The following is a 72,089-nucleotide window of genomic DNA, read 5'->3' as shown; positions in this document are numbered from 1 at the left end:
GGGGACGCTCAGGTTTACACTTCCACCAGAGACAAGTAGGGTGAATTGCCTTGCCCAAGGACACATCGTCATTTTGCACAGCCGGGAATCAATCTGGCAACCTTCAGATTACTAGTCCGATTCCCTAACCGCTCAGCCATTTGACTCCTCCCTTCTTCTGTGTCCGAGTATCATGCCGAGGGACTTCACTCCACATATTTATTTCCTGTAATCACCCAGCTGCTTTTCCTGTCAGCCTGCAGTTCCTCTGGTCACAGTGGGAGGACCTGCGGTCCTGTTCAGTCAGGGCTAACCCTAACCCAATTGTCATGACGGCCAATGGACGTGCACAAATGTCCCAACGCCAAAATGTCCTCAAATACCCTGCTGGAAAAACTGGGATCCTGATGGACTGTAGAGAGAGACTGGTTAGACTGGAGCGGATAGACTGGTTAGACTAGTCTGGATAGACTGGTTAGACTGGACCCAGAGAGCACAGCACAACCCAGAGAACACAGCACACCCCAGAGAACACAGCACAACCCAGAGAACACAGCACACCTCAGAGAGCACAGCACACCCCAGAGAACATAGCACACCTCAGAGAGCATAGCACACCCCAGAGAACACCAGAACACAGCACACCTCAGAGAACACAGCACACCTCAGAGAGCATAGCACACCCCAGAGAACACCAGAACACAGCACACCTCAGAGAACACCAGAACACAGCACACCCCAGAGAACACAGCACACCCCAGAGAACACCAGAACACAGCACACCTCAGAGAACACAGCACACCTCAGAGAGCACAGCACACCCCAGAGAACACAGCACACCTCAGAGAACACCAGAACACAGCACACCTCAGAGAACACAGCACACCTCAGAGAACACAGCACACCTCAGAGAGCACAGCACACCCCAGAGAACACAGCACACCTCAGAGAACACAGCACACCCCAGAGAACCCCTCCTCTCCTTTCTCCGGTGTGTCAATATTGTGTGCTTTGGCATTGTTATCCAGTGGAGTGAACAGGACTGCCTCTTAGGTAATGGCCTCCATTAGCCGTCCTGGATCAACACAGAGAGGCACGCCTCCGTCTTCATCGTCCCAGGCAACGCTTCCTGTCTCTCTGAGGCAAGACCATTACAGCCTCAGACCTACAGGAAATGATGCGTGTCTGATTCAGATGCTGCACTGATGGAGATAGGGATGACACCACTGACTGTCATGGAAATTAAACCACAGCATGCATATTTTAACCCTGTCTTATGCACAAGGTGAGCAATGAGGCCCAAACAGCCATACATACAATATTTCATTGACTGCAGACAAGCAGACTCTCCAGCGAGTCTCTCCAGCTATATCAGACCTGTCTCTCTCTCCAGCCATATCAGACCTGTCTCTCTCTCCAGCCAGATCAGACCTGTCTCTCTCTCCAGCCAGATCAGACCTGTCTCTCTCGCTAGCCGTACCAGACCTGTCTCTCTCTCCAGCCAGATCAGACCTGTCTCTCTCTCCAGCCAGATCAGACCTGTCTCTCTCTCCAGCCATATCAGACCTGTCTCTCTCTCCAGCCAGATCAGACCTGTCTCTCTCGCTAGCCATATCAGACCTGTCTCTCTCTCCAGCCAGATCAGACCTGTCTCTCTCTCCAGCCATATAAAACCTGTCTCTCTCTCCAGTCATCTGTCTCTCTCTCCAGCCATATCAGACCTGTCTCTCTCTCCAGCCAGATCAGACCTGTCTCTCTCTCCAGCCATATCAAACCTGTCTCTCTCTCCAGCCATCTGTCTCTCTCTCCAGCCATATCAGACCTGTCTCTCTCCAGCCATCTGTCTCTCTCTCCAGCCAGATCAGACCTGTCTCTCTCTCCAGCCAGATCAGACCTGTCTCTCTCCAGCCAACTGTCTCTACAGCCCTCCCCTCCTCAGGTGTCAGATATAGGTAGTGTGGGATGTGGAACGTTCTGCTCTGTTCTAGAACCAGGGAGAATAGAACAGACACAGGTGCAGGTGCTCTGGAGCTCCTCTTGGAGAGGAGGTTATTAGCAGGTGTGTTTACAGGTGCTTCTGAGTGTAAGCAATCATGTGCTGGCTGACTGTGGATGCTTTCCTGCTGTATTTAGACTGGTATGTTAGCATTGCTGTGTGTACATATTTATGTTTGTGTGTAGGGTTGTGTGTGACAGTGTGTGTGTGTTTGAAATGTGTCTGTGTGTGTTGTGTGTGTGAGCTGTGTTATGTGTCTGTGAGCTGTGTGCGTTTGTGTGTGTGAGAGAGCTGTGTGTGTAATGTGTGTGTGAGTGTGTGAGAACTGTGAGTTTTATGTGTGTGTGTGTGTGCCTTTTATATATGTGTGTGTTATAAGTGTGTGTGAGAACAGTGTGTGAGTGAGCTGTGTGTATGTTATGTGTGTGTTTTATGTGTGTGAGAAAGAGAACTGTGTGTGTTTATTATGTGTGTGTGTGTGTTATGTGAGTGTGTGTGTTATGTGTGTGTAAGCTGTGACTTGAATATCCCATCTGTGTTTTTACCCACGTCAGAGATGTTTTCCACGGTCAGCTGACCAGTGACCTCACAGGGGCATCATGCTGGTCTGGAGGTGATCGTACAGTGCCTGATCACTGCACTCCATACCAACTTCCTTGTTTGACCAGGAACATTGACACTGGAAGCTGTTTGTGTGCATTACAGCAGATCTTACTTTTAATTTAAAGTTCATTCCATACTGCAACATGCACCATTCATTAATCATGTTTGAAATCTACATGGGTCATGTTTCCTATCCAATCCTTACAACACATTTCCCATGATGACCAACTGTTACCTGGGTAATGTGTTGAGGTTAGCATTAGGGGTTAGTTAGTCTTAACTTCAATTTTCTATGCTATGTCCTTAAAGTCCCAAGTGAAAGTGGCAATAAAATATGTGTTCAAAAAAGTCCATCAAAGACCCTCTACTGGACCCCCTGCAGTTTGCCTACAGAGTCAACAAGTCTGTGGACGATGCAGTTAACATGGCCCTCTACTTCACCCTACAGCACCTGGACTCCCCAGCATCCTACACCAGGATCCTGTTTGTGGACTTCAGCTCTGCCTTCAATACCATCATCCCCATCCTGCTTCAGGACAAGCTCTCCCAGCTGAACATGCCTGATTCCACCTGCAGGTGTATCACACCTGTGTGTTAAGCTGGGTACGCGAGTCTCTGACTCCCAGTCCATCAGCACCAGATCTCCTCAGTACTGCGTCTTTTCTCCTCTGCTCTTCTTCCTGTACACCAACAGCTGCACCTCCAGTCATCCGTCCGTGAAACTCCTGAAGTTTGCGCAAGGATGGTGCAATTCTACACAGCCATCATTGAGTCCATCCTCACCTCCTCCATCACCATCTGGTACGCTGCTGCCACAGCCAAGGTCAAGAGCATGCTGCAGCGTATCATCCGTACTGCTGAGAAGGTGATCGGCTGCAATCTGCCTACCCTTGAGGACCTGCACACCTCAAGGTCCCTGAGGCGAGCGAGGAAGATTGTGGCCGACTCCTCCCACCCTGGACACTCCCTGTTTCAGTCACTCCCCTCCGGCAGAAGGCTGCGGTCCATCGGGACCAATAACACACGCCACAAAAACAGCTTCTTCCCATCCGCTGTTGGCCTCTTCAACAAGGCCAAGGGTTCACATTGCATTTAATGACTTACTGTCATAAAACACATTGCATTTTGCACTGCATTACACAATTGTATCTTTTGTACCATTTGTATTTTTCGTAATATTTGTATTTCTATATTGAAAATTACGGTAACTTTATATTTTATTGTATATTTTATTTAAATTCGAAATCCACTTACTGTTGCTAGTTTACATACCCTTAGTATAGTTGGACCTCATATTTAAATTGTTAAGATTCCTTTATGTTTAATGTATGCACCTTCCTGCCAAAGCAAATTCCTTGTCTGTGCAAACTTTAATGGCAATTAAAACCCATTCTGATTCTGATTCTGGTGTTCTGAGTTTGTCACACTACAGGAAAATGTGTTCCTAACCACCAAGCCAAATTTGAGTAAAAAAATGGCCAAGTAACTAAAATAAATTATCAGCATCTTGAAAGAATTTGCTGTTTTCTCAGATCGCAAACGCTGGGGGCATGTCCGCTGAGATATCTGAAAATTAGTTTATTAGTTTTAATAGCGTAACATCTTATGCGCTCTGTAGTTACTTGTTACGGCCTCTCTCTCTCCTGCTATCTGGTACCTCTCAGGTGTGGTGCGTTTCCAGCTGATGATGTGGGCGTGTCCATCAAGGCTCCTCGTTAGCCAATCAGGACAGCTCCATACCCTTAAGAGTGTCAGTTTTTATGTGTTGGTGGAGGGAGGTGGCAAGAGCTTTCTTTGTTTGAGCGAGTTTTGGTATTTAGAGAACTGTGAAAGTTGTTTGTTTGTAGACCTTGGTAACCCTGGTCTCTGGAGTAGGACTAGGTAAGATACCGTGGGGTTTACATACACCCGTAGGTTACTGTCTGTTATATACACTAGGTTAAAAGCCAGCGGCTGTCACCCTGTGTATTGTAGCAGTGAGGCAAGTTTACCTCACGCCCAGAGTTCACAGGGATCAATGGACTGTTAGGTTAGGGTCTGTAAACCAGTGAAGTGTTTACAGGTGAGATTATAGCAGGTGACTGTTTCCTCGTAACCTACTCTCAGTGTTGAGGTTACCTCGGTTACCTGTCTCAGTGTTGAGGTTACCTCGGTTACCTGTCTCAGTGTTGAGGTTACCTCGGTTAACTGTCTCAGTGTTGAGGTTACCTGGCTCAGTGTTGAGGTTACCTCGGTTACCTGTCTCAGTGTTGAGGTTACCTCGGTTACCTGGCTCAGTGTTGAGGTTACCTCGGTTACCTGTCTCAGTGTTGAGGTTACCTAGTCTCTGCAGGAGGCTAGCCTGTAGTTAACCGAGGTAACAGCAAGGTTCAGCATGTTCACCTCATGTTTCCCAGGTGCCTCCTGCAGAGTCCTGACCCTGACCCTGCACAGGGCTGCCAGACCTGAGGCCCAGCCAGAGCACATGACGTCTGCGTAGCTCCAGATATAGCAGCACTGACACATTACCTGCTCGGTGCTTTGCCTTTCAACACACACACACACACACCCTCAGCAGAGTCCAACCACCCCCTCAACCCCCCCCCCCACACACCCTCAGCAGAGTCCAACCACCCCCTCAACCCCCCCCCACACACCCTCAGCAGAGTCCAACCACCCCCTCAACCCCCCCCCACACACCCTCAGCAGAGTCCAACCACCCCCTCAACCCCCCCCCCCACACACCCTCAGCAGAGTCCAACCACCCCCTCAACCCCCCCCCCCCACACACCCTCAGCAGAGTCCAACCGCCCCCCCCCCCACACACACACCCTCAGTAGGGTCACACGACATATGTTTCCTCTCCACCCACTACCGATCTCCCTCTCCTTACTAACCCTAGTAGGTATGATACTGTGGCGCTTGACCAATGTGCTGTCTGGTACTGTAGGCCTACTGTCTTGCACAAGCATTACTATTAGTATTACTGTAAGTATAACTATTCTGTATATCATTCAAGCACTTCTGTCATCTCCATTAGAGAGAGGGAGAGGGAGAGAGAGGGAGTGGAGGAAGAGAGAGAAAGGAGGAGGAGGAGGAGCAGGACAAGGAGGAGGAGTTCTAAGTGGAGGGTTACAGTAGGCTTGGTGCTGTGGGGACAGACAGTGTCTTGTGACTACTTTGGCTGCACCAGGTGAATGTCTGCTCAGGTCTATATATAGATGCTCTTAGGGTCTGGGGTGGCTGAACATTACCAGCCAGGGGGCAGGGACAGAGTCAGAGAGTGCAGAGGATCCCACACTTATCTCACATTACAACCCTGGGTATGTCTCCAAGAGCTATGTGAACCATCAAGAACTAGAGAGAGGGGGAAGGTGAAATAGAGAAAAGAGACAGAAAGGGAGAGAGAGAAAGAGAGAAAGAAGGTGGTGGAGGGAGAAGGAGCAAGAGAAACAGAGGAGGCAGAGAAAGTGAAACAGACGAGAGAAAGAGAGATGTACAGAGTAAGTTAGAGTGATTACAGTAGATACTGCAGGTTTTTTATTTACAATGATTACATTATTACTGTGTAAGACGTATGGAAGTTGTGTGTGGTGGTGCTAAGAAGCCTGGAAGATCTAAAGGTGAGCTGGAGGGTTAGGGTGAGCTGGAGGGTCAGGGTGAGCTGGAGGGTCAGGGTGAGCTGGAGGGTCAGGGTGAGCTGGAGGCCTGGATGTGTGACACGGCCTGTCTGCAGACATGCTTCACTTCAACATCAGCATCTGGATCCATGATGACATTTCAAGAAGTATCTTAAATTCAAACTGAAGGGATGTTTCAAGTTTTTGTTTACGGTAAAACATGACAACCTGGAACACGGACAAGCTCAGCAATATAGACATCCTCCTGAAGCTTTCACTCTGTGGAGACACTGTCACTTGGCTTCCTCTCAGATGCCTACACCAGCCTCACCAGCCGCTTTATTCCAGTACATTGTAAACTCAACCAGAGGACATGTGTTTCTAATCTGTATCTGTTGTCAGGAAGAGCACATATCAATACAGTATTTTACAATTACTATGAACATTTTTTCGATACTTTTAACAAGTTTCCTAAACTCTTGACACAGTTAGCACAACATCTGTCTGTGTTGGCTATACAATTAACACATTTCTTGTTGCTTGGACACTAAATGCATAGAGTAAAAACTAACTTAAAATGCTTGAACTTCTTTTACACACAAGCTTAACCAAGACCAAAATCATCGATTTTTACTGCCCAATTTACCAATGTTTTCACACTGTATGTCAGGACAGATATCATCATGTTCAAAACCTAATTTATTGGCAAAAGTCAAAGTGAACAGCTGTTAATATTGTGAATTGAAACCCAAATAGATCCCCTGTATTTTATTCCATTGCTACTGAGAAACAGCTGGTTAAAGTTATGCAAACTAATCACAGCTGATTGCCAACTAGGAAACACTCAGATGTTGAGGTTCTCTCAATAGCATGACCATATGATATATAGGGAGGACCTCTTTGGGCTGATCTTGTGTGGGAAAAGAACAATGTAGAGCAAATGGCCTGCACGAGGGAGAGGAAGACAAGTACTAGTACAAGGGAGAGAAATGAGACATGGGAGAGGAGTGGGACAAGGGAGAAGAGTGAGACAAGGGAGAGGAGTGGGACAAGGGAGAGGAGTGGGACATGGGAGAGGAGTGGGACATGGGAGAGGAGTGGGACAAGGGAGAGGAGTGAGACAAGGGAGAGGAGTGGGACAAGGGAGAAGAGTGAGACAAGGGAGAGGAGTGGGACATGGGAGAGGAGTGGGACATGGGAGAGGAGTGGAACATGGGAGAGGAGTGGGACATGGGAGAGGAGTGGGACATGGGAGAGGAGTGGGACATGGGAGAGGAGTGGGACAAGGGAGAGGAGTGAGACATGGGAGAGGAGTGGGACATGGGAGAGGAGTGGGACAAGGGAGAGGAGTGAGACAAGGGAGAGGAGTGGGACAAGGGAGAGGAGTGGGACATGGGAGAGGAGTGGGACAAGGGAGAGGAGTGAGACATGGGAGAGGAGTGGGACATGGGAGAGGAGTGGGACAAGGGAGAGGAGTGAGACAAGGGAGAGGAGTGGGACAAGGGAGAGGAGTGGGACAAGGGAGAGGAGTGGGACATGGGAGAGGAGTGAGACAAGGGCAATGAAGAGGAGTCAGAATGCGTGGTGGCGCTCAAAGAAGGGCCAGAGCTAGGGTAACTGACGAAATAAGAACTACTATCATAGACTTAAGCAATAAGCCCCAAGAGGCCGTGGTTTACGCAGATTTTAGAACAGGTAAGGGGAGTTGTTAGGCACGACGCGAAGCAATTAGAAGCTAAATAGTTTAATAATAAACCTTCATTCTTCTTCTACTACAAAGTATAGTTCCTACATAAATCGTTGCCACGCAACAGCCAGATGGACATCTTTACCGTCTTTTTCAATTTGAAATATTCGATGCGCAGTAATATGGAATGTTAAAGAATGTTATGAGGACAACCTGTGAGGTTATGCCGGATTTTACAACGGCATGGAATGCAATATAGCCAATCCCAATCAAGGATGGGAACAACCAGTTTTATAACATGTCATAAACAACGGGCATTCATACAGGGAGGCTGGTGAATGAGTACTGCCAAACTCAGCCGGGACACAGTGGCATCCATTGTCCGGATGTTTCGAGAAACCAACAGGTAGGATATTGTGTAAGGGCTTCTCCTACTGCAAAGTGTAAATACTGTAAGTTTACCATGTATTACAGTGACTGTATACCTCCGGTCTGTAATATGTAACTGTATTTGATCTCTCTAAGGATTCAACGTCTACTTCCCTTAGGGGCCAAATCAAACCTCCTAAATGAAGAACAGGAACTTTCTATTGTCGACATGGTGATTGCTGACAATGAAATAAAGCTGAAAGACATTCAGTCCAGAGTTGTAGAGGACAATCTTGTCTTTGGGAACATTGCAGTAATCAGCATAACATCCATTTCTCAGACTCTAGATAAACAGAGTCCGAATGAAAAAACTGTATAAAGTTCCTTTTAAAAGGAACAGTGTGCGCATCAAAGAACTCCGTAGCCAATACGTCCAGGTAAGGTTATACAATACAGTTATTTCAGTACTATACCTAGTGTATTTTACAGTATGCTACTCTATAAAACTGGAATACAGTAGTACATACAGAATGTATACAGCAGAGCATTTACACAATGTCTGATTACTTTCAGTTCAGTCAAGACACTCACGTGAAGCCTATGGGCTGAGAACACGGCGATGGGGGATATGACGCGCGCTTCTCGAGTGCCGTGCCTGAACTTGCTTCGCTCATAGTCATGGAGTTGGAGGTTAATAAAGTCCTACATGAAATGATCTACGTCGGCGTCGGTGCAGAAGAAACATAATTGGCATAAGGGCCACAGTTACCGTGCCCGGCCAAAGAGGAGCCAACATCACCATGTGCGCTGCAATCTCCAACAACGGTGCGCTCCTGCATAAATGTGAGATTAGCCCCTACAACACTGACCGGCTTCTCCTGATTTTAGAAGACCTGCACAAAAGACTGGTGCCAGAAGTAGAGAGGAGACAGGTCGGAGACCAGAATCAGAATGGGATTTATTCACCATGAAAGAGTTTTAAGCAGGAAGTCATTGTGGACCCTTGGGCCCTGTCCCAATACTACCACTTCACCCTAGCACTTCACCCTTCCCCTTTGTTTGCACGTGAAGGGGGAGGGTGTCCCAATTATTTTAGACCTAAGGGGAAGTGTTGTTCAACCCTTCAAACAATCCCTTCAAACGGAGTGCGATCAGAAGCAGACTACGGCTGAAGAGAAAGATTACATTTCCCAGGATGCCTTGCGAACACCTTGGTAACCAACTGACACCAACATTTTTGAAGAAAGATGGCTGCCAGCGCAGAAAAATAAGTTTACAAATGTAAGTATATCTTCGCAAATAACTATTTAAAAAAAAAAAGTGAAACACATCGGGACATCTAGCTGATCATTATGCAAAATAATATTCCTTACAGTTGAGTAGAATACGATTGTTAGAAGAAAATCGCTATTTCACAAATGAACGTCTGTCTATGCTGCTGAGAGTAGCCGAGTAACGTTAACGTTAGGATGTGAAAAACGCAATTTTATTATGACAGGTGGGTAAATATGTTTGCTAAAACCTGAAAACCTGACGTGTGTTCAAATTCGCAAACATAGGAACACTGTTGGCCTTCAGTTTTTGGCAAACGTAGCCTACAGTGGAGCTGGATATGAGCTGGACGAAATGTTACCATTACAATGGAGTGTAACTAAAATCATTAAAATGTAACGGTTGAAAGATAGTTGGTTGCAAGCTAACAGACAGTGTCTAATGTTACAATGTTAGGGACTCCAGACCAGGGAACTCATTAGGTTCAGGTCAGACAATGAGGAGCAATTTAGTAAAAAGAAATATGCATCAAAGCAGCTATATGAGTGAGTGACCCGGTTGTTGTTTTCCAATGAACCATGAATAGCTCTGATAATTCCTGTAACCAGAGCCTAATCTACATCATTGTTTGTTGTCTGAGACAAGACACTGATCAAACAGCTGGGCCTCGAGGGAAAGGTCAATGTACAGCAGGTTGGGAAAAAATAGGAGGATTTTAAAAATAAATATAAGGTAATTATTTGGTGAGATATATGCTGCATGTTATCGTAATCTGCCTTTTCAAATGAATGCGTAATCTTTATATAAGCTTTTCGTGTGTGTGTGTGCACGTACATATATGTTTGCTATTGCAGGATCTGAAAACGCCAAAGACTGGTTCAGGGACCGAAAGCAGGGAGAAAACAGCTGCCAACTGGCCATTCTATGGGGATATGCACAAAGTTATCGGTGCCAGACCATGCATAGAGCCCCCTGTGTTAGTGGCATCTTTTAATGAAGGCAGTGATGCCACAACATTACTGATGGTAAGTAAGGAAAATACACTCAAATTGATCTCTTACATTTAACCGGTGCAAAACTTCAATGGCACCAATATATCTAAGGCCTGAAGTACATATCATGTCTGTAGATCTCCAAAACATTCAGTGTGAATGGACCTTCGGGCCCTGGTTTACTGCTGTGTGTGCTTGCAGTGTGCACACGATGTTACTGTGTATGGTACTAAACCAATCTGGTTATTAATTTTCTATGTACAGAACATCGTTGAACCAAGAGAAGATTCTGCCTCCAGTCCTGGGGCCTCATGTATAAAGGATTGCGCAGCTTTCATACCAGAAGAAGGCGTACAGCCAAAACTCGAAAAGTACCTATTCACAGAAATATTCAAATGTATAAAACCGGTCGTACGCCAGATCCTGCGCACCTTTCCTTTATAAATCACAATCAACGTGAAATTGACCGCACGTGAACAAGCCACTGACCCCGCCTTTGCATCCTCCCATAAATTAATTTGCAGATGGACTATAAATGCGCTCCTGGGGTCATTTATTTATCTGAATTACCGTATTTCTTCGAATAAACGCCTTCCTCGACGAAACGCCTGACCAAAAATGAACGTTAAACGCCGCAGTGCTTATTCGAAGAAATATGAGATCGAGGTTCTGACAACAGAGGTGGAGGCGAGAAAATGTGTCCTGTTTGGCGGCCTGTCATCAGGTATTAGTGACAAAAGAAAGTCGGCAGAGTGGAAAACTGTCACTATTTGCGCCCTTACTTGTTTTTAACCTGCAGCACTTTGAGATTTAGCTAAATGTAAAGTGCATTACAAATAACATTATTATTATTAAAGGACCATCAATGCTGTGGGTTCAGAGAACCGGCCCATGACAGAAATTAAGAAGAAATGGTCCGATATAAAACCTTAAATGAAGAAACGAGTGGTGGCGTATTGTAACAGCATGGCAGCTATAGGGTTAGCGTGACATGCATTTCCTGAGTGATTTTGTCGTTAGTTTGACAGCCTCAAGTTTAACAGAAGTTATTAAGTGGTGGCGGTATAAACAGAAGGCTATATAGCATTTCCCGTTTTGGGTTTGGCATTTTGATGTGATTATCCACATTAATGATCAAACTTTTAGTTTAATGTTTTTGAATAGTCAACGTCATAAACGTACTAGTGGAAACTTTATTTGTAATGTTTGGTGAGTCTCGGCATGTTACAGAGCCAGACAAGACTTTGCGTACGGTCCGCACATTCTCACGTCTGCTCAAAAGTTTCCGTGAAGGCCCGCACATTCTCACGTCACGTAAATCTTTATACATCACAAAGTGTGCGTGAAAACCAGCCTACGCAAGCTTTTTGTGCGTACGCAACGTTTATACATGAGGCCCCAGGTCCTTCAACCACTCCCACTGCTCCTGATCCCAAAACACTGTCTCCCAGGAAGAAACGCATGAAGACCAATCCTATACTGGAATTTCTCAAACAAGAATCCGCAAAGGAACAGAAGAGGCACGAGGAGACTGAAGCCAAAACGGAACGTTTCCTCAGCCTATTTGAGAAGCTAGTCAATAAAATGCCAGAGCAGTAATTTTGTTTTGCAAATGTTTTATCTGGAACAAATATATAAACAATAAATAAGAAAATACAGCACAAAATTATTGAATGAGAACATGTGCATATGAACTATTTACAAGTTTGTAGAAGCATTCCTACTGAGGCACTTCTATATTGCCAGTGATCAGGGCAGTAAGCCTGTCCCTCGTGGCATTCCTTGGCCGTTCATGTGGTGCAGGGGCTTCCTGCAGAGGTCCTGGAGCCATGATGTCCTGTGCCACATCATCATCAGGTTCAAGGACATCCCCATTGTCTATGCACACAGTGTGGAGGAAGGTACACGATGCGATAACCCGAGGCGCAAATGTGGCTTCATCTCCAAGGCCTTGAAAAGAGTAGACCTCCATCGGGTCTTCACCACACCCAACGCTCTCTCGACTATTGTACGCCCCTTTGATTGATGGTAGTTAAATCGCTGCCTCTCCCGTCCATTTACTGGTTCCTTGTATGGTGTGATTAGGCAGATTGGGAAAGAGATGGCTCGATGTAGGTTGCTCCAAATGTGTTGAGTGGTTTTGTGAATGACTCGGTGGACTGTTGCTCGGGGTACATTGAATGCCTGTGACACTCCACGATATGACAGTCCATGAGCAAGCCAGTACACATAGATGAGGACCTCCAGTTCATGACCCCAGCCATGATCCTGCTCGCTTTTCAGCAATCTCTGCAGGGCATGTACGGCCTGTCTGCACAGTCTAAAGTCCTCCATTAGCTCCAGCTCTACATTTAACCACAACCGCAGGATGGGCACGTTGATATTAAGATGACAGTAGGTCATCATACGGCCACTCTTAAGAACAAACAATAATCGATATTATTGGACAAAAGTCACCAGCTTCAACATGCAGAGGCCTAGGCTAAACTTCATTGTTTTTACCAATGAATTGTGATGTCTTTGTAAGAAGGCGATAATAGCTAACGTTACAATAACTAGGCTAACTGTTAACACAAAAGTCATTCAAATTTTAACTGTAAATAACTGTTTCAACAGAAACGTCCGCAAAATTTGTTCCATACACTGTAACGTTATGATGTGAACGCACCTCGAGCAGGTTAGACTAACGTTAACACATCGCAATCATACCAGCTAAGTTCAGTACAACGTTAAATTTCTAAAACAAATGTACATACCTGAAAGACATCCACCATCGCTAGTTGGTGTCGAAGCCGTCTTCTGTTTGTCTCATTTCTTCTCCATTGGTTGTTTAAGCGGAGAAGGATGATAAAAGCTAACAGAACAGCTGGAGCCGGCATTTTCATGAATGGAATTACTACTACTACTTTCGTTGATGCGTGTGACGTAGGTGAACTTGTTGGCTACTAATGACGCAATGACGCATCGAGTGGTGTCCCATTTCGCAGGTAAAGATTTCAATCCCTTAACACTTCACACTCCGTTGTGAAGGGGCACTCCCCAGAATTTAAGTGCTAGGGTAAAGTAGCAGTATTGGGACAAGGCCTTGGTCTTGTTGAAGAGGCCAACAGCGGACGGGAAGAAACTGGTTTTGTGGCGTGAGGTATTGGTCCTGATGGACCGCAGCCTTCTGCCGGAGGGGAGTGACTGAAACAGGTAGTGTCCAGGGTCGGCCACAATCTTCCTCGCTTGCCTCAGGGTAGGCAGATTGCTGCCAATCACCTTCTCAGCAGTGCGGATGATAAACTGCAGCCTGCTCTTGTCCTTGGTAGTGGCAGTAGCGTACCAGACGGTGATGTGAACTGCGTCGTCCACAGACCTGTTGGCTCTGTAGGCAAACTGCAGGGGGTCCAGTAGGGGGTCTGTGATGGATTTAAGGTGTGCCAGCACCAGGCGCTCAAAATACTTCATTACCACAGAAGTAAGGGCGACGGGTCTGTAGTCATTATGTCCAGTTGGCCTTGGCTTTTTGGGCACAGGGATGATGGTGGAGGACTTGAGACCGACTGGCACATGGCATGTCTCCAGGGAGGTGTTAAAGTCTGTTAACTTCACTCTCATGAATGGAGAGTGTCGTCACTGAGTTGGTGGGGAGCGGGGGGGAAGTAAGGGATTGTTCAGGGCAGTCCAATTGTCTTTCAAACAAGAGTAGAACTCGTTCAGGTTGTTGGCCAGACGAGAGTCGTTAGTGGAGTGGCAGGCTCTGGGCTTGAAGTTGGTGATCTGCCTGAGCCCTCTCCAGACAGAAGCAGAGAACTGGTGCTTCTGTAAATGCCCTGAAAAGGGGAGTAATTGAATAAACGATGCACAGGCAAAACTTTCCCTCACATCATGTATTTCACAACTCCATCCCAAATGACAGGCCAATGCAGTCATGCTGCTAACATATAGCACACACAATTACAACAGTACTCCGTACATTACAGAAATATCTATAGAAAATACGACAAGCACGATAAGTAGCCTCTACCAGCTAGCTCGCTTTTCGTTGTGTAGCTAGCACTAACTAACTTATTTCACAAACATAACGTCAAAACGTAATGTGATAGCAACACTTTGATAATAACATACACATTCACATACCACTTAAACACTAATGCATTTTGTATGACTTATTCCTGAAAAGGGGAATAATTGAATAAACGCACAGGCAAAACTTTCCCTCACATCATGTATTTCACAACTGAAGGGAGGGAGCGACGTGCACCGAAACCTAGCTCAATCGTTTTACATTCCCCCTGCTGGAGCCCTATGGTAACTACAATGCTCCTGTATTTAGCACACATTTCACATAAAAAACAAGAACAACCAACAACACCCAAACCATAAACTGTGATATACCACCAACGCACATTTTTCAACCTGTCACAATTCAATCTCTCTGAGTACAGTCGTTTAGCCTCTCTCACCGCCTTGCTAAACCTGTTCTTTGACTCCTTGAATCTGTCCTTGTCCCCACTCCTAAACGCGGCCTCTTTGTCCAGCTTCAGCCTTTTGAGTTTAGCTGTAAACCAGGGTTTGTCGTTGTTGTAGCTCACCCTGGTGCGTGTTGGTATACAGCAGTCCTCACAGAAGCTGATGTATGATGTCACAGCCTCCGTGAGCTCATCCAGACTATTGGAGGCAGTCATGAACATATCCCAGTCAGTACAGTCCAAGCACGCCCGCAGATCCTCCATACCCTCACTGGTCCACTGTTTCAATGTCCTCACAGCAGGCTTACAGCGCTTAAGCTTCTGCCTGTATGCAGGAATCAGGTGGACCATGGCGTGGTCTGAGTGACCCAGTGCTGTTCGGGGAACCGCAGGGTATGCTTTACTGATAGTAGAGTAGCAGTGATCCAAAGTGTTCTCTTCTCTGGTAAGGCATTTGATGAGTTGTCTGTATTTGGGGAGTTTGTGAGTGATATTGCCTTTGTTAAAGTTGCCTAGCACAATAACCAGGGAATCCGGATTTTCATGCTCTACACACAATATCTGGTTGGCAAGCACACTTTCAGCCTCGTTGGTGCTAGCCTGAGAGGGCATGTACACGCCGACCAGTATTAATGAAGCAAACTCATGTGGAGAGTAAAAAGGTTTACAGTTAATACAAAATGATTCCAGATCAGGAGAACAGTACTGCAGAATCACTAACGTCTTCACACCAGCCACTGTTAATAAAAAAAAACTAATACCACCGCCTTTCGTTTTGCCAGAAAGCAGGGAGTCACAATCAGCTCTCAGCAGTTTGAATCCTGCTAGGTGTAGCGCAGAGTCCGGTATCAGTTCACTCAGCCATGTCTCCGTAAAGAACAAAACGGAAGATGTATGGAAGTTTCTGTTTTTCCACACCAGTAGCTGAAGTTCGTCCAGTTTGTTGGTCAGCAAACGCACGTTGGAGAGAAATATCGGTAAGGCTGTGCGCGCTCCGAAGTCGTGCGAAGTTGCACCAAAGCACTGGCCCGTTTACCTCTCCAACGACCCTTTGCTGCTTAGTTGCAGAAGGAAGTTGTTTACAGGTGAGGGGGAAGAATGTCCTGGGGTTGGGTAATATTGTTGAGTAAGGAAAACAGTGACTTCGACTTTCCTTTATTGGTAGTGATTATACTTGAGTAGTAGTGGGTTTTGGTGCTACCAATGGAGTCCTTGTAACATAAGATGTGGTTATTGTATATGTCTTTGTGAATAGTGAGTCCGGTTTTCCTGTGAAGACGCTCAAGTTGGTGACCTTTGGCTTTCATGAGACGAAGACTGGGGTAAACCAAGGGGCGGAGACGGAAAAGGAGACAGATCTGTTTTTAAAGGGGCGAGGGAATCAAGAATATTGTGGAGTCCCGTGTTGTAATGAGAGACCAGTTAAGGGGGTGAGGGATAGATTGTCAGTGTCAGGGAGACAAGAGGATTGGATACTTGAAGTGAGAGCGGCAGGGTTGATAGGGTTAGGGTTAGGGTTAAACCCTAATAATGCGTCATATTTTAATGATGGAGAGAGTGAGTTTCACTGCAAATGACAGGAGAAAGTGGTCAGTTATGGGGAGTTCATCAGCTGTAAGGTTAGAAGGGGTGACACCAGAACAGCAGATTAAGTCCAGAATATGTCCTTTGTATTGTTTGGGGAGAGTCGTATGTTGGTGACATCCAAAACTCTCTAAGCAGGAGGTGAAGTCTTTGGTGAGAGGCAGATTGATATTGTCCATGTGGATATTGAAATCGCCCAACAGTATTATGTTTGGTGAGAGAGAGGATAAATGGGGAAAAAAACATCAAAGTCATTTAAAAATTCACTACTAGGTTAGGGGGGCGGTAACCAGTAGTAATGATGGTTGGAGTGGGACCAAACAACTTGCAGATAGTAGATTCAAACAAGCTGCAGACAGGCACAGACACTGGTGAGACTTTCCAGTTCTCGTGGTAGATCATTGTGACACCTCCCCCCTGGCCGGAGCCACGGGGTTGACAGGTGTAAACCCACTCTGAGTGGATTCGTTCAACTGGGAAAAGTAATTGGGCTGCTGCCATGTCTCGGTTAAGCAAAGAAAGTCTAGCTTACGATGACAGATGAGGTCCTGAATGAGATGTCTCTTTCCTGTCAGTGAGCAGATGTTGAGCGGAGCGAAGTTGAATGAAGTTGAGTTGAGCTAGGCAGTTGCTACAGGTAGCTGTTGTGGTGGGAAATCCGGCGGGACCCTCGGTGGATGTATCTCTGGTGGAAGCCAAAGTCCGGGTGAAAGCGGAAAGCCTCCGGCGTAGGTCCAGGCAGTTAACGCAGACGGAGCAGGTCAATGGCCGAGTACTGAAGCAGAACCGTCACTAGTGGGTGAACAGGCAGTAGAAAGACCCAGGCACAGACAAGCAGTGTGTATGTCCTACCGGCCCACATTAAGGATCAGTGTCGACCAAGTGAAAACTGTAAAACCGGCCTTAAACCGGAGCAGGTAAGCTTACCGGAGTAGGTAAGCTAACAGTAAAATCTCACAAATCAAATATAGATGGTAATGCCGGCAGATTGTAAATGTATTCCAAAGTAGTCCACATGACGGCAGTTTCACTGTCCGATTAGGCCATAAAACCATAAAAAGTGTCTTGAAAGTTACCGGCAAGTAGCGTGTACCAGTGTTCACTTCCATTCAAAGCAGCCGTTAAGATTTAAGATTTTAGGAACATTTTTAAAAGTATTGAAAAAATGCGATTGTAAAAAAAACTGTAAACCAAAACATTAACGCACAATTATCCCAGACAACTCAATCCAGCTATACTAATCATTAAAAACAGGGGTGTTTGAATAACCTATTTAGATAGATCATGATTAGCACAATGATGTCATCTTAGATGTGTCATTTGATCTAGGATTACGTAATAAGCGACGTACGGAGAATGGGCCTCCTGTCTGTCTGTCTGGCTGTTTGTCTGTCTGTCTGTGTCTGATGAAGCTGAGGCAAAAAAATCATTAAACAAAAATGAAACCACATAGCAGGTAGTTTGCTGTTGGCTTGTCATATTACCAGCAGCGAGCACTCGTTTGCTCAGGGCTATTACACCATCCGGGAACCAATGGCCAAAAGTCTGCCATTTAGCAGTGGAATTACAGTAATCCCTTCTCATACAATAAATTCCTACATAATCAGATTATGATAATCCACCTCAGGGGCAGTAGAGGATGACCAATTTTGCCACCCGTGTGTTTTCCTGTCTTTAGTCACATATTTCTAGCATGAAGAACCTGAGAGGAATCTTCCTGCGCTTCGTTGGGTTTCATCTCATATCTGGAGTGTCATCAACTGTCCAGACATCCCAGTCAGCAGGAGGAGGGGATAGGATCCCAGTCAGCAGGAGCTAGGAACATGCTTTGTTTACCCAGACAGGAGGCCAAACCAAACAGGAATACAGGTACATTTGTGTCCTAGTCTGTCAACAGAGGTGCAATCTGCATTAGCTTAGCTTACCTACCCTGCTGTGGCCATGCACAGGGGCCATAGTGCATTAGCTTAGCTTACCTACCCTGCTAGGGCCATACACAGGGGCCATAGTGCATTAGCCTAGCTACCCTGCTGGGGCCATCCACAGGGGGCATAGTGCATTAGCTTAGCTTAGCTACCCTGCTGGGGCCAGGCACAGGAGCAAGTCTCCCAGATCTACCACTCCGGCCCTACTTACCATCATATTCCTCTACTGGAAGGATACAAGAACACAATGACTGCATCCCTAATTACAGATTTTACTTTCAGTACTACTAGTACTACTACTAAGTTGTGTGACTGTACCAAAAGCTGGAGCAGGCAGGCATGTATCGGTCCACCGATGTCTCTGCGGTTGATGCCTTAGTGATACAGAAGCAGGCTGCAAAATGTCCCAAATGTACTCGCATTTCTGGAGAGCAGTAGGTTGTTTCTCCAACCCTAAACAGGCACACCTGATTCTAACCGTTAACTGATGGATCAGCTTAAGTTTGTAACAGCCTCCAGGAGGGCATCTCTCCAGGAACAGGTGTTATTGTTAACCTACAGGAGGGTAGCATTGATTGTTTACTGAGCTAAAATATTTGTAAACTGATAAAATATGTACACAGGCCTGAACTTAAAACATAAAAACTTTAAAAAGGCCTGGGGCCTGTTCCATAAAGGCCGCTCAAAAAAGCTAAACTGAAAGTCCTAAACCAGACTTAATAATAAGTTTAATTAGTCAAGCAGGGCTTAAGCGATTTCATAAAGGCCAATTTCAGTTCACGCAGTCCTACTAATTCAAGTCTGATTTAAGTAGACAAGCTAATTGCGCGTGCACCCTATTCTTAAGCAGGCCTGAGAGGTAAAACATGGATCATACAATCCACCACGGCAAAGGCAATGCACACGGCCACGTGACTTCTTCCAGAAAGAACGTTCCCTTTAAATCGTGTACAATGACAGCTCCCTCATCCACCGCTTCAATCAAAATAAAATGACACGCCATGATTGACGCCGTGAACGATAGGCTACATAGGTCGAGGACCTTTTTAGACTTTTACTTTGTTGATTAAAAAATACCCTCTAAACTCATCTAAATTGACTTTTTTGACATTGTTTAAAATAAGTAGCCTACTATTAATCAATACATTATCCAGTAGCCTAACTTTTTAACATGGGTTTTGTGTCTGGGAAATAGAGGGCGGATTTAGGTTTGTTTTGCAATTGTAGGCTACTGTTAACAATTATATTGCTATGATAATTATACTTGGATAATTTAGATAGAGAGGCCTATGCATAGGCCTATGCCTGATGCCTAAACATTTGAAATCACAAACTAACATCCATACATTTAACGGCTATGGTGTGTAGCCTATCAAAGCATTGTTCATCATTGTTTAATGCGTTAGGCTAAATGTTGTAGCCTATGTAGGCTATTTAAGTTGATTTTCTATCAATGTTGAACATATTGAACTGACGAGAATAAGAAAATGAGAATATCTGTGGTAAATCATCGTTTTCCCGTTGGGTCATTGTTACAGGAAGGTCTGGTTAAGCACCAAGTCATGCTAAGCCTGACCAGACTAGTTTCGCAGCCTAAGTTGCCATAGTAACCGAGTTCGAACTACGTTGAGCTAGCTTTATGGAATCAAATGAACAAGAAATGAGTCCGACTGACATAAGTCTAGCTTATTCGGTAAAGTCACTTTATGGAACAGGCCTCTGAACTTTTCTGATGTTTTGTTGTTATCAAGACATTCTTACACTTAACCAATTTCCTGAAGTGTGGCATTGACTTATCAGTCCCAGAGAGGTAAACCATAACCCTCTACAGAACCTCTGTTTAAACCTGTTCCATCTGACATAAACATGATAGATCTTTCCTCCTCCTTCTTTCTTCTCCTCCTTCTTTTACACTAGCTTTCTCTGCCTGTCTCTCCCCCTTTCTCTCTCTCCCTCTTTATCTCTCTTTCTCCACCTCTCGTTCTCCTTGACCCTTATCCCGTTATGCAACTGCTCTGCTGGGCTCAGCCTGCGTCACTTGTTTACAGCCTGACAAACCCTGACACCTTCACATCTGGCAGGAGGAAAACTCACCCTGATGTGTCTGTGAGAGAGAGGGAGAGAGTGAGTCACTTTTGATGCTCATTTTAGTCTGGGGGACTCATGATAGAAAGAGAAAAATAGAGAGGAGAGGAGGAGAAGAGGACAGGAGGGGAGGAGAGGAGGGGAGGAGGAGAATAGAAGGGGAGGAGAAGAGGAGGGGAGGAGAAGAGGGGAGGGAAGGAGGAGAGGACAGGGGAAGAGGACAGGAGAAGACGATATGTCCCCCTCACCTTGATGTGAGTCATGTGAATCCACATGTCTGGCGTGTGGGAGAGCCCAGGTGACGGGACAGTGATGTCATCTGACCAGCCGGGGCTCTGCTGTTCCAGGAACCACCGTCCACATTCCTGAGATAAGGCAGAGAGCAGAGAGCGCCTTGTAGGAACACAACCTGCTGCCGTTGAAGTGTGTGTTGTGTGTGTTGTTGCCCAGACAGGAGATATACACATCTGTTTCCTGGATGGTATGGCCTGGTCTTTAACCCCATTTGTGAAACACACCTGCTTACCGTCACTACCATTAAAACTCTAATCTTACAAAGATTAAACAGATATTAAAAGTTATAATTCCTACTGTAGAATATTAAATCTCAGCTAAAGTAAGAGCAGAAATTACAGAGCTCTAAGTGAACTGGGTGTGTCTACGTTACTGTATGTTGATTGACTTATTTTAACCTTAGTATGTTATTTGATATTTTGTAATTTTAGGCTGCCTTTAAACATCTGGCTGGGGACAGCAGATGAAAATTAGTCTCTCTGGCTAACTCTGGCGCACTAACAGTTTTTGCTGTTGATCAGTGTGCATTGTCCCTGAAATCAATAAAAGAAAACAAATTACAATTTAAATGAACCATTAGATTGAACTGTTGTTTCAATCTCCCTATTCTCATTATACCTTAATTATGTTTAAGGTTAACACTGTTGCTTCTGACTCAACACACACACACATGTACATGCAGACACAGACATGCACGCCCACACATCCACACACACAGGAACCAAGCACTCAAGAAACACGCCCCTAGGAACCACGCCTTCAGGAACGATGCCCAGGGAACCAAGCCCTGGAACCACGCCCCCAGGAACCATGCCCCCTCACACACACACATACACACACATACATCCTCTACTGCTGTCTATAGCATTGGTTTTCAAACTGGGGTACGCTTATCCCTTGGGGTACGCAAACTCTCTTCAAGGGGTATGTAAGAAAAAATCTGTAATGGCGCACAATGCATTTTATTTACTATCATTTGGTGATCTAAAAATGGGTCTCTGTTCTTTAAACTTCAGATGAGCATTGATGATTGTTTCAATTGCGTGCTGACTACCAATGTTCAGTGCACGCATGACTAATTAACATTATCGATAAGCCCTGTTTTTAACAGAAGCCATATTTAAATATGTTACTAATAACTGGACAGGCTGACTTGGTGGAGGTTTAATCACTCCTCCTGTGTGTTTGAACCAGCCAATGGTGAAGTCTTGCTTTTGCAATTTCCTGATTATTGGTCAATTTCAAAATACCCAACGCATGACTAATTAAAAGCCGAAGTTCTTCCTCTACATAGCCTCTATTTCATTGGTCATTGAGTCATAATAATGTTTGGCTGGAATTTTACTCTCAACATAACTGTACACTACAGTGTATAACTAAACTCCAGCAGCATATTTATTTCTGGGGGGTATGTATCACAGCTCTGTGGGAGAGAGAGTGTTATAGAGGAAAGAAAGGCTGTGAAGAGAGACAGGCCAGAAGGGAGAAGAGAAACAAAGAGAGAGTAAGAGAAACACAGAGACAGCAGCAGAGAGAGAGGGATGAATAAGAGATAGAGAGAGAGGCAGAAAGGAGAATGAGGACTGTAGTTTTGTGATTATCTACTGTATGTATTTTCGGAGAACTTGCTTTGAAACTCAAAGTCAGAATGGCTCAATCAGTCGCGTGTGTGTGTGATGGCTCAACATCACCTTACAGTTAGCTTATCTTCTGGGATGCAGGCACACTTGAACCATATCTTATTAGTTTAGCTCTACAACCCCAAAGTCTGTACACACAAACACGCACAAACCCACACACAGAGCCAGTAATGCAGTTAATTCTAGTAATCAAATCAAGGCACAACCCAAGTCCCTGTCTGTAAATGATGGAGGGCTCCTCTAACTGTGTGTGTATGTTTGTGTGCATGTGTGTGTGTGCATGTGCAAGTATGTCTGCCAGGGTTTGTGTGAGTTTATTATTATCTCTCCAACCACAGCCTGCCACAGTTTATCACAGACGACCACATACCGCCCCCACCCAACGATTAGAACCCCAACACACAACCTCCCTTCGCCTATCCAACACTCACACAACTCACCTTCACCTAGTCAACACTCACACAACTCACCCTCACCTATCCAGCATCTCCAGCCTAGTGCACTGGTCAACCCCTTCTCCTTGAAAACCACCCCTTCCATCTCAGCCCCCCCCCCCCCCCATCCCTGCAGGCCTGTCACACTACACTGCCGTGCAAAGGCAAAAGACCGTAACTTCAATTTTGTCGAAAATGATTTTTTTTTCATTTTCGGAACAGTTAAGGTCTGCTTTATCATGTGGCCAAATATCTTAAATGAACTTGTCTGTTTTTCAGAGAAAATAAGGTTGTTGTCTTCACCGTACCTTCCAAAAGCCTGCTTTGGCTTTAGAAATCCAATGCAGAATGCCGTAACATCAGTTACGGTTCTTTGCCTTTGTTTTGCGGCACTCAAAAACGTTCAAATGGAGTTATGGTTTCAATTGAACTAATACGTAACCTAGCAACAATAAAAACATCTAGCATTAGCTTAGCTTACTCGCTGGCATTCAACACCAAACATCCCAAACATGAGTCGTTTGTAAGTATCTTACCCTGGAAGTTAAATCAAAAACACTCTTGTCTTGTGACAGGTATCCACGTGTATGTTACATTGGCTTATAAAATACAGAGTTTATATCGTGATAAGCAACTAAGTGAGCGAAGAAACGGAAGTTACTGTATTTTGCCTTGGCATGACCACTTACGATAGACTATGGTATACTACTGTAACTTCAAAATATGGGTCAAAAGTGCAGTTTAAGATCAACAATTTCAAAAATGTCTAGTTTAGATAATGTGTAATCACTAAAACATCAAACTGCTAGATTTCTAGTGTCCTACCTAAAATGCATTTGGCAGGACAACTACTTTGAAAGTGCAAAAACTTTGAAGTCGTTTTTCTCAGTTCTACACTTCGGCGAGTTACGGTCTTTTGGCTTTGTAGGGCAGTACAGACACCCTGCGGGCCTGTCACACTACAGACACCCTGCGGGCCTGTCACACTACAGACACCCTGCGGGCCTGTCACACTACAGACACCCTGCGGGCCTGTCACACTACAGACACCCTGCGGGCCTGTCACACTACAGACACCCTGCGGGCCTGTCACACTACAGACACCCTGCGGGCCTGTCACACTACAGACACCCTGCGGGCCTGTCACACTACAGACACAGAGGGCTGTTAGTGTGTTGGTTGTCTGCTGCTAGACTGAGGGACAAGCTTCATGACTACCAAGGCCCCAGCACAGCTGTTGCCCAACGTGTGACTTTCCACTTAAATAATTAGTCAGGCAATCCAGCGACAGGTTACACCACACACACCTTAGGGAATGGAAAAAAACTGTTTCAATACATCACCCTTTCTCTGTCCCAAGACTCATACATACACACCCACACACACACACATGTTAAGGTCAATGAAGAGTGAATTTAACTCTGTGTGTGTGTATATGTGTGTGCATGTTTTTGTGTGTATGTGGGTGGGACTTATCCTGGGGGCTGTGGCAGACATCAACTGCCACTGAGAGACGTTTCAAGCCCTGGTGAAAGATGGGCAGACAGTGGGTGTCAACCCATGTCTCTCTTTCTTTCCACACACACACACACACTCACATGCACACACACACAGGCATAATGTTTCCCTGTAGCCAATGTTCCCTCAAAAAAATGTCCACACTATAGAAATCTGCCTGAGTGCAAACCTCAGTACTGTGAGCAAACCTCAGTACTGTGAATAAACCTCAGTACTGTGAATAAACCCTCAGTACTGTGAGCAATAAGTGACCCGTCCTGCTGCAGCCGATCAGCAGGTGTATTAACGGCCTTAGCTATAAAGTAGGGTATGGGCGATATGGACAACATTAATATAATAATAATAATTACAGCAATATCTCATATAATTATATGTCAATCTTCACGCATCAGAATGAAATTGTTAGTAATCCAGTTTCCACCCGGCCCAAGTTTTCCAGGTGGTAAGCAGAGAACCCCGCTAGCTTCATGGTAGTTAAATATATTAGAAAGCTTCACCAGCCTACCTGGACCATCGCTTGTGTCCGTTTGAACGATTTCATCAAGCCATTTGTTTTTAAATGTAAAACTGCCCTTTTTTGGGGGTGACTGTAAAGGTAAAGTCCTGATTTTCGTTTAGCCATTGTTGGGTTGCTGGTCAAAGCTTGAGCTGAGCGCGAAATGGACGTTAGATAGATTGTTCAAATGTAACATTATTACTGGAATTGTATTGTAATTGGCTGAGTAGAGAAACATTGAAACGTATGAAGTGGGCTTTGCCGCATTTGGCCGATCAACTGAACATTACTAGTTCTTCTAAAATAAGAATAATTAAATACTGATTTTATTTGTGCGCAGTCTGAAAAATGTAGTGTGTGGGTACTTCAACTGGTCTGCGTGGACGTGCATGCGCAAAGCTTAGAGGGAACATTGCCTGTAGCATCTGAAAAAATCCCAGAGTTTACAGGTGTATTAAGTGTGTATCAAGTACTGTGTGTGTGGTTAAATAGTTTCCACTGCCGGAAGCAAGCCAGGTCTACCTGATCTCACACACATTGCTCTTGTGACAGCATATGAGCTCCTGAAGCCACAGTACCTGTTTTCCCACTGCATGTCTGTCTGGTGTTCCCGTCTCACAGCAGGACTCAGGAACGCAGTGCATACACACACATCCCAGACACACCGCCAACACACACATACATTGAAGTCAATGTTTCTGTCATTAAGGGTTAAGGTTGATTAAAGTAGCATATTGTGGTCAAAGAAGTGGTTGAAAGTCCAGCAGCATAAGTCCTTGTTAGCACGAGGTCAGGGCTAGCCCTACTCACACATTCCTCCCTAATCACACATGAAATCATTTGCTGCATTCCTGAGGGAATAGAGCTCCACAAGGCCTCTGAGCGCCACAAGGCCTCTGATGGTAGAGGTTAAGGTGTTTCATGTCCTGTTCAAGAGATCATTCTGCAATGTACAAGTGGTTGAGCCTGGTTGGTTAGGGTTAGCTGTGGCTAACCCCGGTTGTGTGACAGTGTCCCTGGTCCTTTGCTAAAGGTCACAGCTTCAGTTCTGGAGGCAGGGTCTCCATGGTAACAGGGTCTCCATGGTCCCAATGAGTGCTTCTGTCCTGCTCCTCGTCCAACACCTTCCCATGAACACCGGTCCATTCAACCACTCCAGACCTAGTCCCTTGACCTAGTCCCCTGACCTAGTCCAGATCATATCCAGCCCTAGTCCAGACCTCGTCCCTTCACCTAGTTCCCTGACCTAGTCCAGACCTAGTCACCTGACTTAGTCCAAACCTAGTATCGATCATATCTAGACCTAGTCCATACCTAGTACAGATCATATCCAGAACTAGTCCAGACCTAGTCCCCTGTCCGAGTCACCTGTCCTAGTCCAGACCTAGTCCCCTAGGGTTAGGAATAGGACTGTGAGGGTAGCTGTCTCACTGAAAACTTTCTGCATCGAGATCTTGTAGACAACAGAAACCAGATCCTTATCTGCCTGGAAACATGCTGTGTCCTGAACAACGTCTTACAAACCAAGACACTGTGCTTAATCTCTTTCCTTGTAAGTCAGCGTCACATATTCTACTGGAAAAGGAATGCAGTTTTTTTTTATGAATTGGTGAATCAATCTCCACAAATTCACAAGGAAATTACCCTGTTTTATGGTGAAAGCTTGTGTGTGACACAATCATGTACGCGTTAACTCATTACATAACCCTTGTATATGCAGTGTTTCTTGGATATGTTGGCTGTGAAGCAAAAACTAAATGGCTTGGAAAAAAATTGCATTAAAAAGTTGTTGAATACTGTATATAAACCCCTCAAAAAGTTCTGAAACGGTATTCCGGTTGATTATTCCTCCCCTTCAATAATACCAATTGGTATTGTATTTTAGCTGTGTTGCTCGTTCCACAAATGCACGATCCTTACAAGTTGTACCTCGTCGTAAAGGTGACTAATCAGGCTTTACAACAATATAAAATACCAATTGGTAATATAGCTGCAAGCAGCGATGCGGGTTCCTCCGCAAAATATTATAAACATGTACATTGTAGAAGATCGAGACTTGGACAACAAGAGATCAAAACTTTTTCATGTTTGGCCAACACCAAAAGGCTGAATGGGGATTTGAACTCATGAGCATGAGGTTACAAGTCAGTCTCTAGCCTCTCTGCTACACATCAACTGCTGAGATCTTATGAATAGTAGGGGCTGAGTATTACCTTCTTATAGGATATCCACCTTATTCTCAGGGGGTCTACTGTAGAAATGATTATGGGTGCAACTTCCGGAGAGTAGCGGAAGTTGCGGTTTGCTATACGTTAGTCCCAGCCAGACGTCAACAGTGATTCTTTCTAAAGTAATCTCTACTATAATTTAACTAAAACTGGTTTGTTTTAAAACATATGTTGTCATTTGATTATTATTATTGTTATAAAATGTCATTGCGGAGCTCTGGTAGGCTACCTGTTGCGCTGTTTGCGGCTTTACTACAGCTAACAACCAGATTTAGCTAAATCTGTGGCTTCAACGACAGTGTGTTGAACACACACCTACAACAAAAAGGGATTGTTCTTGTGACAAACGCTACTGTTTCCATCACCTGCCAACAGATGAGTACTACAAAAGAATGTAGCTGAAAAACCTAGCCTTGAAGAGACCACCGAAAACACTATTGTATGTGTACTCATTTCATTTTGTGGACTAAAAGCTGACCGAGGAAATCCGCATCCTACTTTGTGTTTGGGCTACGAAAGACCTCCAAAGATTTAGTTGCAGTACTGCCAGTAAAGGTGGGAAGCAAGTGTTCATATAGGATTTTTTATGGGTTAGTAGTGTCCTGGTCCACAACACATGAGCACCCGTCGTTTCTATTTCACCTGACGACGAAACTAAAACCCAGGACCGGTGATGTGGGACTTTGAGGCTCTGACTAGGCTCTATGTCTGCTTTAAGGTAAACAAGGTTGTGTCCCACCTCCTTTATTAAAACGCAACCAACTTTATTGCGGTGGAGGTAGCTAGCTACTGATTAGACTCTGAGCTTTCAGGTTATTCATCGCTTCATCCGCCGTCCGTAGCAACTGAGTTAATAAAGCAGCTAAATTTGCTGGTTTACGTTATTTGAGGCCTTTTTGTCAGGTCGGCCTCCCATCCCTCGATAGTAGAAGGCAGAGGTATGATCAAATTGTCCAGATTCAGGTGTAACAGGCTGTGTTCCCACATTTATTAGTTTTATTTTCTCATCAGAATTAGCTTACTGCAATGACAATCAATGAATGTTTATAGGGAGTCAGATGGCTGAGCGGTGAGGGAGTCTGGCTAGTAATCAGAAGTTTGGCGGATCCATTCCCCGCCGTGCCAAATGACGTTGTGTTCTTGGGCAAGGCACTTCACCCTACTTGTCTCGGGGGGGATTTCCCTGTACTTACTGTAAGTTGCTCTTACAGTCTGCTAAATGTAATGTGGGCAACGGGGCTAGGCAGAGCTCTTGTTCAACTGCTTGCGAGAATAATTTATGAGAGTACATCAGCCAACTCTCTGGTCTGATTAAAATACACAGCATGCACTATCAGGGTGACCAACAAGATTATATTAACTAACAAACAATAACATTACAAACATCAAACTGAACGAACACAACAACTGAAATCCCTCGCATGGCTGTTATAACCAAAGTATTTGCGTTTTTTGACATGCCGCAATGCATGCTGGGTACCCAAGGGTGCTTACGCTCATTATCTAGCTGTGCTCCAACTGCCTGATATGTGTATTGGTTTTTGGTCAGCTTTGGGACAAAGGTTAAGAAACGGTTGACATTTCAAGGTGAAATTGCATGAAATTGCACATGGTATTCCAGAATGATGTCTGCCTGTTTAACTAAGAAAGTAATCAAAATTATGACAGGCCAAAAAACTGCCTGGATTCAAACCTGTGACATTGCGCTTTGTAGGATGTTGTCAACCCATTGAGATTCCCACAAGGTTGAGAATATTTGGTCAGTTACTATATAGAAAAGGAAGCCGTTTCTCCTGTAGCACCGATTGTTTGATTCGGCCAAAGTTTAAACAGTTGTAATTTAAGGATCTTTTGACATATCAAGGTGAAATTGCGCATGGTACTAGAGAACGATGTCATCCCGTTTAACTAAACAGATATTCAAATATAAGACGGGCTAAACGACTGTGGCTGGATTGGAACCTACGACCTTATACTTTGCAGGTTGCCTTCCCAGCCCAGTGAGCTATTCTCAGTGTTGAATCTTTATATGTTCAGTTACTGTATAAAAAAGTAAGCTGTTTCTCCTGTGGTAAGCGTTGTCAGATTCAATCAAAGTTGAAGGTGACCCCTTCATCCTCTGCCAGGATCCTTGGGGTTACCATGGATGACGAGCTCTCCCTCACGGCCCACATTGCTGCAGTCTCCCCTCTCTTGGAAGTCGCTTTGGATAAAAGCGTCTGCTAAATGCATAAATGTAAATTTCAAATAAAATGATAGAAAATCACTAATCTTTGAAAATAGCTTAATCCTCGCAAATCTTAACTTTCTTCAAAATTGTGTAAAAAAATCTTACAAATACACCTTCTTATTCTAATAAAGTCTGGCCTACTTCAACAAACTTTCAATTTTCAAAAATGTTTTAAACAAAACTCAAATAAATTGCTCATCTCTGAAAATAGCATTAAATCCATGCTAATTGTTACGTGCACGCCTAGTGGCAGGGTGAGAGGGATGTTTAGATTCCTTTCTCAGGAGTAACTTTTAAATGTGCCACGGCGGCACTTAAACTTGCACATGGTGGTGAGTGGAGGGGAGTGGAACGGTGTCCTGATTGGGGCCCAGGTAATTAAGGGGAGGAGTTTATTGTTTTTAAACTCCCAGATGGCGGAAAGAAGGGGGGAACCCGAGAGTTGTTGTGAGAGAACGTCACCATCAATGCGACCGGTTGTCCCCCTGGGATTTCTGTCCCCCCCCTACTGCTGATCCGTGTTGTTGTTGCACATGCCGTGGTTAATGTATAGACCATCTATATAATCTGATCAACCCGACCAACCGCAAGCGAGCTGTCCGCTGAAAAGAAACGGCGGCTTGGGCTGTCCCGGAGCTTGCGGTGGGAGTCTACATGAATGGGGTGAGTGTTCCAAGTTTTCCTTCCATTTTCCACCTGTCAGGGCCTGCCGCTGTTTTAGATTAGCATCTGTTGTAGCCTTAATATTCTCCCTAGACAACAACGACCGTAACACTAATATTAATAACTTTTTCAAAATAGTGTGCCTGCAAATTCTGAAGTTTTTTTGCAGTGTGAATTTGCACTGTCAGTTCTGTTTTTGAATAAAGGGTTGGAAATTAATGCTTTTTTGTTTTTAGTTTTTTTTATCAGATTCATCGATTAATCGAAACAAGAATCGACAGATTCATCGATTTCTAAAATAATTGTTAGTTGCAGTCCTAGTTTCCTCCTACTGGAGGAACCCTAATAAACTCATTGCAAGGCAAGGGTGTGGCAGAACATAACAGGTGTAGGAAAACCCAGAGGGCAGACACCAACACAAAAGAAAAAACTGGTGATGAAACCGAAAATGAAGAGGATACAAAAACATAGAAAAGACTGTTCAATGAAAATTGTGGCTAATGAAATTGCTGAGTGGCTAGTAACTTTGGAAAACCACCAGCCACAGTGGCTGATGAGCAAAAATGTTATTGTCAAGCCCTGCCTGTATCCTATAGATATCCTGTATCATACGTATATCCTGTATCATACTTATATCCTGTATCCTACACATGTACTGTATCCTATAGATATCCTGTATCATACTTATATCCTGTATCCTACACATGTACTGTATCCTATAGATATCCTGTATCATACTTATATCCTGTATCCTACACATGTACTGTATCCTATAGATATCCTGTGTAACAGCTTCACTTTGTCCTGTTTTAATCATCCGAAGGAGATATATCATGTTGTGGGGAATGTTGGGGTGAATGTAGCTGATGATGTAAATTACATCATAGTGCTAAAATGATAGTCCTCCAAACCAAAATTCTTTTTTGGTTTAATAAAAAACAATATATTTTCAAAATAAATACGTTTTAGTAGTTACATTAAAGAAATGTTATTAATATAGTCAAATGTCTCATTTACAGTACCAATAAATATATTAATGTGAACAAACACTAAAATGTGGCTTTACAGGATAGATAAAAAACAGTTTGACAATTAAATACAAATAGAATGTTTATCTTCACCAGATGGCATCGTTCTCATGGGTAGTGTTGCAGTTCTGTAGGTTCCCGTAGCTCAGTCGAGATCCACAGTCTCAGCCTCTGCCATGTCTCTGTGCATCAACAACATCCTGACTTGACTCATTTCATGTGTCGACGCTGGGAGGACCCTCCCCCAGATGTATTATTCAGGAATGTCAAAGTATTGCTCACTTCTTTTCTTTTTTTGTACAAAAAAGTCGTCTTCTTTGTCTCCATGTCCAGACACAGCAGTGAAAATGCAGATAGTTTTAACATCCACCATAACACTGCATATAAATATAAATTAAATACACAAAACACATTCAAACATTCTACACAAGAGGAAGTATTCTACTCAATAGGATATTAAGTGATTATTTACAGATCGTCTTCTTGATGACCTGTCACAGATGTGCAACACACAAACACATTAAACGATCTTGATTTTTCAACAGCGTTTAGTTAAACACTGCTGTCATGTTATAATATATATTCCATGTATACCCACTTTAAATATCCATTCAAAAGAATTCTCATACCAAATCCTACTAGATGTTAGTCTTTTTGTCCACTTCCTCCTCCTCTACTCCTCTTTAAGCATGGGCCGGTTACCGGTTTCAAGGTATACCGCGGTTTGAAAAAGTAACAGTTTCAATACCTCTCTAATTTTACGTTATACCATTGCTGCGTTTTTTATTTGCACGTCAAAGACAGAAAGTGCAAGAATCCCTCAGGTTTTACGCAGCAGATAAAGTAACCCTCTGGTTGCAACAAGTCGAGAGTTAGCGTGTTTAACACTGGTGAAATAAACTTTGAACAGTACTATTGGCATGCTACCGACTGAGGCACATAACACGGCTAATTAACTAGCTAGCATCAGCTAGTTTCACATTAGCCTACCTTACACCAGAGCCATAGAAAAATATATTTCTGCTGAAGAGCTGATTGGCCTACTACATGTCTCTACAATCTCATGAATTTGCTGTTAGACTCACACATTTCAACCATTTCTCATGCTGAGAAGCACAGAGTTACGCAGAGTTGATAGTTGTCTCAAATTATAGAGTTAAAAACTCGACAATAAGAAACATGGTTTGGTAATCTCACGCCAAACTTTTGATAAAACCTGAGAGCCCTGCTACTAAATTTCTGTGATTTGGTACAAACATTTGGGCCTGCATTTAGCTGGTTTCATGTATATACTTTTGTTTAAGTCTTCCACCGTCTGTGTATAAGTTCAATTAAAACAATATTATGTATTGTTCTTTTTAGTAAAAAATGAAACAACTAAGAATTGAACTATTCAACTTGATATGTTTACTGCTGTTCAAACAACTTTATATGTTGCTTAAAAATAAAATAGTGTTCATCAAAAATATTTTATAGCTGTAATCTTAATACCGTGAAACCGTGGTATTTTTTCTCAAGGATATCATACCATCAAAATCTAATACCGGCCCATGCCTGCTTGTCTTCTTCTTGGAGGGCTCATGTGAGTAATGTTCAATTGCACCCCTAAGTGAAGGTGTGGTCACAAGTTCACTTTTTTCTACAAAAAACATTTTAGGTATTTACATCCATAGCAGACCAACATCCAGTGAAGTGTTACATAAAATATTAATAATTGACAGAATCTCTTGGTTCCTAACCCTAACCATGGGCCCAAACCAACTGGCACAGAAACACAGCCCTTCACACGCCTCTGGCGCATTCGTTCACCATTTAACCTCCATTTCATAGCAGCAAATACACATTGTCATCATCCTTTTTAGAATAAGTATACATATATATATATTAATCATCTTAGAATTGTACAAGGTGGTGAAGTCTCTCCTGCTCATGATTGTGTCTCACTTCTCTCCTCCTGCCAATGTCCTTGAAGGGAATACGTCCTCAGGTTACAAAGTGCTGTGCCAAGAAATGATTCCTTCACGTGAGTGTCCCTCTCCATCTCCTCCTCATCTGTGTCTGCTCCTCTCATCTCCTGGGTTTGTCACATCTGAGGAGGACATGAGGGATGGCAGGTTAGAACACCAGCCAGCAATCAGGCAGCAACTCCCCTCCTGTGACCAACTGGAAACATGTGACATCCTACCCCCCTGTGTGTGGCTCTCTAAATCCAGCACTGAGTGAGTGGGGGGCCCCAGAGTTCAAAGGTCACCTGGGTGGGTTCAGGGGAGGTCATGGACAGAAAACCTGGTTAGAGTTTCACGCGAGGCACATTCAGGATCCTCATTGGGAGTACAGTCATTGTTTGCACTAATGGTAATAGGTTTTATTTCCATATTAGTAATGGGGATCATTCTTCCGAGGACATCTGAGTAGTCAGACGATGAGAGGCAGTCAGTGCAGGCGCCTCATCCATCCCCCACTCTCCCCAGCCCTCCCCCCACTCTCCCCAGCCCTCCCCCTCCATCCCTCACCCTCCCCCAACCATCCCCCACTCTCCCCAGCCCTCCCCCCACTCTCCCCAGCCCTCCCCCCACTCTCCCCAGCCCTCCACCCACTCTCCCCAGCCCTCCCCCTCCATCCCTCACCCTCCCCCAACCATCCATCACTCTCCCCAGCCCTCCCCCATCTATCCATCCCTCACCCTCCACCATCCATCCATCCCTCACCCGCCCCCATCCATCCCTCACTCTCCCCAGCCCTCCCCCCACTCTCCCCAGCCCTCCCCCTCCATCCCTCACCCTCCCCCAACCATCCATCACTCTCCCCAGCCCTCCCCCTCCATCCCTCACCCTCCCCCAACCATCCATCACTCTCCCCAGCCCTCCCCCATCTATCCATCCCTCACCCTCCACCATCCATCCATCCCTCACCCGCCCCCCATCCATCCCCCACTCTCCCCAGTCCTCCCCAATCCATCCCCAGCCCTCCCCCATCCATCCATAACTATCCCCAGCCCTCCCCCCGCTGTCCCCAGCCCTCCCCCCACTCTCCCCTATCCATCCCTCAGTTTTTCCAACCCTCCCCCATCCATCCCTTCCCCAGCCCTCTTCCATCCTCCACAGGCCTCCCGCACCCTCACAGCCCGCCACATGATGTTCCATACAGTAGATAGACGGTTCCTCAGCACACCATGCACACGTCACAGCACCGCTATAAGCAAGGGAGAAGCATACATTTCTCTGCAGGAAACAACACTCAAGCAACATAGAGAGACGGTAGATGAATGAAGGGATGAGAGGAGAGGCACCATGTTTATCTTCGTAAACATTGTAAACAAACCTGCAAGTTCTTTGGTTTAATTCAAGTTGTCTGGACTTGCAGTCTAACTGTGTGAATTTGCAGGAACATTTACAGGTGAGAGGGTCCTGTGCAAACAAGCGTTTTCTTCTCTCTGAGCAAGGCTCACAGTGGCTGCAAGGGAAGCAAAAAGAGGAGAGAAAGAGATCTAAGCCATAGAGCGTTTACTGCTGAAAGGGCTTGACACAGACACTCATGCACCATCACCTGTAAATCATCTTCCCGCCCTCCTCCCACCCCTCCTCCCTCCCCTTCCTCCCACCCACCCCCTCCTCCCTACCGCCTCCCCGACAGTTGGGACAGAAGTGCCTCCCTAACAAAGTCATACCAATCTTCCCCTCCCTCACAATGTTAGCAAAGACTGGTTCAGAACAACACTAAGACAAACTGGAGAAATATTTGTTTATGGTTGCATATGTTTGTTTATAGGGGGAGGTATGTTTAGAGGCAGGTTTTAAAGGTGATGTATGTTTAGGGGCAGGTTTTAAAGGTGATGTATGTTTAGGGGCAGGTTTTAAAGGTGATGTATGTTTAGGGGCAGGTTTTAAAGGTGATGTATGTTTAGGGGCAGGTTTTAAAGGTGATGTATGTTTAGGGGCAGGTTTTAAAGGTGATGTATGTTTAGGGGCAGGTTTTAAAGGTGATGTATGTTTAGGGGCAGGTTTTAAAGAGGGAGGTATGTTTAGGGGCAGGTTTTAAAGGTGATGTATGTTTAGGGGCAGGTTTTAAAGAGGGAGGTATGTTTAGGGGCAGGTTTTAAAGGTGATGTATGTTTAGGGGCAGGTTTTAAAGAGGGAGGTATGTTTAGGGGCAGGTTTTAAAGAGGGAGGTATGTTTAGGGGCAGGTTTTAAAGGTGATGTATGTTTAGGGGCAGGTTTTAAAGGTGATGTATGATTAGGGGCAGGTTTTAAAGAGGGAGGTATGTTTAGTATGTTTTGTGGCGGCTGTGGCTAAGGGGGTAAGAGAAGGTTGTCTGTTAATCGCAAGGTTGGCGGTTCGATCCCTGACTCCTCCTAGGTTATGTGCCGAAGTATCCTTGAGCAAGATTCTGAACCCCAAGTTGCTCCCAATGGGCAGGCCAGCGCTTTCCATGGTAGCTCGCTGCCGTTGGTATGTGTGAGTGTGAGTATGAATGGGTGAATGAGAGGCAAACATTGTAAAGCGCTTTGAGTGCCGCTACAGTAGAAAAGCGCTATATAAATGCAGTCAATTTAGTATTTAAGGGGAGGTATGTTTAGAGGCAGGTTTTAAAGGGGGAGCTGGATGTGTCTTTGTTAAGTGGATGGAACCACATAGCAAGGAGACATACAGTCCTGCTCACCATTATTGGCACCCCTTCATGTTTTGCATAACTGAGTGAATGTCTTCAGAAATAAATGGAAATGAACCAAATTTATATCAGCAGTATCTTTTAATTGGAGGTCCACAGTAATTTAACAAAGACAATTGTTATTTCAACATAGATATTGTAATTCCAAAGGAAAAAACAGAAAACCAGTATGTGCACTAATATTGGCACCCCACCTTAATATATGGTTGTACACCCTTTGGCAGCGATGACAGCCTCCAAACGTTTCTTATATCCATCTATAAGCTTCTTGCACTTCTCGGGTGGTATTTTCTCCCACACTTCCTTTGCAATATGCTCAAGCTCTTGAACATTTGCAGGGTTCCTTTCTCCAATGGCAGATTTCAGCTCCCCCCAAAGATTTTCAACTGGATTGAGATCAGGACTCATTGCTGACCATTTTAAAACAGTAATTTTTTTCCCTTTCAAACATTCCTGCGTGCTTTTGGAGGTGTGCTTTGGGTCTTTATCTTGCTGGAGGACCCATGATCTTCACCTCAAACCAAGATTCCTTACACTGGGCAACACATTTCCCTCTAGAATTGCTTGATAATTTTCTGCTTTCATGTTGCCTGTGATACGGTCAAGGCCTCCAGTACCAGATGCAGCAAAGCAGCCCCACAGCATCATGGATCCTCCACCATGCTTGACAGTTGGTATGGTGTTCTTTTCCTTAAAGGCTTCATTGTGCCGTCTGTAAACATACTGTTTGTGTGCATTACCAAAAAGCTCCACTTTTCTTTCATCTGTCCATAAAACATTGTCCAAGAAGACTTGAGGTTTGTCCAGGTTCTCTTTCACGAAGATCAATCGTTCCTTTTTATGTATTTTCTTCAGTAGACATTCCACAATATGTACATAAACTTCATAGGTGCCAATAATGGTGAGCAGGACTGTACATCCCCTCCCTGTCAGATGACAAGCCAAGCATGTGACGTGTGGTGAAGGAGGAGAGAACACAAATGAACATCTGCCATTACTGGACCAACTGATCCTTGGTTAGCATATCGCACAGACTGAGACACACACACGCAGAGAGACACCCAAACACACGCAGGTATAGCCAAGCTAGCAGGAGCACTTTCAACAGAGCTGTTGAAAGTGCTGTCAACTACAGATCCCAGATTAAATATAAACAGCATCAATCCTACGTCAGTTCTCTTTCCAATCCTGCCCATACATTCACTCGCCCTGTTGCCATGCCCACTTGCCCCCATGTTGAGTGCCAGGGGTGGGATGTTGTGACGACCACACCTTTGACAGGGACTTTATGCAGCGTGGACATGTCTCAGAGGAACGGAATGTCATTCATTGTTCCAGCGTTATTTACAGTCAAGATTGATGCTGGTGCTTGGAGATATGGTGTCTATCGAGGCTGAGTATGTGAGTCAGGACAAGGACAGCAGAGTATGAGACAAGGACAAGAACGAGATGCAGGACCAAAGCACCAGATACGCTGCTGTTCGTCTCCGAAGGAAGACTGTTTTCTTTCCTACGAGCCCAGTGTGTCTCCCTGAGAGAGACTTCACCAGTATGAAAACATCCTTATCTACGCTGAGCTCACGGCCCAGTGCCACTGATAGCTGCTATTTTCAAACTGAGTCTGGAGCCGAAACACAACATGGAATAATAGCCCTTCAGGAGAGGAAAATAGGAGAGAGGGAGAGGAGAGAGAATGAAGAGAGGAGAGGAGAGAGGAGAAGAGTACAGGAAAGGAGAGGATGCCCAGACTTTCCAGCAGAGCCGGTCAATAGCAGTTAGACCTTCTGAAGGGGACATCCTGTTTCTAATCTGGGCTCTTCACTAGAGGGGGCATCGAACTCTAGCAGCTGTGTGTTTCTATGTGTGGGTGTGTGCATGTGTGTGTGGGGGTCATCGAGAACATGCATGTACCTGTCTGTCCCTGATTTTACTCTTCCAAATTTGTCAACTGGGTCAATATGTAGTGTCTCAAAGACACATATGCGTTTTAATTGTGGTGGGCCGCCACAATAAAAAATTGACTGCCACAAATTTATATAATTATCAAATATCATTGTGGATTTGCGCACACCGCACTGATTCTCAACTACGTCTTGCCCCGGTCACGTGTTCTCTCACTCTCACTACAACGGACCTGTCTGTAAGTAGCCTGCTCTCTCTGTGCATGCTCTGAATCAATGAGTAGGACGAACGTCTTTTTCCCTCAGAAAAGACAGCCGGACAATCAATCCGGAGTTTACAAATGGTTAGGCCCAATCCCAATGTCCACCCTCACAGACTTTGAGGCGTGTTCTGTGAGGGCTTAGGGTTAGGGGGGGTCGGAGAGAGGGAGGGACAACTGTGCTCCAGGATGGATGGGGGGGGCTAGGATTGCCACCCTTCCCGGTTTTCCCGGGATTGTCTTGTATCACTTATTAGGTGACGTCAAGTAAGAAATTTGCGAGTGCACTCTGTGTACAATTTCTGGCTCCGGCACTGCCTACCACCACAAATAGTATCCAATTCTGTGGGAAACACAGTAATGACACAAACATACACACCAACAAAAATTTACATGTTCATGTACACACACAAACACACTTATACAGTCTCCCCTGCCTCTCCCAGTACCTATCCCCCCAGCCTATTCGCCTCCGGGCTCATCCACGATTTAAACTGCTGGTTACCGTAATGACACCTGTTACTATGATTAGATGGAAGTGTGGTGGGGGGTCAGGCTGGAGCAGCTGGGAGCGCAGGCAGCAGGTCTGGAGGTGTCACCGGCCTCCAGCCTCACTCCTACAGCCCCCACCTGGTGTAGCACTAAGCCAGCCTCTAAACCCAAGGACCTGGAGGCCAGCCTCTAAATACAGGGACCTGGAGGCCAGCCTCTAAACACAGGGACCTGGAGGCCAGCCTCTAAACACAGGGATCTCCGCCTGGATGACCTAGCACCACCTCCGGCTGAAACTCTCCAAAACAGAATTTCTCATCATCCCAGCCAAACCCTCCATCTCCCACGATCTCTCAATCACCCTGGGATCGGCTACGGTGACCCCTTCATCCTCGGTCAGGAACCTCGGGGTGACCATAGATGACGAGCTTTCCCTCACTGCCCACATTGCTGCGGTCTCCCGGACGTGTAGATTCACCCTCTACAACAGAGGGTCCGCGACCCCCAGGTGGTCCGCAGAGGTACTGCATGGGGGGGGTCGCGAAATGTTTGGTTGATGAGACAATTTTTATATATTTTTTTTAAAATTGTTTTATTTGTATTTTGTATTGTAGTCTTCTCAAAACACATCTAAAATAATAAACTTATTGAACAGGGTTCTCAAGCCTCACGCATTGACCGTGAGACAGACACGCATTTCAACCAACACGTATCGTTTCCCCCTGTGTTAAACAGTCTCGGCCTCCGTAGGTTCATTACTAAGCAACAGACGCGCGAACACGCTTTAAAACCTGAGGACCCTGCTCAGTGCAAGGCAGGGATAGGGTTAGGGTTAGGGTTAGCCCTAACCCATGTCAAAAGCACTGCGAAGAAACGGACGAAAACGGCTGGTTCGCTACAATTATATGCAATGAGCTACTCTTTACGTCTTTGTCACTTATAAGAGCTCAGAAAGAATCAGAAAGATATGTATTCGGTGCATACAATAAACATATAGGAATCTTAAATTTAAATGTGGTCCAACTATACTAAGGGTACATAAACTAGCAATACTAAGTGGAATAGAATTAAAAGCTGAAGATTTGGTGACTGTAGCCTACATAGCTAGCTATAGCCTACATTTTATGTAGTCTTGATTTAGGTGTTTACAATGGTCATTTACATTTGAAAGGATTGTAAAACTAGTTCTTCAAGTCAATTGTAGCAAACCCTAGTCATCTTTATCAAATCAAACTTAATTTCCTAACAAAAGCTAATGAAATTGCTCAGTGGTTAGTAACTTTGGAAAACCACTAGCCACAGTGGCTGGTGAGCAAAAATGTTTATGCACTGCTAGCCAATCAGATCGCGTTTATGCACACGTCTAAAAGCACGAAGCTCAAAAATAAACAAATAGGCCTACCTGTGTCTTATTTGAATAGCTTATTGAATGCACAATAACAGGGTAGCTATGTTTATACATGGCAATAGGCCCAGTATAATAAACATAATTTTTTGTAATTTATATAGTAGGGGGTCCCTACTCCATCTCGCCATCAGTTTGGGGGACCTTGGCCTGAAAAACGTTGAAGACCCCTGCTCTACAACATCCGGAAGATCAGGAGATACCTGTCTGAGCATTCCACCCAGCTGCTAGTCCTAGCACTTGTCCTCTCAAAGTTGGACTACTGCAACTCGCTGCTCACCGGTCTCCCAGCAAGCGCAACCCGCCCTCTTCAGAGGATTCAGAATGCGGTGGCCTGTCTGGTCTTCAATCTACCCAGACGCACCCATGTTACCCAGCTCCTCATCTCCCTCCACTGGCTTCCCATCACGGCCCGTATCAGATTCAAGACTCTGGTACTGAGCGATGAACGGGACTGTACCAGGGCCGGATCCAGGGGGGGGCTGGGGTGGGCAGTGCCCCCCCAGATTTCTGCTTCGCCCCACCAGATTTATGCCGCGCCCCCCCCCAAGCTCCTTCTGACTTCAGCCAAAATGGTTACATGTTGAAGCTATGAAAAACTCTTAGTGCTTTCAGTAATATGCTTTTAAAAAATATATTTTTTTTAAAGATTCCCCAGTGATTGTCTGGTTGATAATGGGCAACGTAGGTTAGAGCTCCGCATCCACGTTTACCGATAAAAGTGAAATCAAGCTTGAATCTCTTGCCACTCATATGTTCTTCAAATGTTATTGTATATCGGTCTTTTGTGGAGGGCTTTTGACGAATAGTAAAGTGTAGCATTGCTGTTAGGGTTAGACCCTGGAATGTCATACTTCTGTTTCAGTTGTAATCTTTATTTGTTTTCATAGAAGATACACAGGTTAAAGACGTTAACAGTAGTCTTTTAGCTTTTTTAGCCATTGATTGTTCTTTGCGTGCGTGTTTGTACCTACAAAGAAAAACCTTTTATCGTGCATCAATTTCTGATCCCCAAACCATCTACTACTGCCCCTGCGACAAGGGATATTAAACTCATACTCCAGAGCAGGCAGAGCTTGCTGGTCCTAGTGGAAGCAGTTCTTTATCTCTCGGTACCAACGTTACTGCTGCTGTGGGTGAAGGCGAGCATGGTTTGAATCCAATGCAGCCTGTTCTGCAAACGTACCCCATGCGCATTTTCAGCCAAGGTCCAGGGCATTGCTCTAGTGCTGCGTGCGCTCCCACTGTGAAGGATCCTATCCAGCATCAGATCAAACCCAGGATATGTCATGGGTTTGGGTTAAGCCCCGAATGTGTTTAACGTCTGGCTCTGTGCCTGATTAACACTCGTTAATCAGGATTATCAGGATCGTTAAGCAGACTCAAAAATAATAAAATAATGGTTATATAAAAAATTATACGACCCCCTTCCGTAATCATGATGCCCCCCAGAAATTTTCACTGCCCCACCAGTCAAAGCAGGCTGCATCTGGCCCTGGACTGTACCCAACTACATCAAGTCTCTCCTCCAGCCTTACACCCCCACCCGCCACCTACAGTCTTCTTCTGACAACCGTCTGGTGGTCCCACCGCTCAAGAGTGCCTGGTCCCAACACAAGCTCTTCTCCTGTCTGGCCCCCCAATGGTGGAATCAGCTCCCCACCTCCATCAGGGTCACTGACTGTCTCCCCACCTTCAAGAACAGGCTCAAGACACACTTGTCCCAGGAGTACAACAGCACTTACGAATGCTTGGTTGGACCTGATGTTAGTTTCCTCCAGGTTCACAATGACTCTTATTGAGAGACTTGTTGCTCTTGTTGCCTAGTTATAATGGATTTAAACTGTGTGTACTCGCTGTGAAATATTTAACTGTTAATTGTTCTTCTACAGGTACACTCATGCCCTTTTTGGGTTTCATGTTGTTTAATTGTACTTGCACTTTTGAGTTTCATGTTTAATTGTAACTGGTTTAACTGCATGCTCTTATGGTTCTTCCCTTTGGCACTTATTTGGTTTTTCACAATGTATGCTTCATGTTTTGGCTGTGTTTTGGGGCTACCTCGTTGTTATGATCAGTGATTTATGCTCTTTTGTAAAGCTCTCTTTTGGCCTCCCTAACATGCGTACCATGTGTCTTCAACCAGGCAAAGAATCTGCAGCGTTACAGTGCGTGTCCACTACAGAAACGTAATGCGAGCAATGCAATGCTTTCCATTCATTTTCAATGGAGCCAAACGAATCAATCACTTGCGTGGTGCATTGTGGGTAGCAACGCAACATGATACAAGCAATTCGAGTTGAGATATTCTTAACTTTATGTTAATGAGGAGCAATTTTCACAAGCGATGCCCAATCGGATTGTTTTTGTGTTTCTTGTAACGTAGCAAGAGTTGGTCATTGTAAAAATGTCTTGCTTTGACAGTTTCAAGGTGGAGGACAAAGTGATCATCTGTGTGGCTGCACACCCAGCCATGTTCGATACGTCTGTGTGGCTGCACACCCAGCCATGTTCGATACGTCTCTGTATTTGTAAAAAGAAAAAAGAAAGAGGCATGGCGCAGGTTCGCCAATGTTGTTGGTGCTCCTGGTGGGGTTTTTGTACTTTAAAGTGGAACTGAATCGCGATTAGACAGTGATATTATAATAGTATATACATTTAGTGACATAAAAAAAAGATATAACATACAACTGTATGATGCGGTCCTGTTGGCTTTATCGGGCCGCGACCTTCAGCTCTCACTGGAGTGGTTCACAACCGAATGTGAAGTGGCTGGGATGCGAATCAGCACCTCCAAATCTGAGGCCATGGTTATCGACCGGAACAGGGTGGAGTGGAATCTCCGGGGGAGGAGATCTTGACCCAAGCGGAGGAGTTCAAGTATCTCGGGGTCTTGTTCACCAGTGAGGGAAGAATGGAGCGCGAGACCGACAGGCGGATCGGTGCGGTGTCCACAGTGATGCGGGCTCTGCATCGGTCCGTTGTGGTGAAGAAGGAGCTGAGTCGAAAGGCAAAGCTCTCTATTTACCAGTCGATCTACGTTCCTACCCTCACCTATGGTCACAAACTATGGGTAGTGACCGAAAGAACAAGATCGCAAATACAAGCAGCCGAAATTAGGTAGATGACGACGACGACAACGACAACTGTATGCCTTATTATTTAAATAATCGATTTCTCTAGTGTGTAAATTATGTACTTAAAAAGAACCGGGCACCGCCATGTTTAAATGACGTATACAGCTGACATACATCACGAGAATGCTTATGCTCAATTTCAACCCACCAAACTGCATTACAAATTGAAGATCAACCCATCATACCTATCCCTGATCATTCCATGGCGTATGCTTTAGAATCAATACGTAATTATGTTCTCACAGTTGTTCCATATGATGCAGAAGATGTGATTTTGTCGGAAGATGTAAATATAGTTGACACTGACAGGTTGAACAACACCGAGTGGTGTAGGCTACTTGACATACTTGTCGTAACTGCATGACAACGCCAACAGAGACAAAATCGACCTGATCAAAGAGGCAGACCTGCATGACCTGGGTGTTGGTGGTCCACCAAAATTATCGTGCATCATTGAGCACAGGCTCTTCATCATGCTGTGTGAAGAGAAAGACCTTAGAGGTGGCCATGCTTTCCCTGAAAGATGTTCGGTTAGGTCAGTATAGGTTATACGGTTAGCATAGGATAATATGTATATTATAGGTTTAGTATACTGTTTTGTTTATTATTTTGTATATTTAAGAGGTTTAGCATATTATATGTTAGCTTATCATAGGTGTAACTTATGATGTGAGTATTTATATGTCATGTTATGCCAGGTAGCTTGCGTTGTCTTGTCCTAAGAATTTCAGTGGTTGGTCGGACCCTGTGTTGTTCTGTGCATCTGACAATAAAATACTTGAACTTGAAAGTTTGGAGCCCTATAAATAGCTGGTAAGTTTCAGCTTCTAGTACTGTTAACTTCAAGTTGTGTGAAACATGCTCACTGGTCGAGTTGATAACTTGTTCGCTAGGTTAAAGATAACAAACTACAGTGTAGGTAACTAATGTTACTGAGCTAGCTTAGTGGGTTAAATATTAGGCTACTATCATATCTGTAAATTTAGGAGCTAGAGCAAGCTATGTCAAAAACGCCAGTGTGTGTAGCCTATGTAATGTTAGCGTATTTAACAAGTTTATAAATAAAATCTGTTTCTTTAAAGTGATCACTGCAAACTCTGAATCCAGGGGCAACTGGCTTTGGCGCTTCATAGCTACAAGCCTTTTTTGTACAACCGGTTGCCACTTGAGGGGTAGGACATGATAGTGAATGCCTTCTATCCTGTAAAATGTGTTTGTACAACCTGGGGCTATACAATAACATCCCCCTTTGCATATTTTTTTTGCTGGTTTGTTTGAAGCCACTTCTACCTCTGTGTTGTCATCTGTCAGTGTCAATCTTCCATGGCCTGGCTCCCCCTCCACTCAGTCCTTTTGTTAAACAAAAAAACCAAACATATGGCAGCCGAACCACAAGGTCTGCCATGAGAGACGATTGTATAGTTCCCTTAAGGAAAAGCACTTTTGGTAAATCCGCTTTCTCTGTGAGAGCTTCAAATGTCTGGAATACCCGGCCATCAGACACACAACTGCACCACCTATCACACTTTTACCAAAAGCAGGAAGACATGGCTAAAGGTCAACCAGATTTGTAAACATAATCCCTAGCTGTGTATTGTCGCTTTCCATGTTGTTTGTGGCTTGTAAGGTGTGGAAAGGCTTTGTTGCTTTTATGGATTTTGTCTTGTTGCCTATTGTTCTATCTGTATGCTACGTCTTGTTGCTAATTGTTCTATGTTGCTCTCTGTATGCTACGTCTTGCTTGTCCTATGTTGCCCTGCGTGTGGTCATTGTTCAATGATTGTCTGTATTGTAACTGTTTTTAATAATTTGCCCAGGGACTGCGGTTGAAAATTAGCCGGCTGGCTAAAACCGGCACTTTTACTTAAAACGTTGATTAATGTGCACTGTTCCTGTAAAAATAAACTAAATAAATATAAATATAAATCTTGATGACTGCTAGCTGTCAGTCACTGTACCTAACCATTCTTTTGATGTCACAGACATGACAATTCAAAGATGGCCGCGCCCTGTCGTTAAGTAGTAAAGTTTAAAACGTTTTTATTTACAAATGGAACATTTTGCTCTTTTAGTTGTCAAATAAAGTTTTGTGATCTTATTTTAATAATAATATATGAGCCGTACTTCATAAATCGGTTCAGTTCCACTTTAAGATTCAATCAAAAAAATTAACTTTGCACTGCTAGCTAGCTAGCCTAACTGTGCTAGCTAGCTAGCCCCGCCCGCGGTACACGACATTTAATCTTTAACTCTGAATAAAATACTCCAAAAAAGGTATTGTGAGTAGCCTAGTAGAGAAGTTTGTGCTACATTTAGCCAGCATATTGGATTTCTTGCATCATGTGTATACAAGTTGTATTTAGATCGATATTGTGAGACTGTGTTGTACATCATTAGTGACGTTAGTGGCGTCCGGTTGCATACTGTAACATTTAATCTTTTACTCTGAATAAAATACAGCAAAGGGTTAAGGGTTAGTTGTCTACACAATCGACCATGACATTATACAAACTACAACAGGGACCTTACAGAACTACAACTCTGCATTCACCGGCCTGACACACCCGAGCGTGGTGCACTGTGGAAAGGCAAGCGACACGAAGCGATTTGCGTCGCTGTATTGGACATGCACCGTTAAGCCTCTCCCTCCCTCCCTCCCTCCCATCCATTCCTCCCTCCATGCCTACCCATCTCCCTCCCTCACGGCTGAGAGATGAGCTGCAGGTATATATATATATATATATATATATATATATATTATAGATTCAGTATATATTTAATATAATATTATTCAGCATATATATATAGACATACTGAACATCTCTAAAAGTAGAAGGAGGCTCCCTGTGCCCTCCTCTTAGCCTCCCAGAACAACATGCTCTCCTAGGCAGAGAGACAGACAGGTACAGTGTAAACAGTGAGAGAGACAGAAAGATAGAGATAGAGAAAACACATAACAGCAACTTTAAAGCTCTTCTTAGCATTAGGACCACAGAAGTTTGTCTGTCTAAAACCGTCCACAAAGAGCTCATCAGGCTGCAGCTTCTTGGGTTAGGGTTTCTCATCCAGCACTGGGGAAACGGCAACACTGGAGGTCTAGCTCTATGTTGGAGATGGGGAGGTTCAGGGGCAGAATGATTTGCTTTTGCAGCATTTGACTGAGGCGAAAAGTCCCCCCCTCATCCCAGAAGACAAACAAGCGAAGAGACTTACTTTTTTGTTTTAACTTCTGGCTTTGGTCTAAAATGAGAAAGAGACAAACCTAGTGAGAATACATCTTTTTGTTGTGTTTGTATGTGAAGCAGGAGTGTGATGGACTATGATGTCTCTGAAACACAGAAACTAACATGGTTGATTGATGGAGGAACGTCTTACCTGCACTCACACTTTCTGTGTTCCGTGAAACTCATCTGGAACTGGTGCTGAGAAACTCTCTGCCTGACACGGATAACCTGTGGAGGAACACAAGAGACCTTCAGATTGAAGACTAGTTTGGACTTCTGAATCTCCTTCCTCTCTCCCTCCTCTACCTTTCTCTCTTCCTCCTCCCTCCTCTTCCCCTATTCTCTCATCTCTCCCTCCTCTCCCGCTCCTCTTTCTCTCCTATCTTCCACCTGTCTCCCTCCACTCTACCTTCCCTTTCTTTCTCTTCAACTCATCTCCCTCTTCCTACCCCAATTTAGGTTGCAAATATGAAGGATGAGACATGTCTGTTGATTACCCATGACCCTGTGTGTGTAAGTACATCGCTCATGGACACCAACATGGCCCAGCTGTGGGTGAGTGTCTGTGTTACAACGGATGGCAAGATGCTACATTTGGGACTGATGTCTACATATCTGGCTGAATTAAAGACATTTTCAAAACAAATTGTCTGATCATTTGGTTTCATGATAGTTTGTTTCTAAAAGGGAGCTAATTCATGTAATTTAGATTATGTTGAAGGGTCACTGCTGACACCATGAAACACATTCATGAAACTCTGATTCCTTCTCTTCAACATGACTTCCTCTAAGGGCCCTGATGTCCTGAGGACCAGTGTTTAACCACAGGTTGACCGATCGGTGACCGCACAGCCAGATGTTGCCCTACATTCCTGTGTGTTTCCCAGCCCTGGTCCAGGCCCGTCCAGGATTAGGCTCTGACCACACCAACACAGGAGTAAACAACACGCTGAGTAAACAACATAGCCAGCATGCCAGAGCCTGCGGATTAACTTTCTTCAGGGACGAAATTGCAGGAAGTGGGGGGGAGTGGAGAGAGACAGGGGGAGAGAGACAGGGGAGAGAGACAGGGGGAGAGAGACAGGAAGAACATTACAGAAAAATAAAGAGAGAGAAAGAGGGAGAGAGAGAGGGGGAGAAAGACAAAGGGGAGAGAGACAGAGAGAAATACAGAGAAAGAGAGGAAGCCATACAGAGAGAAGCATGGGGTGCAGTGTGGCAGAGCTGAATTCAGACACATGGACCTCCAAAGAGAAAAGGAGTCCAAAGAGAAAATGATGGTAAAAGGAAAAGAGAGACAGGGGGAGAGAGACAGAGAGAGAAGGAGAAGAAGGAGTTTGGTTCCTCGGTCAGCAGCTTACCTCCAAGGTGACGTTGCGTGTTTCCGTAGCGACACACTCGAGCGCCTCGTCCGTGCAGCAGCCGGCACATCGCTGCAGCGCCACGCAGGACGGGATGAAGATGTGCTCGATCTCCTCAGGGTACTCCTGGAAGATGTCCACCAGCACCTCCCGTGTGCGACACAGACTCTTGTTGTACACCTCTATGAACTGCACCACTGCAGGGGAGAGGGATGGGGTCAGCCTGGCCATGTTTCATCACAGTCATCATCATCATTATCATAACCATCATCATCATCATCACCACAACGATCACCATCATCACCACCACCATCACTATCATCACCATCTTCATCATCATTACCCCCACCATCATCTTCATCATCATCATTACCACCATCATCAGCATCATTCCCGCTGATGTCAGTGTCATCATCTTCATCACCATCATAGTAACATAGTCAGTTAGATATCCTAGCGTATCATTAGCTATATTAAAATACAATAAGAAGATACAGATTAGCATACTACTCTTGTAAACTAAGAGAAACTGTCCTGTATAAATCACCACTTCACTCATTCCCTATTCAGCTCTGACCCGTCTTCTCTGTCTATTCTACTCCATCCCTCCTCTCCTTCCTCTAAACCTCCATTCGTCCTCTCCTTCCTCGAAACCTCCATCCCTCCTCTCCTTCTTCTAAACCTGTCCTCCATTGCTCCTCTCCTTTCTCTAAACCTGTCCTCCATCCCTCCTCTCCTTCCTCTAAACCTGTCCTCCATCCCTCCTCTCCTTCCTCTAAACCACCATCCCTCCTCTCCTTCCTCTAAACCTGTCCTCCATCCCTCCTCTCCTTCCTCTAAACCTGTCCTCCATCCCTCCTCTCCTTCCTCTAAACCTGTCCTCCATCCCTCCTCTCCTTCCTCTAAACCACCATCCCTCCTCTCCTTCCTCTAAACCTGTCCTCCATCCCTCCTCTCCTTCCTCTAAACCTCCAAAATCAAGTCTGTCCAGTCCAGAGACCACCCATGGTGTCCCACACAGGTAATAGTGATTGTAAACCCTATCATCATGTCAATAAACATGTTTATGTCCATGTCAACCCAGTAAAACATTCTAAAATACTTCTATACATCTCAGAATAATCCCAGCGCCACCCTGCTGTATCCAGGTAACCCCCAGCTGTCTCCTGAACCCGGGGTCATGACCTCAGGACAGGCGGTGCCATGGTTGACCTGTGACCTATGATCCCTTGAAGCCCACCCCTGAGCTTGCCTAGCACTACAACAACATCCTGGCTGAGCTGAAGCCTAACAGCCTCTATTATCCTCTAGTATTGGCCTCCAACATCCAGCCTCTAACCTCCAGCCTCTACTAACCTCTAGTGTTGGTCTCCAACAACCAGCCTCCACTATCCTCTTGGGTTGGCCTCCAACATCCAGCCTCTACTAGCTTCTCTGTGACCTGGCCTGCCTGTCTGCCTCCCAGCCTGTCTGCCTGCCTCCCAGCCTGTCTGCCCGCCTCCCAGCCTGTCTGCCCGCCTCCCAGCCTGTCTGCCCGCCTCCCAGCCTGTCTGCCCGCCTCCCAGCCTGTCTGCCGGCCTCCCAGCCTGTCTGCCGGCCTCCCAGCCTGTCTGCCGGCCTCCCAGCTTGTCTGCCAGCCTCCCAGCCTGTCTGCCGGCCTCCCAGCTTGTCTGTCTGCCTCCCAGCCTGTCTGCCTGCCTCCCAGCCTGTCTGCCTGCCTCCCAGCCTGTCTTCCTGCCTCCCAGCCTGTCTGTCTGCCTCCCAGCCTGTCTGCTGGCCTCCCAGCCTGTCTACCTGCCTCCCAGCTTGTTTGTCTGCCTCCCAGCCTGTCTGCCTGCCTCCCAGCCTATCTGTCTGCCTCCCAGCCTGTCTGCCTGCCTCCCAGTCTGTCTGCCAGCCTCCTAGCCTTGGTCAGAGCTAGGCAGGACTGAGTCGCAGCCCACCAACAAACATCAGCTTGCTACGACCTTGGGTGAAGGCTGGCTGTGGGACACACTGATCCAGTCTTCTATCTATCTTCAAACTGACTTACTGACAGGAAAAGTACAACATGATACAACTGTTTCCTGTTGTGGCTTTGCCTTCGACCAACACACAGCGTTTGAGTCTGGCACAGATCACTGGTGACTTCAAACTCCCAGTTCTGATAGCATTGCCCATTTACTCTGACTCCCTCTCTATGGAAAGTAGCTCCCACCCCATAATAATAGGCCTATGTAATGGAATCACATAGGCAACTTCGATAATATAACTTAATATAAACATCCGTTTTTACTGTAGAAAGTGAGAGGCTCTGCTGCAGAAACATTTCCTCTGACGGCCGCTAGGTGGCTCTAAAAACACCTTGTGCATCAACCGCCAACACCGGTAATGCACAAACGAGAGATAAAGTTGTAAACTCACCGTCATTTTTACTCCTCTCCCCTTCCTTGGGTATGTGAGCAGTCTGTAAAATAACCATACACAGCTGTTAGAGCAATAAATTAACCGTTTCATATGTAATTGCCAGTGCACATGTTGTGCTAAAACTAGCATATTCCTGGGTCTAGATATGAATAGGCCTACATGACAATTACGTATGTTTTGAATAAAGCGTAGGATGACGTGTTAAAAGCCAGCACTCTCCAGAGAATCTGACGCATTTCATGACAGATGTCACATTGAAGGTTTTCCACCTATAACAGGCAAGTGCGGAGTCACGGCAGATGCCTCGGTGTCGCGTGCTACGGTCACATTACCTCTCTGCTGCCCGGACTGGTGCAATAGCTATGGAATATTGCGTTGGAGCCCAAATAGTACTAGCAATACAGCTACAGTGTATGGGCCGTTGGGAATGACAGCTGCCTATGACATTGTTCGATTTTCCATATTTTCGGGATTGTCCTGAACATTAGTGTGACTGGGATAGTTTAAACATAGGCTACAAATATTATTTTTTTGAAAACATTTAAAAGAAAAAAAGTTGAAAGTAGAAATAGACATGTTAAGTGTGTGTTGGTTTTATAGCCTAGTGCTAGGAACATAAATGATGCAATTTGACCTTGTGTCCTGGCTGTAGGCTAAACCCTCGTGTTTCCCATCGCAGCGCAGCGAAAGCTAGCCTCTGTCGAGGAGCTCCAGTTGTTTGGTTTCCCTAACATTAAACGGAAAGCAAATAACCTCCACATATAGTACAACAATAATAATAATAATAACGGTTACTCACAATTATTAAGCACCACATATGTAATTGTATTAAAAGTTTTATTTTTGCGCATCACAGTAAGAACCACATAAATATGCTCGTAATTTTGAGGTTTCCACAAGAAGCGACCCGACCGGCGCGCGCGTCAAGAAAAACCAGCGCAATAATGAAACATGTACTGAAGCTCGAAACAAGAACTCACCTTTACAGGGGAGAAGTGGATAACTGCTGCCAAAAGTATGTGTACCAAACTGACAACAAAGTTCATGGTTGTAATTCCAAAGGTTGTTTTACAATCGCAGCTGTCGTTTAGTTCTGGGTATTCACAGTAGACTGATTACACACACAAAAACGAGTATCTTGTTTGTAATCTCGTTTGTAGCTAAATCAAATCCATGTCGTCCACACACAGTGATGTGTCACTTGGAAGGATCCCGTTAACATTACTTTATTTTAACTGTATCCAAGGACTCACAGAAAACCCCAAAGAAATGTAACATCCAAATTGTGATTATCCAAAGTTCGTTTCCAGGGTTATTTTGCTACACTAGATCCTTCCCAAACGGGTAAATAATTCAAAATCGGCGTTAAACAGAGACTACGCTGCTGACAACTTTCTCAATGTAACTTTGCGCATGCTGTTCACCGTGCGGAACCGACGATAGACTCGGAGATCGCAGCAGGGTGAGAGCGGCACCGTGTCTGCCCGGTACAAAGGGTTTCGTTATCAATCCTTATTTGAACGCAACAGATAATTTCAGACTGATCTCGCGCACCCTCGTTTTGTATTTCACCACAGCGTCCGTGTGTTACTCTTCGAGGTTTCTAACATTCAGCTGAGGAATACAGAGACTGTTTCCGTTACCTCCGTTCCTCGCTGGTGTTACGGGTATACTGTTGCAGGAGCGCGAGCTATCGGGTTTGGGAATGAATCGGTGGACAGACCGAGCGTTGTCCTCATTGGTTGGACGAATGCCAGGGGGTGTTACTAGAGAGTTCCAAAGTTATCATACACAGTAATTGTAAAACTAAAGAGCTAGTAGCCTAAGATAGTGTCCTTTAATTAGTACAGAGTAATCTGGATAAACGTGAATCACGGTAAGGTTTAAGATATCATTTCAAATAGAGACGTCTGCGTTGGAAGTAGGCTACATGAAGAAAGGGATAGTGCGAAGTTCTGTCAACAAAAGAACTAAGTAGGTAGAGAAGAGAGGCTGCGAGGAGAGACGCTGTGGTGGTCATTCAGGACTGGGACAAATTAAGACACTGATTCTGCAGAACAAGAAATACTTAAAAATACTGTACAATACTGTACTATAAAAGTATCTCCCCCTCTCTCTGTTTACCCCCGTCCCTCTCTCTCTTTCTCTCTCTCTGTTTACCCCCTTCCCTCTCTCTCTTTCTCTCTCTGTTTACCCGTCTCTCTACTTATCCCCATCACTCTGTTTACCCCCATCTCACTCTCTTTGTTTACCCCGTCTCTCTCTCTCTTTGTTTACCCCGTCTCTCTCTCTCTTTACCCCATCTCTCTCTGTTTACCCCTCTCCCTCTTTATTTACCCCATCTCTTTCTCTCTCTTTGTTAACCCCGTCTCTCTGTCTCTGTTTACCCCGTCTCTCTCTGTTTACCCCCCCGGTCTCTCTCTCTCTGTTTACCCCCCTGTCTCTCTCTCTCTGTTTACCCCGCCTCTCTCTCTCTCTGTTAACCCCCTGTCTCTTTCTCTCTGTTAACCCCCCTGTCTCTCTCTCTGTTTACCCCCTGTCTGTCTGTTTACCCCCGTCTCTCTCTCTCTCTCTCTCTTTTACCCCCTGTCTCTCTCTCTGTTACCCTGTCTCTCTGTCTATTTACCCCCTGTCTCTCTCTGTTTACCCCCGTATCTCTCTGTTTACCCCCTCTCTCTCTCCGTTTACCCCCTATCTCTCTCTGTTTACCCCGTCTCTTTCTGTTTTAACTAGTTAGCCACAGTCAGAAATTTCTGGTCATCAGGACATCCCATGACGCCATGACAGGTGCATTCATAACAAGGCCTGTACCAATACAAGCTGTGTGAGTCAGTGGAGATAGACTCAGTTACAAGTCTTATGTCATTTTGCGACTTGCACAGCTATTTACAACTAACAAAAATACAGCCCAGGATGATCCGTTTGTTTAGTAGGTATCTGTCAGTTTTTTGTTAGCTAGCTAGTTTCCGGGAGGTACTATACCTGGTAACTGTAGCTGGCTAGCTATCTGTTACAACTGCAAGGCCACACACACAGGCCAAGATGATATTATGTAGCTCGAGCTAAATAGCTTGATTTGCTTTCCTGTGATATCAACACTCTTTTTTTGTCAGTGTAAGAGCTAGCGAAAAGTACAGCTTGCGCTCGCATAGCTATAATCTTCCCTTACGAAAAAGAAGTATACTTCAAGTTGAATTTGTAAGTATACTCAAGTATAAAAAGTACACTATTATCATGGTACTGAAAGTATACTGGCAGTGTACTTTAAGTGTACTATTTTTGTATTAAGTAAACTGAGTTGGCCCACTTTTTAGGTCATTTAGTACACTTTAATGTACACTTAAGGTGTATTTGACGTAGACGCCGCTCTGTGCGGCAGCTGTCTTAGCAGCTCTTCTTTTTTCTGCCGTTTTCTCAACTTTTTCTTGACTTTGTTTTTGTTCTGTTGTGATGAGTTTGTTTGTGTTGGATAGTGTGAATGGTTTTTTTGTGGTCTCGCTGGTCAGTTGGACCTGTTTTTTTTTAGGCCAGCCGGAGCGGCGGACACCGCCAGCATTATTTGATTTGGTTTGTTTAGATGGCTGAGTTGGTTGCCATGACGTGGCGAGTGGCAGTCTGTTTTAGCAGCTGTATGTCGGCAGAGTTGTATACACTGGGCATGCCCTTGTGGCGCTACGAGGGACTGCTAAACTGGCAATACAGCCCGTATCCCAATGGAGCTTTGAGAGCTGTTCCGCGGGGACAGAGCTGGAGCTAAGCGGAGGGCTAGGCTGGCAACACGGAGGATGAGATACAGGCTGGACAAGCTGGTCAGGAGGTCGGTGACTGTGGTGGAGATAAGGATGTGGGGCAGGCTCTTGGCCATCATGGGCAATGTCAATCATCCCCTCCGCCATGTCCTGGCAGGACAGTCCAGCAGCGTCCGTAGCGTGCGGCTCAACACGTTCTCGGACTGATCAGCGTCTTGGGAGGTCCTGTGCATGGCCTTATTGTGTTGTATTGTATCGTGTTGTCTGTACATGTCTGTAATTGGGGTGTGCTTGCCTTCGGCGAGCACAAACCATTGTTATCTCACATATATATTTATTTTTCCCCCTCTAAGGATCAGTCAATATTTGGACTACATAGACAACGCAACATGTTCGTCTTGGTCTCGATTGCGTTGCTTGTATTGGGATTTACGTTCCGTTGTACAATTTAGGACGTTACAACGTTTTTGTGGCGACAAAGTGCCTTTTGTTGACGAAGGGTAATCTGTGCTAGCTACGTCACCACGTCAACACACGTTAGCAACGACGCATGGATACAACGTGATAGACTTTCAAGCTCGTAAATTGGACCGAGTGAAAAATACTACCCCAAAAAAATCACAACCATTTGACTTTGTAGAGAAAGCGATTTCGAGTGGAACTGCAATCTCGGAATTTTTATTTAGGTCGTGACAGTCTTTGAAAAAAAACCTCACGCCACAAGAACAGTTTCTTCCCATCCGCTGCTGGCCACTTTAACAAGGCCAAGGACTCTCGCTGACTTTAAATCACAAGCTGCACAATGACACCCTGCACATTGCAATTTGCACTATTGTATCGTTCTCTTGCACTATCTGTTTTTTTTTTAGGTTATATTGTAAATTATGACTACTTATATTTAGATTACTTATATTAGATATTGTATTCCTCTTAGTATTAGCTACACCCCCCTTAGTATTAGCTAGACTTTGCTCCTTTTGTTTAGTGAGTCCACATATTTAAGTTTCAATATTCCTATATGTTTAATGTATGCACCCTCCCTCCCAAAGTAAATTCCTTGTTTGTGCAAACATTCATGGCAAATATATATCCCTTCTGATTCTGAAGCGTCATAGTAGTATTTTCATAGCTAATTTTATAGTTCAATTTTACACAAAAACAGAAAGAGGGAAATGTTATGACGATATGACTATTGTGAAGACAGCCAGGTGGTGAGATTTTAATGTAGGTTGCTGTAAAAACGTTGATTTGTTTGCTACGTGAGAGCCCCGTCAGCCTCCATTGATGATTTGGGCAGCAACAACAGTGTTGTCTATCTGCGTCTGGTGAATATTTCTTAATTTCGTACCAGGGTCAATTCTACATCCAAATGGACAGCAGTGTTTTAAAGATATGGCGATTGCGAAGACAGCCAGCGGGTCAGCATATTTTTGTTATTTGTGTAAAACTAAAAAAGAATTTGAGTGAGACCGCGTCTTGTTTGACGTTAGCCTCAGAGTCACAGACTCTGCTCGCCCACACTGGCAGTGTGTAGTAGTAGGCTACAGTACTGTCTTCAATGCCACAGCTATGGCTAAACTTTATTAACTACTTACTAACCGAACGGTCGAGGTTAGTAAGTAGTTTATTATATGCCATTTTTAGCTTCTTTTCATTTTCTCAACGAAAATAAATGGTACCTCTAGGCTAATTGTAGCTAGCTCTCAAGTCTTCTCACTGTGTGTTTCATGTGTTGCCTAGCGACTCATTACTTTTGATAGAAAGCGGACAACATGGTTCTGCTAAAATGGCTTTAATTCCAACACAAGTAACAACTCTTTTAGTTAACAATTTCTTCGTCGCTGTTGATGTCTTCAGTATCGTCTGGATAGTAAAACTCAGCAGCTGACTCGTCGATATCGCTCATTTTGAAGATGACGTCAGAGGGCAATAAGAATACTTATTAGACAATACGCGGCTGGCATGACTGCCCATTAGCCAATCAGAAAGCTTGTACCGTCGTTGCCATAATATAATATGTCTTATTACACGGCTGTTCTTAATGCTGTAGAATGCTCCGTTCACTTGAATGGGGCTTCCCAACATTCTGCGGTGAACAATTTTGTCATATTTGACTTTTGAGAAAGTGGCCTTTTTGCCTCGGATTCACGTCTTTCTAGCACTCCGCAAGTAGTCCGGTAACTTTTCAACCCCAGCATACTCTGTTGTTTAGCGACGTCAGCTGATTTGAAGCCTAAAGAATGTTCAAAGTCTATGAAGTTCAACGTCTTTGGCGAACTATTTCTCTGCTGATCAACAATACGAATGGTAACAAATACATTGTAAAGACACACTGTGTTATCAGTGTTAACTATGACATTAATGCGATTAAAGACGATTAAATATTGTAATCGTTTGACAGCACAAATGTAATAGCTAAATCCCCCATTTATCAAATCTAAATACATTTGTTTAGCCCTTTTTACACGCAAGCATGTCACAGAGGGCTTCACATACGCCCATAGAACTGCCCCTCAACCAATCTAAACCCTCAAGGAAGACAAGGAAATACTCACAGAAAAACTCACAGCAGGAGAAAAAATTGAGAAACCTTGGGACTAGCACTTCATCAGGGATCACCTCCTCTAGAGACAGTTGATGAAAGAGTTGCAGAACACAGGCTAAACATAGTCATAAAATACAACATACAGAATGCAGCGGCCCGTCTGGTCTTCAATCTACCCAGATGCTCCCACGTTACCCCGGTCCTCATCTCCCTCCACTGGCTACCCATCACGGCCTGTATCAGATTCAAGACCCTGGTACTGACCTTCCTAGCGGTGAACGGGACTGCACCCAACTACATCAAGTCTCTCCTGCAGCCTTACACCCCCACCCGCCACCTACGGTCTTCTTCAGACAACCACCTGGTGGTCCTACCGCTCAAAACCGCCCGGTCCCAACAGAAGCTCTTCTCCTGCCTGGCCCCCCAGTGGTGGAATCAACTCCATCAGAGACACAGACAGTTTCTTCACCTTCAAGAGAAGGCTCAAGATGCACTTGTTCCGGGAGTACAACGGTACTTAGGAATGGTTTGCTGAACCCAATGCTAGTTTCCTCAAGGATCACAATGACACTTGCTTAGAGACTTGTTGCTCTTGTTGGTTAGTGGTAACTGATTTAAACTGTTGTATTCGCTGCAAAATATTCTATTTTAGTTAATCTTATTTTTATTTTTACTGTTGCTTGCTTTTTCTACAGGTACACTTGCACTTAGAGATTCATGTTGTTTAATTGTAACTTGCTTAACTTTGTAAAGCTCTTTGTAAAGCTCTCTCTTGTAAGTCGCTTTGGATAAAAGCGTCTGCTAAATGAAGAAATGTAAATGTATTACCATTTTCAGCATATCCTAGGCTAACAAGCTCATTTCAGATCCAGTCAAATCCAGTTTGAGAAATTAATTTAGAACGAGTGTGTGTGTGTGTGGGGGGGGGGGGGCAGGACGCACAGACCTAGTTGGCTGTAGAGGGCTGTCAACCGGGCATGGAAGCTCCTATTGGGTGTCAATCGAAAGTACAGAGTACTGTAAGTACTGACCAGTTAGCTAATACTTAGTCAGTTTTGTCTTCCCTGTAGGCCTAATTCCGCTGTTGAGCTAGTATTGTGGTAGGACTAATTAATCCATAGAGGGGTTCAAATTATGATTTTAAGTGCTGTAGAGCAATCAATGCCATTATCAGAAAGGGATTTATTCGCCATGAGAGTTTGCACAGACAAGGAATTTGCTTTGGCAGGAGGGTGCATACAATAAATATATAGGAATCTTAAATTTAAATATGAGGTCTAACTATACTAAGGATACATAAACTAGCAATACTAAGTGGAATAAAATTCAACAGCCGAACGATTGGAGTGGATATGCGGAAGGTGGTTTTCCCTACGCGGATAGCCGGTCACATGACCCCCTACTAGCAGTGTCTATCATTTATAATAGACCTTTTTGGAATGAACGTAAGTTTCTGAACTACGTCCGGCTGGCGCGTTTCGTACATTAGTCGCTAGCTACTTTACCATCGAGTTAACACGACTAGCGCATATTGCCATCAATTAACTGGCTGTGAATAGCAGCAATACATCGAATAGTGTCCCCTAACCTGGTGTTTCCCAACCTTTTTTCAGTCATGGCACCCTTAGAAAACTTTCAACATTGTGTTATTTTTGGATGATCTGAAATTGATAGCCTACCTAAGGTAGAGCTAGAGCTAATCTATCCCGATGATGATGTAACTAGGTAGCTACCACTATTTCAAATAGTAGCTACCAATACAATTAGCCTACCAAATAATATTTGGTAGAGTGCGTTTACAGTCAGTTAATAGGCTATTCAAGTCTACAAAAGTCTGATGCCTACAACTATTTTTTAATGGGAGTCAACAAACAATGTACATTAAGACAGAGACTGCTTGAAAAGACCTAGACCAGCTGTAATGCCTGCATACTAAAAGCAACGGGGAGGTGTGCAGCGGATATGTTTATTTGTTGGTTACTTGTTGAATACAAGGCTGCCAACTCTCACGCATTGGCTGTGAGACACACGTATTTCTTACGCTGAGAAGGCAACGCCAACCAATCGTCCTGCTAACGTTGTAAACAGTAATGGACGAGGCAGAGTCACACGGAGTGAAGCAACATAGACGCGCGAACACCCGTGAAAGCTCGCCTCGGGACACACACACACATTGCCACTGATGCTTGGGCAAGATTGGAAATTCCCTTCCATGACAAGTTATGGCACCCCAAACCACTTTTTTAAAGCACTAAGCTATTCTTTACAGCAGCAACCCAGTCATCCTATTGTCCCGTTTTTATAGGAAATGTAAACTTGTTGACAACTTGTACTTTCCCAATCTCAACGAACAGCCGAACATAGCAACAATTGACATTGTTTAAAAAAAAAAGTTTTTTTTACCACAGTAACTTGCTCACTTATGCTTCTAAACTCGCTGACTTTCATCAAAACAATCATTTGCAAGTCTGAAACCGAAAGCTTTCAAGGGCCAAACTTGACAAACATAAATTCTTCAATGTTCAATTCTTCAACCGCGTTGGACGGTTCACGCATCCAATCATGTACACTTCGTTGGCCATTATCCCTTACATGTTTCACGTGATGATACTACACCACAAATGTCCAGCATCGTTGTGTTTTGTAGATATGAGCTGCATTTAGCCAGTCTTTCTTGCATGGGGGGTTTACATCGTATTTTGATTGATAATGTGAGCTCAGCTGGACAGTGCAATAGGGTTTGGGTTAGGCCTCAGTCAGGCTTTTTTACTGACATTCTGCCATTCCCTCTGAGGAAAATTAAAAGAGAATCTTGTTACATTCTACACTTCACTCTTTGGGCCTCATTTGCTAACCGGATTGTGCCCATTTCAGGCGTGAAATAGCGGGTAAAGACATAACACCTTATTTACAAAGGCAGCGCACTTGAGTATAAACGCAGATTACCGCTACTGGGAAAGTATTTTTTTTATTTTCCTCGAATCACTGGCAGTAACATGCATGCAATTTTACTATTTTTTACGGTGCGCTAATTAACACTAATGGGCGCTGATTGCCCGACGAGGATCTGGTTTGATAAATACCACGCAAAATGCGGAAATACACCGTCCACGATTTGCGGTTGGGCAATGTCAGTAAATGAGGCCCTCAGTATTTAGAAGTGTAAAAAAGCAGCAACTAATGTATGCTTTCTAATCTATGCAATTTTCCTACATAAGTATGCATTTATTTTAAAAATGTACATTTATGCATTTAGCAGACGGTTTTACCCAAAGCAACTTCCAAGAGAGAGCTTTACAAAAGAGCATAGGTCCCTGATCATAACAACGAGGTAGCCCCAAACATTGCAAGCAGCCAAAACATGAAGCATACATCGTGAAAAAACAAATAAGTGCCAAAGGGATGAACCATAAGAGCATGCAGTTAAACAAGTTACAATTAAACAACATGAAACTCAAAAAGTGCAATTACAAATTCATGAATATCAATTAAGTACACCCATGAAAATTCTCCAAATGTTTGATATTAGTTTAAACAATATGTTTGGAAGTAATATAGTTTAGAAAGAGAAAGAAAAACTGCCCCAGCTGCAACTGATGCAAACACACCTCAAAATGTCCCCAGAAATGTTACCCTTTCTATTTCTATATAGGTGTATATTATACTAGGGGTCTCTCTGAAACACATAAAGTGCTGCTCTTCACTCAAACACAGGAGTGGGGGTCTAGGAACGTTCGAACCAAAATCATTTGTTCCGGCGTGGCACTGCAGCCACCATATTATAAGGTTATTCATTATTATTATTATTATTATTATTCATTGGCAGCAGCATTATTTTAATAATGGAGGAGGATCGTGGAGGCGTGCAGCGTCGCGTACCAAAGTACCAAAATAAAATTCTCACTCGCTCTGCGCAATCACAGTAAATGTGGAATTCCGTTTCTAGCATCAAATCAAACCCAGAATACGTCGTTGGTTTGGGCTAAGCCCCAAATGTTTACAACGTCTGGTTCCGCGCCTGATTAACACTCGGATCGATAAGCAGTCTCAAAAATGGTAGCGATATAAAAAATTGTACTGTCCCTTTCCGTAATCACGATACCCCCCCAGAAATGTTCACTGCACCCCCAGTCTAGGCAGGCTGTCAGCTAACATCACAAACCTCACTAAAGAGAAGCAGTTCCAGCCATCACATTTGGGGTGAGTTAATTAAAGTTTGACCAAATATAGTAGGCACACTTTAAAATTGATAATTCTGTACAGCCCCCGAATTATTTTATAAATATCGAAATGGCCCTTGGCAGAAAAAATGTTCCCCACCCCTGGTCTAGAAGGTTGCTGCAGGACACTGAATTATTTCACCTGTAGAGGACACTATGGAGTCATATCCAACATTACTTTGTAGTAAAACAAAATACAAATTTAAACCAGATATCACGTTAGTGTACATAACATTAACTAATTCCAGATAATAAAATCTAAAATTTATCATCCTCCTGTTATGTCTGTCTTGATGCAAGTGACTCTGAGCATGTAACATGAAGCATGGTTAATAAATTAACTTCCGTCCCACAATGCCATGCTAAGTAAAGCGGTGTGTGCACAGTGCTTCTGTGAGCCACTGTGTGGGATGCAGAACATGCCGTCTGGTCCCAAATCTGTTCCTGGTCAAGGTTTCTGCTCCTCTTATCTGTGGATATGGTTGGAAGTCTGACTTTACTTCTGTTGTGTCTGAAGCCCCAGATAGCAAAGCCAGCGAGACAGGCCGACCGGGATGACCCTGAATCGCCAAATCTGTCAGTCTGAAGGTCAAATCTTGACCTCAGCTCCACTAACTACCCTTGCACACAGACACACACACTAATCCCAAGGACCTTCTTAAAGCCCTTAAGACCTCACATAGTTCTCTGAAAATATTTAGTCAGGACCCCACAGTCAGTGGAATCACTACAGAAGCATGAGCAGACCCTTCCATGATGACAGGAAAGGACAGGAGAGGTAGATGGAGAGAACAGGGTTGGAGGACAGGTGGAAAGGAGTGGAAAAGTTAGATGGAGAGGACAGGGTGGGAGGAGATGAGGGAGAGGTAGTCGGCAAGGACAAAGAGTGAGAGAATGAGGGAGAGGGAGAGAAGAGAGGGAGAGAGGGTGAAAGGATAGAGGTTGAGGGAAGAGAGGGTGAGGGGAGAGAGCCTGAGGAGAGAGATGGTGAAGGTAGAGAGTTGAGGGGAGAGAGGGAGCAGGGAGAGAGGGTGAAGGGAAAGAGGGAGAAAGGGAGAGGGTGAAGGGAGAGGGGGATATGTTGAGGGGAGAGAGGGAGAGGGCGAAGGGAAAGAGGGAGAGGTTGAGGGGAGCTGTAACCTATCCTGAAGGGGGTGAGGAGGGTGGGGAGTGCATGGCAAAGCTGTCAGTTTAAAGAGCTTTGCTTTAAGAAGAATAACAAGTGTCTGTGTTGATCTCACCTAACAGGCACAGTGTAAGTAACATCTCAGCTACCAGACACAGTAACATCTCAGCTACCAGACACAGTTTAAAGTAACATCTCAGCTACCAGACACAGTTTAAAGTAGGGCTGCACAATTAATCACATTTTAATCACAATCAAAATTTCGGCTTCCCATGATCAAATTTGCGTGATCGAGCAATATTTTAAATGCGCCATTCTGTTCATAGAACGTTCCGAATTAAAGTTATTTTTTGCAAAGCCAATCTAGCGCTCCGTAAACCAATAGTTGCATTCGACATCGGCTGCGGCTGCATGAAACGACTAGCGAGAGTTGCCGCTAGCAGTCGTGGAGGAGTTATTAATGGCTCCGTAGAGTGGAAAATTAGACATTTTAAGTATGGGCTATGGTAAACTCTTTCTCCAATCTGCAGGCTGCAGCCGGCTGTGTTGCTGCGTGGAGTACATTTAATGTCTGATCACGTGCCTCCATGAGCCAATCAGAGTTGTTCCCTGCACCACGCAGCTTAGTTTCTAGATGTAGACGGTCACAGAGAGTAACGTTAGGCTACTGTCTTAACAAAAACAAAAAAAACATGTCTAACGTAGCAGAGGACGAGGCCGAGGGCCTTGTCCCGAGAATCGGATCATCATCCATTGTGTGGAAGCATTTTGGGTTCAAGGCAAGGGACACAAAACAAGAACAGGGGCCTGTTCCATAAAGGCCGCTCAAATAAGTTGGACTTAAAGTCCCAAACCAGACTTGAATTAGCTTAACAAGTCAAGCGGGGCTAAAGCTGTTCCATAAAGGCCAATTTCAGCTCACGCAGTCCTACTAATTCAAGTCAGATTTAAGTAGTCAAGCTAATTGCGCGTGCACCCTATTCTTAAGCAGCCTGAGAGGTAAAACATGGATCATACAATCCACCACGGCAAAAGCAATGCACACGGCCACGTGACTTCTTCCAGAAAGAACATTACCTTTAAGCCGTGTACTATGACAGCTCCCTCATCCACCGCTTCATCAGAATGAAACGACAAGCCATGATTGACGTGAATGATAGGCTACGTAGGTCGAGGTCCTTTTTTAGACCTTTAGTTAATTCCAAGGATGCAAACACATGTATGGTCAAAAAAGAGAGAGGTAATTGCAGCCCTCGCTCTGTGGCAAATATCCATACTTACATTGCCACCAACCCCCTGACCCAACCCTATATGCACATAGAGTAAAATTACATTCTGAAGATCAAAATACACCAACACTAATTTGTAATATTCAATTTCATTCTTTACTATGAGACAAACTTTTTAAATTATCTAGCACCTACTCTTCTGGTTTTACTCCTTCTTCCTCTTCTTCCTGGCCACCTCTAAGGGCACTAAATGTTGATGATCCTTGCCAACTCCTTCAGCTGAGTAACCGCCTGGGATCACCACAGGATCAATGGAGGACAAGGCCTGTAGGGTCTTACTTTTGAGGGGTAGTGTGTTCTACTTGCCACAAGCTGTGTATGCCTTGGTCACCTTCCTAATAAAATCCATAACAGTAGGATATTTCTTTAAGACTGCAAAGGAAGCTCGGCTTCCCCTAAAACAGGGGTACTCATTTAGAAACTCAAAAAGGTCCACTCACCAAATTTCCATACATTCCAGGGTCCAGAACGGACCATGGTTTATTTTTCTGGCCCTTACCTCTCCCATTGACTCCCATTCAAAATTGGCTTAGGTTTAGGAGGGCACAGTGCCCGTGCCCCCGGGCATCTTTCTCTCATAGACCAGAGTTCTGGGGGTAATTTTGTTCAAAGTGTATGTTTTGTGTCATAGTGACATTTCACATTAGCTCTACCACTTTTGACAAGGGCAACCGTCTCATTGCAGATTAAACACATCGGTTTTGTGCTCCCCACCGGCAACACAAATGCGTACTTGTCAGTCCATTCTGTCTGAAATGTGCAATTTTCGGAAGATATAGACCAATTATCACCCAACGTCACACAACTGTCAAGCAGGCTCAACTGCGCATGTCGGTTGCAAAAGACAAACTTCTCCCCGGTCTATTACACTTGGAGTGCCAATCAGGTCATCATATATCTCTGGACACTGGATTGCAGGGCTTGATATTAACTTTTTGAGGCTCCTGGCCCTTGGACAAATACATTTACGTTTCACATGTCTATACACAAAAGTCACTTGACCCCGATACCCTTAAATAGCCTGACCAAGTGATTGGGCAAAACTAGCCTGGCAAACGGAGGTCGCTTTCTCAGGCAAATGATGAATGAAACAGGCTCGGTTAAAGAAATCCGAGATGCTGGCTATTGATGCTGGAAAATGTTGACAGGCTGGTGCTTCTTTCCAAAAACCTGTAAACTAGTCATTTCTGCATAGTTCTGAAATGTTCTCATTTGGTTACATTCTGTTATGGAATATTTGTTTTTTATTGATTGTATGTTTTGAGTTGTATTTAAATCCATTATGCAGGTACAATTAAGGATGAGAATTGATAAGATTTTAACTAATTAATTCAGATTCCTTAACAATTCCTGCTTATTGATTCGATTCCTTATAGATTCTCTTATGGATTCTCCCCTCTACAGCCAACTAGGTCTGTGCGTCCTGCACCCCCCATACACACACTCGTTCTAAACAATTTTCTCAAACTGGCTTTGACTGGCTCTGAAATGAGCTAATACCTACCACCTCTAGGCCTCTACAGTCCTAGTTGGAGACGTTCAGTTTCCTTGTGTTCAGGCTTCCATTACTCAACACAAGCAGGACTTACAGGGGTCCTAACAACAGGGGAAATAACTTCAGAGTGTCACCTTTCAAAAGAGACCATTTACATGCATGTTCGCCAAATGGTTCAACAGCTTTCAATGTACTTTGGGTATGTTGTTTAGGTGTTTTCAGGCACATTTAACAGGACTATTATCAGGTCACATGATATGCTGTTTTTGGATGCTTTTATATAGGCCTTAGTGGTTCCCTATTGCTGTATCTGAAGTATCTTTCCCAAAATTCAGCCTTGGTGCATAATTACAGCCACTACGGGTAGTCCCACAATGAGCTTTCCTCAAAACGCGCTGTTTCTGTGTCGGTAGCTTTAAATTCTAATAAGGAGGAGAGCGGCGGCAACATACGCTAATGTTTACAGGATGTATCGCAATGGCTCGTAGCCCCGGTTGCTGTAAGATGCCTCGAATTTAGCCACTCTCATCTGATCACCCTGGTTTGCAGAGGTGCACACTCATTCATTTCAATGAGGAGAAAGGCGGATATCGCGCGCCATAACACCAACAGAATAACGGTTATCCAAATAACAAAGAAGTGTACAACACTGGCGTTACAGCGTTTGTATTCACACACACACACTTGATGCCATCTATCTTTACATTAGCAACAGTAACTCAGCTGTTAGCTGCAGAGCTAATGTTACAGCCACATTCTAGCTAGGTAACCATATACAGTAAAGCAACAAAATAATATAGCGTTAGTTAACTTACTTGTCCAAGGTTTGTAGCTTGACCAAGGAGAGTTACTGTAGTAATGATCCAGAATTTAATTTCAGCAAGGCTAGCTTTGTATTGGCTCAAGTTGAGGAAACAGTAGTGGCTGAAATGTTTGGCACAGACATACAAAACTTTGGGAAGTTTCGGCGCATTTCCAATGAAAATAAAATTAAGATACTGGTTGTGCAGAGGCTTGGATGAAGGAACTAAAAAAATACTTTTGTTTTGATTTATCTGGGCTGGCAAAACAGAGAGAAGGGCGGTAACCTGGCTGCTTGCGACTTCACAAGGAGTAGATTTTCAAACCGAGCGTTTGAGCCTTCATTTTCTCAAAGGCGGAGAAGAACACCCAGGGCTTGGTTTACACCTATCAAAAATTCTAGCCACTGGGGGACCAAAGGCAGGCTAGGGGAACTCATATTAATGTGAAATAACCTCCTAAAGTGAAGTTTTCATGTCATGTGACCTTTAAACAATTAAAATGCTAAGTTTATTAATGGTTTAAAAATCGATATGCTCAGTTTAATAATGGGACACGCGAACGTTTGCTAATAACACACGCCCCCCAATAACATGAAGTGATCAATAAGATCAATACTAATGGGAGACGAATGCCGGAGCTAAAATGTATGCTTCAAACGACGGGACAAAAGATAACTTGATCGACTACACACAATAATGGCAAATTTGTTCACACAGTAAGAAGTGGTTGTGATCACTTTTGAGCAGTTTAGCGCTACCTTAGATAGTTAGATATGAAGCGCAAACGTTAGCTGCACTACTGCATGCATCGAACACATGACGTTCCAGTAACTTCATTCCATGCTTTGTTCAAATGCTTCTTCATATTTGTAGTATTTCCCCCCTTCGTCATAATATACTTTTTACACGCGTTACAAGTGGCGTTGCTGTCATTTTGTCTTGTGAAATAAAACCAAACTTAGGGTTAGGGTTAGCTAGCTAAGCTAAGCTACCTAAACCTAGTTGCCATGTTTGCTGCAGTCTGAATAAACTGAATAAAAGGCACAGAGAATCTTTAACAGAATTTTTAGGGAATTTTGCTAACAATTCCAAGGAATCAATTCACTGGGAACTCGATACCCATCCCTAGGTACAATGCATTGTGACAATAACATTTGATTTGGTAAAAAAAAAAAAAAAAATTGTGATAATCGTGATCTCAATACTGATCAAAATAATTGTGATTATCATTTTGGCCATAATCGTGCAGCCCTAGTTTAAAGTAACCACATCTCAGCTACCAGACACAGTAACATCTCAGCTACCAGACCAGTGGTGGATCTAAGGGGTGGCAGCTGCCACCCCAATAAAAAATACTGCCACCCCAATGTTCCCATGGATTTTATTGTTGTTGTACATTACAGAACATTTCAATAAATTATATTGGCCGGGTTTCCCAGATTTGTTAAGAAGCTCTTAATGCTAAGCGCTTCTTAGGAGCGTTCTAAAAGCGTTCTTAGTACTCTCTGTAGAAGCTCTTAGCGTTAAGAGCTTCTTAACAAATCTGGGAAACCCGGCCATTAATGTTAGCCTACTATTTAATTTAAAATACATTGTTATAGCCTAATCATTTACCATAGGGAGTACTGTACCCCCCTACTTTGGGTTTTGAGTCGCCTCCTGGAGGCCACCCAACAACTTACTTCTGCCACCCCAATGCCACCCCGAATGAAAATCTCTAGATCCGCCTCTGTACCAGACACAGTTTAAAGTAACCACATCTCAGCTACCAGACACAGCAACATCTCAGCTACCAGACACAGTAAGATCTCTGCTACCAGACACAGTTTAAAGTAACCACATCTCAGCTACCAGACACAGAAGTATGTTGTAAACTAGTGGACAATCAGGTGGCCTGTCTGTTAAAAGGGGATGAGACAGGCAGGATCTTCACCAAATGAACTGTTCACACACGGCACACACAACAGACGTTAGAACAGATTATTTGATCAAAGCTGGAAGCAGAGCCCAGCTACAGAGAGGGTGTGTGTCTGTATGGTGTGTATGTGTATGTGTGTGGTAAGGCTGGCAGCATCCGGCTTTGTTTGTCTTTTGGTTAGAAATTATCTGTTTTTACATATCTGATTCCAGATGTTTGTTCGTACATGTGCAACAGTTTAGCGATATACTGTATGCGTCATAGATACTGGTGTGCTGATTTATACGGTCTGATGGTGCATGTCTGTGAGCAGATAAGTATGTGTGCCTACATACACACACACCAGACACACCACATATACACCAGACCACACCACACGCACACCAGACACCCCCCACACACAAACACACACCCCTCACACACATACTACTAAGGAAACTAGAGGTAGACAGATAAAGAGAAAAGAGGGACTGAGACAGAGTGAGAGACCATGCCATCCTTCCTGTTCAGTTTTCACAGCTTTGTGCAAAATCCTTAGTGTAGACATTTCCTGCTCTGGAACCAAACAGACCATAATATTCTACTCTAAACCAAACAGTGGGGTAGAGGAAATACAGCCTTTCTCATGTGTGACACCCATCCTCTTCTCAAAGCAACATCTGTGTCCACCAGGACCTCCAAAGCCATGGTGGGAGAGGTAAAAATATGATGTTTTTTTACATTCATCGGTCGATACCTTGTGAACTCATTTTCAATTGTCATTGTCTCATACTCCCAGGAGCTGTTGAGGCCTCTCTGTCTCATTCTCTCTTCCCCTGCGACCCAGAACAGCATTGACTTGAAAGAGAGGTTAATGTTTGCACGCCACACTTAGCCTGATTGCCTGCTTATGCAGTGACACGTCCAGGAAACCCAGGTGAAACAACAAACGGCACAAGACAGCATCGTCCCCCAGACTGCAGGTTGGTCTCCCAACAAGAGAGCAAAAGACGGGGATTTTGGTGTAAACACGAGATGTGCTTTTGTCCGGCGTTCGAGCAGATACACACTCGCTGACGGGCTTGGGCGGCAGAGAATGTGTGATACACCATAGCCACGTAAACAAACAGGTCTTCTGTGTGACAACCCTGCAATCCCTCTGTGGGGATAATAGACCAAATAAATCAAGTTAATTTAACTTCCTGTTTGTAATTCTACTGGCCTCTAACCTTTGTCAGCACCCGCCTGGATTTGTGGAAGCCTGTGGACTGACCAATCAGGAGTGATGATCTTGGGTCAGTCAAGAAAAACTTCCACTCCTACTCCAAACTAATAACGTTAGAGACAGCCGTCATCTTTCTGCCTATTGATCTGATCTTGGCGATCATAATACGGTTTACTAGGTTAAATATTATCCTTCATTATTGTTTTTTCTTTACCGCTGTTAAAAAGGTGTGTTAGCAGCGAAAAAAAAGGTTTGGGTGGGTCTAACTTGAATGAGAATGATCCTTGATGTGTGTAGGGCCAATCTATACCCAAGGATTCCTCTCCATCTACTCTCCTCCTCTCCCTCTACTCATCTCCTCATCCTATCCCATCTCCTCTCCATATCCTCATCCTATCCCATCTCCTCTCCATCTCCTCATCCTATCCCATCTCCTCATCCTAACCCATCTCCTCATCCTATCCCATCTCCTCTCCTCACCCTCTACTCTCCCTTTCTTCTTCTCCCCCTCACTTTTCCTTTACCTCTTTTCCTCTATCCTCCCTCTTTGTGAAGTGGTCAATGTGTTAAAGTGCTTCCATTCCATGCATCGTGCAGTTCATTTGTACAGCTGGATCTTTGCAGGAGTAATTTAAGTAAATTGCTTTGCTAAAGTGGACCAGATATGTGGGTGAAGTGCTTCAACAAGCACAATTGTCACAAACACGCATGCATATGTGTAGGTATGTGTGTGGAGAGTGAAAGGAGAGAAAGGATAGAAGTACAATTGATTGAGAGGAAGAAAGAGTGGAGACGGGAAATAAGATTAGAGTAGCCACACAGGGTTTTTTTTACTTTGTCTTTATTGGAAGACACAAACATATTGTACTTACAGTAACAGAAATATGGTAAAAACATACATTGGAAAATAGAACAGAAATAAATAAATTAAAAAAGAAATACATGGGTGAACCTGGCCTTTACAGTTTCACGATTGCTGAAACACATTTCTTGAAACAGTCAACCATTTTCTCAAAACTGTAAACACAAAACCAAACATCCAAACTCAATTTCCAAAATCTCTGACTTTTTGGGCAAAATCAAACACTCGCCCCTAAACCATTTACAGTTTTTTTGAAATACTTACACACATTTTTTCACTTTTTTTTTTTCTTTCAAAACTTAACACACAAATCCAAAAACTGCACACACAAAATGCAAAATGCCTCTTTTCTCTTGCAAAATGAAGCACTGCATTCAAAAAATAGTTTGAATGCAGTCCTTCATTTTGCAAGAGAAAAAAAGAGGACAAGTAAAAAAAAGTGTGTAAGCATTTGAAAAAAACACAACGTAAATGCTAGGTTTTATCATTGTGCCAAACAAAGAATGTTTAATTCAGACATACAAAGTGCTATATTCTTGCATGCCCATGTGCATTATGTAGGATTTTCTTTTACGATTTCATGGAAATCTTCCAATGCATATAATGAAAAAAAAAATGTTAGACCCCAATCACTGCAAATTTTTGTTAGTGAGGTGTTAACATGTTTTTCATTTTGAAATAAAAGGTCCAAATCACAGTTACAGTTAGTGGGATGACAAGGTAATACTTGAGTAATTAGTGAGGATTTAACGTTTTTACTTTAACCAGTTAAGAAGTAGCATTGCACATGTCAGACCCTCCAGGAGTTCGCGATGTTGCGATCGCACCAATTCACGCAAATTTAACGATTCCCCTGGAATTCAGCGCAACGTTGCAATTTTAACCAATCACCACAATTTTCCCGCAACTTTGACCCATCATTGTCGTCTCCCACAACTCTCTCCAGTTGGGGTTTAATCCAGTGCCTGAACGCATTAATTTAACAAAAGTTCAATGCCTAATGAACGATACTGTGAACGCGTTCATTCTGGTGTCTGTGAACAACACGTTCACTTTTTAATTTTGTTTAATAAGGTGCCAGATTTCTAGAGACTTCCAGGCGAAAAACACACAGGGTTGCCAAACCAGTCAATCGCTGCGTGTGCTTTCTTCTACTGTCTATGCCTGGCAAGCGTGAGAGCGAAGTTGCGTAGAGACCAAGAGCGGTATTGCAGACAGATCCCTTCAATGCGAATGTAAATCCTGGTTGGATAAGGATAAAAAATTTGATATGAAGATGAAATCTGACACAGTTTCAGCGTTAAACTAATAAAATAATTGCTGTCTGTGGTTCTATATGGGCTGTGGAAATAATTTAGAAAAATTATAGCCCGCAACATATTGAACAAAAATTACTGAACTAGTTCATTTTTTGGAGCTGTGAACTTAGTTCAAAATCTTGAATTATGAACTGAACTAGTTCATGTAGAAAGTAAACTTGGTTAAATCTTTAACTGGCATGTGGCATTGAAAGTACATGCCACTGGCAGGAGGCAGGACATGCCAAGACAAGTGAAACGCCAATCAGCAGCATCGACTGTTGACAGCAAATTGCATGAACGATTACTGAGCGAGAAGTGTCCTCTCCCTTCTTCCTTACTTCTGTATTGAGTTGCACTGACTTTTTGTATACTTGAATTTTGTTGATCCAGAGGTACCTGTTTCATGTTGTGGATAAGTAAAGCTTATTTTGCTACATTTTTGTAGTTCTGGTTACCCAATTTTACCCAATACAAAAACAAATAAAAATAATTTTCTTTTAAACTTCGCAATGTGAGGGGTCTGAGACAGCCCGACGGTTAAAAGAAAATGCTTCACTTTGTTTTTGTATGCGGTAAAGTTGTCGCAATACAACGGTGGGTCACAATGACTGATGGGTCAGAATGACCCGAAGATAACACAAGGGTTAAGATTGAAATAAACAGAGAACATACTGGTCCATCCTTTGGGAAGAGTAGTAGTCACAATCTCAACCTGTAGCTACTGTATTTGGGGGGATATAATATTCATGAACTGGTTTCCACAAAGGACCCATTTGAGGCACAAGCTTTTAAAATGTTATGACCATGTTAAGAGAAAAAAAAAAAGTTCACTTTTCAGACATGTTACTTTTGTGATTAATATTTAATTGGTTATTTTTCTTAATTGATCATAGTTCTCAATAAGGATATATTTATTGAGTAAGAATCAAATACCTACCAAGGAACTACTTTTGTAGCACATTTGCTATTACTTGCTGCTTAGTTAATCTTGGTTCCATATTAGTTAATAGTATTAAGTTCAGTGTTAATGTAGTACTACCTGTTACTTCCTGCATAGCTACTCATTAACAACGGACCATTATTCTAAAGTAGTGCTGTCAGTTAAACGCGTTATTAACGGCGTTAACGCAAACCCTTTTTAACAGCGTCAATTTTTTAATCGCAAGATTAACGTTCTTTTTGTCCTAGCGAACTTTGTAGTTTTTTGGGTGTGCTCATGCCTTTGGCAAGCACAACCATTGTTCTCTCACAAATATATTATAATTATTCTTTTCCCACCCCTAAGGATCCGTCAATATTTGGACTACATACACAACATTGGTGTCAAAGGTTTCGTCTGGGTCCCGATTGAGATGCTTGTATTTTCATTTACGTTCCGTTGCACAGTTTAGGAGGTTACAAAGTTTTTGTTGCAAAAAGTGCCTTTTGTCAACAAAGGGAACTCAGTGCTAGCCCACGTCACAACGTCAGGACACGCATAGATACAACGTGCATAGAGGTGCTGTTGCACAGCGAGTATCGTGCGGTGGTGTAATAGCAGCACAAGTAAATGTAAGCAAATCAAGACTTCCATGTACAGTATGTAATGTCACATTAAATAATGTATTAAAACTCAAGCTTCTGTGGTGCGTCGCTGTCTTCAATG

The 72,089-nt window shown here is 44.1% G+C and overlaps 1 protein-coding gene across 7 annotated transcripts; it reads right to left on the bottom strand.

Annotated features, from left to right (window-relative positions):
* Positions 1-30,964: 30,964 nt before the first annotated feature.
* Positions 30,965-51,616, bottom strand: vegfaa (vascular endothelial growth factor Aa). Of its 7 annotated transcripts, XM_084702133.1 has the most exons (9): positions 50,913-51,616; positions 50,567-50,659; positions 49,930-49,972; positions 47,527-47,723; positions 46,317-46,393; positions 46,155-46,181; positions 45,756-46,043; positions 34,398-34,529; positions 30,965-33,165 (listed from the first exon to the last, which is right to left on the bottom strand). In XM_084702133.1, exons 1-9 carry the CDS (start codon positions 50,976-50,978, stop codon positions 33,144-33,146), a joined length of 945 nt encoding a protein of 314 aa, XP_084558259.1. In that variant the 5' UTR covers positions 50,979-51,616; the 3' UTR covers positions 30,965-33,143. The 7 variants fall into 7 exon arrangements, with proteins under 7 accessions (XP_084558259.1, XP_084558264.1, XP_084558261.1 ...); XM_084702138.1 differs by lacking the exon at positions 45,756-46,043; XM_084702135.1 differs by lacking the exon at positions 50,567-50,659.
* Between the last annotated feature and the right edge of the window lie 20,473 nt (positions 51,617-72,089).

The sequence above is a fragment of the Hypomesus nipponensis genome, chromosome 2, assembly GCF_054491055.1.
Source record: "Hypomesus nipponensis isolate SF chromosome 2, ASM5449105v1, whole genome shotgun sequence".
In the NCBI taxonomy this organism is placed as follows: Eukaryota; Metazoa; Chordata; class Actinopteri; order Osmeriformes; family Osmeridae; genus Hypomesus; species Hypomesus nipponensis.
The sequence above is the reverse complement of the archived record's forward strand: the minus strand, read 5'-3'. Positions and strand labels throughout refer to the sequence as shown.

Excerpts from the sequence above, each read along its gene's own strand:
- vegfaa (XM_084702133.1), bottom strand. The coding sequence starts at position 50,978 with ATGAACTTTGTTGTCAGTTTGGTACACATACTTTTGGCAGCAGTTATC. Across the intron at positions 47,724-49,929 it reads GGAGAGGAGTAAAAATGACG|TGGTGCAGTTCATAGAGGTG; the intron begins GTGAGTTTACAA and ends TCTCCCCTGCAG. Across the intron at positions 34,530-45,755 it reads TCTACTTTTAGAGATGTTCA|CCACTGTGAGCCTTGCTCAG; the intron begins GTATGTCTATAT and ends CTTCCCTTGCAG.